Genomic DNA, 61,067 nt, shown 5'->3' with positions numbered 1-61,067 from the left:
TATAACTTTAGTTTTCGGTCAATTTTGATCCTCTAAGTTTTAATAGAACTGAATTATTCCTATACGTTTGCTTCGTAAGATAATTTTGGTCCATATGCCACTTATAGGACAAAAAACGTCTTTCTTTTTCAAAACTTATAGGATCGCATTTTAATTGAAAGCCAACTTATAGGACAAAAAATGTTTTTTCAAAACTTATAGTACCGTAATTATCTTACAGAGCAATGGCATAGGACTAATTCAATAGTTTTAAATCTTATATGACCAAAATTGACTGAATGTCAAACTTATATGATCAAAAATATATTTTTCTCAATAGATATATATATCGATTCTATAATATTTCACTAGTCGTGGAGCCCATGCATTGCACGAAGTAGTTCCACCAACCTAAAAAAACATAATAAAAAATTAAAAAGAAAAACTCCTTCGAGAATCATAAGTGAAACAAAAAGAATAAAATAAACAAACAATATTCATGTTTATTGGTAAATGAACTTACTTTCTAAGAGTTGCGTATAGGGAAAACAATACATTTCGAGAGATAAATTCACATCACCAATTTTGAAAAAAAATATAAGAAAAAAGTAGAAAGTTAGAGAAAATAAAAATATGAAAATTTTCGATAAAAATGAGAGAAAAAATCAAAACATAAATTTAACAAACTAAATTGCATTTTAGGATAGATATACTTTTCGAGAAAATTGTGAAAATAATAATAAATGGTCCTATAAAATTTATATCTATATATTTTTAAATATTTTTAAAATAATTTTTTTTCATTAAGTAACAGTGCATTCTAAGGCCGTACTATATATATATATATATATATATATATATATATAGATATAGATTTGAAATCGTAGAGAATGATGTATGGGTAGTTACAGAGATATGAACATGCATGTATGGGGCCATGTATCCTTTTCGCACCTTAATCTAGCCAAAAGAACATCAAATTCTTGTCAGGCTAGGGACAATATGAAAGGCTCAGATCCTCTCTCTCTAGTCCCCACAACCTTTTACCTTGCCCCTTGCCCTGCTACAGCTGATCTCTGATATCTCCTTTAACTGAACAAACAGCGACAGGGGAAGAAAAAAAAAGTATATATAATTGGCAAATGCGAAAATTAATTTCATGTCAATTTTAATTTTAATTTTAATTCATTTCTTACACATCATGCATAAATAGTAGTTTGGCTGATTTTGAAAAGTGTTAGATGATCATCTTAATCACGATTCATAAGTTAACTTAGCATATGGGGAAATATTGAATGAATAAGCTAATTTTGATATGTTAACTTAGCATATGGGCAATTATTGAATAAGTTCATTTTATCACTTGTTACATTTCAGATCAATCAAAGCTACACACTAAATTTGCGATATAATAATCCTCTGAAGAAAAAGGAGGATATTTTCTCTTACGTGCAGTGTGCGTTGGATAGAGTCAAAGAAGGCTCAAACAACGAGATGGATCGGAAGATTTGCGGAGAGCCGCGTATATATATGGGGCACATATCTCAATTTAGCAATCCTCTATTTTACAAATTCAATTATATATTTATTCAATTATTTTACTTTCTGAAAAGGTCAAAATTTCCAAATACATCACGAACTTATAAAAGAAAAAGTTATTTAAGCATGAACGTGAGTTAATTTAAATAATTTGACGTTTATTTCTCCTAAACAAGATTTAGGGTTCGAATCTTAATAATGAAAAAAATTCATATTTGAGAGAGTGCTACTCCTAAATAGGTCGATTCAGCCCAAACTTTAACTTTTGAATACCATCTAATACAAAAGAATATACATATATATATATATATATATATATAAAGCTTTTGAACATTTTCCCTTAGGGTTTTATAAAATTTTCTTTTTTGGACAAAAAATTAATTTACATTTGTAAATTGATAAGTTAACAATTAATAATGACAAGTTCAATCTTTTTTCGGTGTACACCTTAGTATTCAAAAGCCTAATGGACCCCAACTAATCCAGCTTAAGTTGGGTCAGTCCACTAGAGAATAAAATTCTCCAAATATAAATTTTCTCCATTCATCAGGCTTAAACTCAAAACATTATTTAAATTAAATAAGTGTTGAAGCGTTTGAATCAATCCATATTCAATATAGGTTTGAGTACTCCTTTGTTCTTATGATAATCATGTACTTGGAAACTCACGATCTTCCATTCTATGGCCTTTTTGAAACTCAATGAATATAATTGCTACTAGAGCCGTACTTACGGTATGCCTGGTTCTTTTAATTTTTGCTTGGAAGGTATGCGTGGTGTAATTATGTAGATGTTTTTCCTATTTTTTAAAACATATTTGTTAACGAATAAATTAATTTTTAAAAATGTAATGAGGACTTAAAACAAAATGATCAATTAAAAACTTTAATTGATGAAATTAATAAAGAAAAATTAAAAGAGAATTTCGTGTATTTGCGAAGGAAAGAAAGTAACGGGAGAAAGAGAGCAAGGGAACCATTGGCAATGGCATAAAAAAGGGTTTTGGTATACCGGCAAAAATCACCGATTCGGAATCATGAAGTTCCAAATTCAATTCTCGTTATTAAGCTTTCACGATTTTAGTACTAGTCCATAAACCTTGCTTATAACCAAAAAAACGGAAACAGTTAGCAATTGATAGTCTAGAAAAGTTTACAAATAACTCATTTGTCCATAGCTTCCTTGGAATTTATATGGTTGCTAATTAATTTCCTAATTATATTTCTGATGGGCATTTTCGGATGAAAAGACATGACAAACTACTTTCCTTCTAACGTATAAGTAATATAGATTTACATGTTGTTTTGCTTTTCTTTTCTTTTCTTGATTATTCAGTTGCTAGTGATCTATTTTGTTATACTGTATTAGTACACTTAATTCAAAATATTTACATATGATTCAACAAGTCCAACTACAGGAGCTTGAACTATCACATAAGTGACAAAAAGTTGATTAGAAGTGAAGGGATTGCTTGAATGGTGTACTAATAGATAAAACAATTTTCAGTCAAACTCTCTCTCTCTCTCTCTCTCTCTCTCTCTCTCTCTATATTTTCCTAATGCTTTCAGTCAAGGATGAGAGTAAGGGTTAATTATCGAGAAATGTACAAACTTTTCACATTTTATAGATTTTAGTACGAATTTTTTTTCTTAACCTAAAAATACATAAATTACTAATTTTGATATCAATTTTAGTACACATCAATTTTTTCATCAATTTAAACTTGGAATTGCCCGCCATTACCCCTGATTGGGGTGGCTAACAACACTATAGGGACAGTAGTGGCCTTCGATGAGGCTCTCCTCACTCAAACTTGAAAAGATATAGTGAATTCGAGATAGAAATGAAGAAGAGATTCAGCGGTGGGAGCACCAACTGTGGCCACCACTCCCCTGATCGGAATTGTCGGCAACCTCTGTTGTCACATGGACCTCGGCTTTTTTTGGGGGGGGGGGGGGGGGAGGGGGGGCGCTGTTGAGCCCTTATCGGTTGAAAAAATTGACATCGGGCTAAAATTAATATCAAATTGATAATTTGTATATTAGGTCAAGAAAAAAGTCCATGCTATAATTGATAAAATGTAAAAAGTTTGTGCATTTTTAGATAATTAACCCCATGAGTAAACATTACTATTACCGAACATATTGTCAAGGGCCTTTTCTTCTTCCCCCTCTTTCTCTCTCCCCGAAACCCAGGAAACCCTAAACATCCCCGGTTACCGGCGTGTCTAGCTCCGGTCAAGCGCGACCAGCGTCACGCTATTGGGGATTGGGAAACTGTGGCCATCTTCTACCTCCCGATGGTTTTCTCCTTTTTCCTCTTCCTTCCCCCCTTTTCCTTCTCCTGAATAATAATGGAGGTTATGCGGTTACCGGGTGTCATTGATGCCCACAAATCTAGTCGCTGTCCTTGGATCTTCCTTGTATGGTCAATCACTGCATTTTTGCATCGGACTGCTCTTCACGGCATTTCTTTCTCGTCCACCACAGATCTCTACCTCCCCGGTGGCTACGTTTGCAGCCTCTCCACCACTGTTTTGACGCTACCCCGCAAAACTCGACCCCTATCCGCTATCTCTGCAGCGGTCGGGACGGTGCAGATGACATCCCTTTGGTTGCAGTAGTGGTTTCCTCTCTCCTCCAGTGACCTATTCCCTTTCCCTCACCCATTACTTGTGGTGAAGAGCGGTGGTGGCTGTTGGGAATTGGTGTATGCCCTAGAGGCAATCTATCATCAGTTCTGTAATATGACATGTATTTCATTATATTACGAGGCATATCTGTTATTGTGTAGATTGCGTTAAATATGATTTTATACAATAATGTCCTTGGAATAGTATGTTCAATAGGTATCAAGTGTGACTTGATTGTGAGATCCTATAATTACCGAACATTATTCCTAAATGTCCATAGTCAAAGTATTATCGTTAATTAGGACAACGATAATACGGTTAGACTATTGTGGGTGTTGATTGATGACCAAGTCTCACAGGTCATGGATATGGAGATATCAAATCACATCACATGTATACATTAAGAGTAATGTGTATTGGACTGATCCGCCATGAGATTGCTACATGGGTTGTTACGTGACTGTCATTAGCATATCTCAAAGTGACTATAGTGTAATGGTCCTTTGACTTGAGGTCACCATGGATTCCTACGTGTAATGTCGTATATTTTGATACTGTCAAACGCCACCGTAACAGGCTGGTTATAAAGATAGTTATTGGGTATGCCACAAAGCATGGAAAAGAATGTGAGTGACCAAGATAGGATTTGTTCCTCCTACAAAACGGGAGCGATATCTCACGGCCACTTGGTGGTTAAGTCTAAAAGTGTATGCATACCCAAATGAGTCGATATAATGATATCGAGCTCATTTGTTCTGATAGACTTACCCAGTAAACCAAGAAAGAGAGATATTGAGCCATACAAGGATGTCATCGACCATGCCTTGGGCTCAATAGAGATATAGAGGACAATGGATTATATTACACGGTAATATAAGTCACAAGGTTCGTCGAGAAATTGACTTTTCGATTACTTGAGTAACAGTGATGCATTGCTAGATGCCGCTCACTGTTTGTAATATTAAAATAGAGATTTCGATATTACTATCAACGTAATTGGGAACCTACAGGGTCACACACTACGACTAAATTGACGAGATATTTTGAAACAATAAAATCGTCTAATAGAGATTAGATGATTTATGGTGCGACTAATTAATCGGATATTTAATGAGATTAAATTTGTCGATTAATTAGACTCGATTTATTAGATTAAATGGACCAAATTGATGCACGATTAATACGGTGACACATGGGCCATACATATGTCTACATTTATACATACACATGGGCTAATTAAATGATGCCATTTACCTAGACACATGTCATGTAGGGAGCCCATGTAATTCTAATCCCACATCGGTGGGATTTGAATTTTCTTCCCTTCCTGTTTGTTATATAAAGGGTACAGAGCATACAAATATTATATAGATGAGATATATATGTATGCATGTGTTTGTGTACGTTTACATACACAAATATATAAGATATACATGTATGTATATAAATGGGCATAATTGAGTTGAATTGTTCAACTCATTAGGTCCAATTAAGTCTAATAAATTTCGAGAGTCGCACCAGTGTTTCTTTCGAGTGTTGGTCACTAGCACCGCCGATCTCGAAGACTCGTCGACAAAATCGGTGTGGACACCGGTAGAGGCGTCACGCGTGGGACGCTCGGTCGACAACTTTAAATATTCCAGGTACGCTTTTATTTACTCTTATTCTTCTAGTAGGTCTTGGAATTAGTTTCACGGGTATGAAATTTTGAATTTCTGTTCCTTTTTCGTTTCCGTTGCGCCCCGTGAAACTAGCAGTGGCTTGCTCCATGCCGTGGCGAAGCTCTGGAACGGAGGCGGCCCCTACTGCCGAACTGCTATTTTCTCTCAATTGGTGGCAAAGCAAACCTACAACCCCGTCTCACCCCGATTGACCAGATTCGACAGCATTGACCTGAACCGACTCGATTGCTTGTCGACCCGATTGGTCACCAAGATTACCCTAAACATCAATCTTACTGTTCGTACTTCCTCCTCACCTCAGGTGGCGCCTTCTCGTCTACGGCTTCTCTACCTCCCCTGCAACTATATCCTCGCTCTCCACGTCAAAAGGTTATAACTCTAGTTTTTGATTGATCGAACTGCCGCTTGCAAAATTCGATCTTTTGTGGCTTGCCTATTTGTCTAACTTCTACATGTCTCGGCTCCCGTATGTTAGTTACTGGTTTGAACTGATCAAGTATCCTAACCAATTTGATTTGATTGTCTTGGTTGATAATCACTGGTTTGAACCGATCAAAGAAGTCTGGTTGCTTGATTTGACGAGCTAGGGATTGGGTTTGTTTAGGAATTAGTTTGATTGATTAGATCTAGAGTATTGACCTGTAAAGGGACCCTGAACCAAGTACCGGTTCAAGAGTCAACCTCTTGGCTTGGCTCCTTTGTTTCTATATAGGAGCAACTTTATATGGTTTGCAATTGACTCCACTTCTCGACATTTTATGGGGCCATATTCAGTTCAGCTCTAAGAGGTCGGAAACAAACATACAATAATTGGAAGGATTTCTACAATTGTATTTGTGCTCATTCTTTATGCTTTGTAACATTGTTTTTTTCCTTTACAGTGATCTCGATGATCTGCTATATTTTCTCTGTTCTTGTAATATTCTCTCGAACATTTTACCATGTACACCTTTTTGTTTTCAGTGGCTGCCCATTGATTGTTGAGGAAAAAAAAGTCAAGGATAATAGTAGCGGTCTTATCAACGTTCGGCTTACAAATTGACTTATCATTAGTATTGTGAGGGCGTGATATGATTCTTAAGTTAAGGATGTTAGATATAAACTTTATCCACATCTTATCAATTAATTAATTTTCCACCATAAAAAATCTTAATTGGGTCACCACAAACTTATATTCTAGAGCTAATAGCAGAAATGATATTTGCCGAATAAAAACAGAACCTAATTTATAAATATTCTAATCAAAGAGTACACCAATTAATTCTACTAGACATTGGCATGCGTTACGCGAGGTTATTATATGTTTTTTTTATTAAATAAGTTTATACATATATATTCGCAATAAAATTGATACTCTATGAACAGCGGTGTAATTCTATCAATTTAAAGGTTAAATTCAATCAAAATAATATTTTTTCAATGCCCAACATTGCAATTCTAGCCATTCGAGTACTAAATTTATGTAACTAAGGTAAATAATATTTTTAGCATACTCATTAATTGTCTATTAAGGAGTTTCATGCATTATATTTTATATATTGATAAAATAATAATCACAAAGAAACAATTACTCATTAATTAATTATTTTGACTTGTGCTTTTCTTTTAGAAAAAGAATTGCATGTAACAATTCTTTTTGTAAAATAATAAATTTGTAATTAGATAGCTCAACACATGGTGACGTGGTGAATCCCACGTGAGATCTTCTCACCATATATAACTAATGTCACTTATGTTCATCTTCCAAAAGTGCTAGCTCGTACGTTTAGCCCAATAATTGTTCGGCCCGACAAACACAAAGATTTCGGCATGGTGATGTCGATAGATGTAGCAGGGGATTACGGATCATTTAAAAATTAAAGATTTAATATACTCGTGTCGAAAATGCCAATCTCTCACTACAACGTCAAGATATGCGCGACCTCAGCCATCAAATATAATCTACCGATTGGATCAGACCAATTACTTCATTATTGTAGACCTCGCGCATTTTTACCAGAATGATGATGATTCAGGACTGGCCCTTAACAAAATATCATACATCTCATTTGTATATAACAGTGAGTACGGCTAGCGGAATTCGGATTTAAGTTAACATTAAATATATGTGTCTAACGCGTCACATAATGCTATATATAAGTATTTCCAACATACATGACAAGAAAATACACTCATAAATAATAAAGGAAGAACCTGATGTGCTTCAATGTCTCGCCTCATCCAAATATGCAATACATACTATGCAAATGATAATTAAAATTTTCGTGGGTTTACTCATTTATTTAATTTTTTTTTAAAAAAAAAAAGAAGAAGAAACCATAGGGCTTGTTGACCAGAGAGATGGCTGAGAAAAGTATAAGATATATCTATGTTTTTTTTTAATTCTCCTTAGCTCATGAATATCCCCCAAATTCATGAATTTAAATAACTCATGTTCGAATACACACGCCACCTTAAGCCCTACGCATACGTGTAGGGGGAATCGAGTTTATTACGACGTCCACGGGACGAGGAGACGTATAGATTTGATTGATGAGGAGGCACGCTACGTTTGAGGTCTAAGAATCACACCTATACGCGCATGAAGCTAAAATTGTGGAGTTTAATCTTTGTAGAAGGAGATATATGTAAAGATACGTGACTAAGACATAGACCGATACGTGACTAAGACATAGACCGATACGTGACTAAGACATAAACCGCAAGAATACGCACATAACGGAATGTGTTCCCAAGTGAAGTGCTTTTCAGTTTGCCTCTGTGCCTCTGATCACAAGTGATGAGGGCCATGGGAATTCGCTAAATGACATGCTTGTCGATTTGGGAAGTTTAATTAGAGAGACCCCACTGTCCCTTTCTTGGTCACATACATCCACACTACAGACACATTTATTGAGGACCGAACGATGATTATGACCCCAGAATATATGTAATTTTGGAAGATTGGATCAGATCCAATTATTGTATCAGCTCATTTGTGTCGACAGAGAGACTGAAATTATCCTTATACTTGGAGGAGAATCCACTGAAGTTTTGGGAGATGACAAATTAGTGAAGACTTGATTTCGTTTGATCAAATCGAGTCTTCCCTACTCCTATGGCTCATTTATATACATGAAATTCATCAACAAGTATGTTAAAATCGGTATTGAATGTTTGCGTCTTGGCTGCTATAGTTAAATAGAAATTAGATGACTCAAGTTCTCTCAAGCCAGCAGAGTAGTTTTTCCTCTTGATTTAGAGCGAAAGCACTTCCGAGCTAAGGCCTGACTCGACGCTGATTCACAACCTAATTCATGATTTGTGAGTTAGTTGCAGTTGGTTTTAAGTTTTGGCATCCTAAAGCGGCAATTGGTATTCCGGACAGCGCAGACTCAAGGAAGAAGAAAGCTTCAGCGCTCTATTGGCTTAATAAGCACATCTCTAGTACACTTAACTTGCACCTTATTTCTGAGTTTCACATTCATTTGAAGCACTTACGAACAAAATACATATTATTATACACAAGCATTGAAGACTATTAGTGGTACATGCAAACACACAGTAAAAGCAATCTACTTACTACTAAGGATAGCAGTAGATCTCCACGAAAGAAAGATACTGCTTCGGGTCGACGGACTCCTCATTTGAATCTTCTAGGAAGAGCTAATGCTCATTTCTTTTGATCTTGCCGGGGATCACGTGTGATAACTGCAAGAATAAGCTATCCAGAGAAAAAAAAGAAAAAAACTGCAAGAATAAGCTCTTGCTGTCGAGAAAGAGGGCCCTCTTTTGGTTCGAGGGGCATTACCATGAAAGCAGCATGGGAATCAAGCTAGATTGTTATAGTGAAGAACACATAGTAGTGAAACTTTGATGGTCGCCTACAACTACTCTAAAACCTTAAGTTATTAAATAGATGAAAACCTGATTTATTTTTTAGTCAATCTTCCGCTGATCCCTTGTTGGTTGGAATTATTACTGCTGAAAATTATTGCACAAACTAATCAAGTGAGACGTGAGCAAGTGAGCATTTTGCATCAATTTGAACCTGTGCTATAATAGCATACCGATACCATGTAAAACTGTACCGGACATATGGGGCGTCTGTGGCACAATATAATGCATGCTTCTTTGACCTTAGGGAAGCATGGCATGGACCTGGGAGGTGTATATGATAGAGGATTGATTTGATGAGTATGCCTAGTTGACATGCTTGAAGAAGTAGACCAGTGATTGAAAAAATCCACGAGAGACAACTGGCAGGCCGGTTATATCCAAGAAGTAGGATCATTTGCAGTGATCTGAGGCCGGGATCCGGTGAGAAGATTCAAAACGGTTATCATGTATGAGACAGAGGAGTTGAAATTGACTGAGAATGAATCCCTCAGGCTTTTCATCTGGCGTAGTTTCAGGCACTGCCATCCCAAGGACCACTTTGCTGGGTGATTGCAGGATGCCGTAAGGTACTTCAAGGAAGACCCCTGAATTCCACAGTTTTTTCTAATGGACCCTACGCCTTCGATGTACTTAGCGATGATGCAGAGAAGAAATTGTTCCTCATCATAGTCACAAAGATCCTGGAGGGGCTTATTCGCAGAAATAATTATCGTCACGAGGTAGACATACATGTGTTCTGTTTTCAGGAATTGGGCAACATGAGAATGTGTAGTCATTTGAGCTAACTTCTGGTTTGAGTATAAGATACCATATGTCGGGATGTGAATCACTGGAGCCCGTAGATGTGAATTACAGTTGGTTGCTCCACTAGATGCAATGGTCACTTTGCTACGCTGACTTAGCAGGGCACCGAGGAATGAATCAGACATTGCTTAGTTGTCTTCATGATAAACATCCATTGCGAGCATCCATGAACCAATGGTCACATCGTCGTTGTCGAACATTCTCAAACTGGAAAACCCATACTAATGTCCCCTTAATTAGCAACAGAAATGAAAATCCCACCCCTCCGCAGATCATCAAAAGGAGAAACCTGTCGTTTCTGGACGTCATTATATATCACCATCAGCTTTGACATAATAATCTGCTTCGAATAGTTCATAAGCTGCTTTAAAGTATGCGCGCCTGAGAAATAAGTTGACATCACAAGTATACAACCAGCTGCAATCAATAATCCGACATAACAAAGCAAGGGCACGCACAGATCTTGCATTTTGTGTGGGAGGTTTGAGTATTCTTCAGCAACATCAATAAGCACGAAATCTCGGTACTGCTCCGCTTCCTTTTGATGCATGGCCATTTTTCCACATCTTTTGATCGTCCTATCACGAACCGAAATGCAAACAGTACCTTGTTCTAACCTAAGCAAAGACGAATGAGAATAAAATCAAAGCCGTAAATCGAAAAACTAGAAGCAAAGTCGTGAATCTGAAGTTCAGAATGCAGATGACGTCTTTCTCCAGTTCCACCTTTGGGTTTAATTCTACGAGGCAGAGCAAATCACAAACTCCCGAATTCGCAAAAACAAGGATTCTCTTCATTAAGAAGTGCATTAATTTCACAACGCTAAGACTTGGGGCTTCTCATCACCAGACATCAATGCCAAATATCGACCAACTTAATATGGAAGACTTTGACCACAAGTATCAGGTTCAGACTCAAATTGACTTTATGCAAGTCTTCTTCTATGTCCATTGACGAAATTGTTCACGAAGTGCAAACAAACACTAGCCAGTCAAAATCAAACTGTCCAGTCAAACTGCTGTAGCACATTTTCATCTGACATGGCATCCACAAGAATCCTAAATTAACCAAAGAGAGTTACAGACACAGCATCATCAGCCATAAACCAACACTTCTTTTCCACCTTTTTCTCGATCCATAGACAAACAATGATTTAACTTGAATTAACTTATTAATAGGCCAAAAAACCGACATTCAAACTAGAATCGGGTTCAACAAATAAACTAACAAGTAACAAAATATTGCGATCTCACCAGAAAGATAAATAAATAAAGCTTATTCAACTTATTAATAGGTTGGGAGAGCTGAACTTAATACCCAAGAAGGGGAAACATTGCCATCCAAGCAAAAGACAAAAGATAAAAACACAAAATAAATTAGATTTCTTTAATTTCTTTTGGATGAATTGATAAATTAGTTAAGCTCTATTTTTCGTTAACAATATAAATTATCATATCTCCCCATGATTTTGGAGAAAGTCTTATATGTAACGAGTATATCACGTTTTGGACCCTATTAGGGAGATAATCAATGGATATGATATTGAATAAAATCAATTAGGGATAGTGAAAAATATTTGATATTTATAATATTATGTAATCTTTTATATCTTTCCGTAATTGTTGTATTCCATCTACTATAAATAACAGCACGTTCACATCATTTGGCGTGTGTGGCATCCTAGCAATTTCTCTCTATTTTTTATGATATCAGACCGGGATGATCCTACTACTGACTAAGGCTACCACTAGTCACCGCTGAGTATGTTCTTTGGTGCATCCGGCCTTGACCGCACACGCCCAACGACCTCAATTTTGCACCCAATCCATTTTCTTTCTGCCTTTTCCACATCAACTCCAACATCAAATATAATGAAAGCTTCACTTTCCTTCCCAACTCTGTTTGAAATAAATCTCTTCTCCTTGCAGATTCTCTCGATCTTGCTTACCAACAAGAATACCACAGCGGTAGTCAGCACCGGATTCGAGCCCCCCCACCTCCCCAAACCTCTCTCTCTTCGAACTTGTCAATCTCGACGGTTGTCTTTTCTGTTACTACTGATCGTACCCGACCTTTCTCAAATTCATGGTTGTCCCAAACCCCGGCCACAACCCCGTCTTCTCAAATCTCTCCTTTTCTAATGCTCACAGCTCTTCTCTCGGGGCTGGCCTCTCCCTCTAAAACTTTCATTCAGTTTCCTCCACAACTGATGCCACCTTAAAGCTCTGACACCCCGACCTCCTTATCATCTTGTTTTTCTGGAGCTCATGGTCTTAGGAAGCAATCTGGTGGATCTCAAAGCTTTATTTCTTCAATGTTTTAGGAACAAGGAAACAGAGTCCATTCGGGTTTCTTTAATTCCCTGACCCACCCAAATGGACTGCCCAATATGTATTATCTCACGCCCAATCTCCTTTAAAAATGGTCTATTGCATTTTTCTTTTCCCTCTTTCAGCCTATTCTACTTCTGGTCACGGGCTTTTACGCAGCCAAGGATGTGAAAGGCAGCTTTTCCAAGCCATTTCTAATTCACTTCATCGGGCGGCAACTGATCAACTCAGCGGTGTTCTTACGGAGAGTCTATTTACGCTGCATTTGCTCAAATCAATTTCAAGCCCAACATGCTGCCTCTTCCATTGTGCTTCCAGAGGAGTATTAAGGAGAGAATCAAGGGATATGATATTGGAGAATATCAATTAGGGATATCGAAGAGTATTTGTTATTTATGATATAGTGTAATCTTTGATATCTTTCCGTAATTGCTGTATTCCATCTACTATAAATAGGAGCACATTCACACCATTCGGTGTGCATGACATTATAGAAAATTCTCTCTATTCTTTGGCCCTAACAGAATTCCCTTGTCCCCTGATTTTTACATTCAATCCATCATAGGCGAACATTTTGGGCTCTATCTTTTGTTAACAAAATGGATATCCTAACCCCTACTTTGTTGTGCCATATGGTATCATATCAGTTTAAAAACTCAAACTTATTATCCCTATATACATCTCGTCCACCAGTTGTATCTGCTTCTTGTACCATGGACTTATTCAAACCCCAAGGGACCACGTACGAACCAGAACTTACTTTGACCCATGAAAGCTGGGCCTTCCCTATCTGTCTTTCTAAATTAATGCCTATTGTTATGCAGTTTTAACGATAAGGTCAGCGGGACACATTCATAGCATCGCAACATTCAGAAGCAGAGAACTGATGGCCATGGAGTAGTGCATCGTGGCCTGAAGCCAAAAATCACACGCTAAGGGAATGAATGGCTTATTACGAGGGAAGACAGGAAGGTCTCTGGAAAAAGTGTTAAGCACTTGATCGTCCATTTCCCGGCTTTCTTCATCAGGGTGCATGCTGTCTCCAAGTACACAAGATTGATCGGCTAGACTATGTTTAAGGGACAGACTCGAACTAGAGAAGTTCGGTATCTACTTCAAGAGCTAAGGTTAATTACCATTGGAACCTATATAATATATGTGCTAGTAGTTCTTCTACCATTAATTTACAGGTGATTCCTTAAATCTTGTTCTATTTTCAGGACAGTCGATTACAATTAATCATAGTTGGTCATCTTCCTAAACTGCTCGGAGCACATGCCGACATAGCGAAATAATTATTGCAGAAAGTAAAAGCTAGCTCTCAAAAGACACACAGTAGCTAAGCATGCATGGATGCCTCAGTCTAAGTTTGCTTTGTAGCATAGATGCTATACAATGCAGTGGATCTTACCCAGAAAATACGCAATGTAGAGCTATTCCAGGTTTGCAGAGTGGCTTCTATAAATGGTTGTGTCCTTGTAATGAACACAACACTTCCATGTGCTCGGTTATGGAGCTTCTACGGTGCCCTTAGGGCACGGTGTCCTCTGCGTTCTCAGTCATTTGATTGCTCTTCGGTCTCTCTCTCATTTTCTCTTTTGTTAGGACAATTCGATGGTTATTCAGCAGGGGGACACGGTGTGCCTTGAGGGCAGCATACAATTTTCCGCTTGAGAATGTGTTTTTGTTTGTGTATGGTAAGTTATTCGTGAGTCTAATTGAATGGTCTTTAAGACAATTGCGGCAAATAGAGAAAGAAAGTCTGTGGGTTGAGTTGTCATGTCCAAATTACTATTTCATGCATATATGCTATTGTCTGTAAGTTGCCAATTTCAATCCTTTGTTTCCTAGCCATTCTGCACTTACTTCCAAAGCTAGCAACCTTCCTATAGTATATGGACTGGAGTTCGACAATTTGGGGCCTGTATGCGATATTCATGTTAGACATAAGGAAATTGGAATCGGAGTGTCGCACATATCGGTCCATTCGACCAGGCCAGCTTGTGCCAATCTCTGCTTGTCGAACATGGCAATCAAAATCCCAAAAAATATTTATACGCATCACTAAGAAATAAATAAGTTTCTCGTACTCCACACGAATTCTCAGCATCAAATTTGGCAAGCAATGGTGGAAAGCGTGCACAAGACAAAAGGAGCATCTTTTTCTATGTGCAATTGTCATTTTCTTTGCCTTTCCCTCTCTATCTTTCCGAGGGCATAGGATGCCAAAACAACATTCGAGCAATGGAAAGAAAAAGGCAACTCGACGAGGAAACCTCTAGGAAACCTACCTGCAGTAAAGGTACACCTAAATTTGCGCGCGTCCATATCATCTGGTCGGTGCAAATCAGCGAATTTCTCTTGAGGGCCTCGTGACTGTTGGACCGGTTGCCCCGCATCGATTTAATGGCTATCAAGGCCTCATGAACCGTTCCATTGATGGATGATCCATGTGAACTAGCTCTTGGAACAATTCCATGACTTTAATGCCGTTTAATAGCTCGCTCTTGAAACGTGAATTTCATTGCTGATCGAAGGCATAGTTAAACTTATGTCCCATACTTTCCATGACACAAGAACTATAGCTATGCCGACCTTGACAAGCTTGTTATCCGTACCATGTATTGTGTACCAATCACGACAAACTGATTACAACAAGCAACAGTCTTTGTAAAGGCTTCCTAGACACATCTTTTCCGCCTCATCCTGTAGTACCATCAAGTATCAATTGAACAAAAACTCGCTAGCCTGGCGAGAGGTGAGGGTACTATTCGAAACACATGATGTGGATTCAGAGATGAAACCATTTTGTGAAACAAAGCAATCTTAATTAAGATTAAACAGATAAAATACTTGAGTTCGACATATATACAAGATTAAGGGACTTCACTTGCTTCGATAAACTAGTCGAACCTTGGAATAAAGTTCTGGGAATATATATAACAGAGATTTGCAGGAGAAGCTCATTAGTACAATTAATTGTCCTTTCCATATAAAAACAGCCCTGGACTTTACAAGAAGATCACACCACAAAGATTAAAGACCATCAGGGCAGCAATACAAAACTTCATGCCGGTACCATATCGGGGACATCGATTTCCAGCTGCCAATCATCCTGACTAACTTACTTCATCACAGCCCTCCGTCGCGTCTCCGAATCCTTTATCTCCATTGGCTTCTGAACTCCCTTGAACCCACTCGGCCCATACTCAGGCAAGCCTCCTCCAACTGCTGGAAGCCCCACATGTTCCTCCACCAACCTCCCCTTGCCCCCTTGGCCGCTGGCAATGAAATGAACACCAGCCATTGCCTTGGCCGCCGTCTCCGTTTCCGACATCTCACAGAGCCTGTCCTTCACTTCGCCAGAGACAAATGGCTGTGGGTGCGGGTGCTCCTTCACTGACGAAGAGGAGGTGGGCTCCCTCGTTATCTCCTTGTACAGCTCTTGCATCACTTTCTGCACCAACTCTTCTTTGATCCCAAAAGCCTCCGGCGGAAGCTCTGCCATTTCCTCATCATCATCGGACTCCATCAGGAACTCTGGCGACAATGCGGCCAGTCCGCCAGCTGCATTGGCCCCGGACAGATAGCAAGTTTTCTCCATTGTCAATCGCATACTCCCAGGAAGGGGTAGTGAAAGGCTTATATAGAGGAACCGGGGAAAGTCATGACGCTGTCGACGTATAATAGTGGGTCCACGTAGATGACGTGGCAGTTCTTTTTAGAGGCAGTTTTCTCAACCGGCAGACGTTGCAACGTTTAGTACGTCCGGAAAGCTTTTGTCGTCTAATTAGAATAAGAACTAATTCTTATTGTATTTCAGGATTTGGAAAGGTCAACTTGAGTAGTAATAGCATATTGAGCAATTAGACGTGATCACCAGAGGCCTTGTGATGTGACCAAGGCTAACACGAAATGTGAACGGAATCAATCTCTGCCAATACACTGGGAAGATCCGCAATCTCATCGCAAAAAAATCGAGCATAATTTGCTGAATTTTCGATGGTTCCATAAAGAGAAGCAAGAAATTCATGAACATATTGCAATCTAAAAATTTCGAACTGCATTTGAGCAATTGTTGCATATTCGACCTTCGTAGTTCCGGCTATTGTCAACCACCACACTAGATGACACGTGAAACGGTCCAACATAACATTAACTAGTGCAGCGATCGCGTGATTGTAATAGACTTAACCGTGAGACATTATCGAAGACGGCCAAAAGAGGATATACAACCTTTTATTTCATTTCCAAGGGGGATCACTAGAAAAAGACCCCGTATTTGTCACATTTATCAAACATATATCATACATGCGGCAGCTATGATTAATTGTGACAACAACAAGAATCCGGGGCCTATAACCTAAGTCTTCGAGTCCCTGGCGCTCATGGCCCCTCAAAAACTCCTATGCACAGCTACTCTGTATCTTGGAGTCACGTCTGCTTCCCCATTTTACGTGTTAATCTAAAGAAGCTCAGTCAGAAAATCCGATCCCTCAAAAAGACCAATCCCACACTGATCAGATACTACTCATCATCTTATGGGGGAAATGTAGGGCCTTTGGAGCACATATCGATCTGATGAAGCTCCTTGAGCATAATAACCAGGGGGCACAAACCTGAAAAATGTCTTGCCAATTTATACGCATTTCGATGGCTAACCCGTGAAGGAAGTTCTGAAAATGCAGAGCCCCCAGAGATGAGTTTCTAGGATACTGGATACACCGAAACTGACATAACAGAAAACCTGTCACCGTCGCACCGAGGCCCTAAAAATTCTGCCACGGAACAAGTTTTCATTCAATCTTATTAGCATTTAACAGCCCCAAAAACACTATGAATTACTGTTTCGGTGTTTAAAACAAAAGAGTATCCTATCTCCCCATGATTTTGGGCCCTAACCAAATCTCCCTTGTCTCCTTGATATGAACATTCATTCCATCATAGTTGAACATATTGGACTCTATCTTTTGTTAACAAAACGGATATCATCACCCCCCATTTGACTGCAAAATCAAATGGTGCCATATCGTACCACGTCAGTATAAAAACAATATTTTTTATCCTTATACATCTCGTCCAACTCTTATATCTTCTTCTTATACTACGGGATTCTTAGATCATTCAAAGCCCAGGGACTTCAGCCAGCTCAAAGCAAAGCCGCGTAATAGAAATTACTTTGACCAATGAAAAATACGCCTTCCCTATCTTTCTAAAAGTCTATTGTTATATGGAGTTTTAACTAAAAGTTCGAAGAGACATTCATCGCGTCGCAACATCCGCTAGCTGAGAACTGAAGACCCTGGAATAGAGCATCGTGTCCTGAAGCAGAAGCTGACATAAAAGACTGAGCCAATAATAAGGTCATGAAGGGCTTATTACGAGGGAGGATAGGAAGGTCTGTAGAAAAAGTGACGAGCACTTGATGGTCCCATTTTCCTGGCTTTCTTCATCAGGGTCCATGCTGACTCCAAGTACACAAGATTAATCGGCTCGACTATGTTTAAGGGACAAAATTCGAACAGGAGAAGCTCGGTTTCTACTTCAAGAGCCATGTTACCGCTGGAACCTATAGAATATATGTGCTACTATGATTAATTCTACCATTTCCAGGTGTTTTTGTTTGAGTGTGGTAAGTTGTTCGTGAGTTCAATTGAAAGATCTTTAAGATTATTGTGCAAATAGAGAAAGAAAGTCTGTTGGGTTGAGTTGTCATGTCCAAATGACTGCTTCTTGCATATATGCAATTGTATGTAAGTTGCCAATTTCAATCTTTTGTTTCCTAGCCATTTTGCACTTACTGGCATAGCTAGCTAGATAGCTTCATATAGTACATGGACTTCGACAATTTTGGCCTATCTGCAAAACTCATGTTAGACATGGCGCCGGGAATTGGAATTGGCATTGGAATGTTCACCGCAGAAAATGCAATCCTTCAAACTATGGTATGTGTATGGGAGGAATAAAATAAGTAAGGATCCCATCCTAACCTATATATATATATATATATATATATATAGCCAAATTCTCACGCAATCACATCACCAAAAATAAAAAAAAATGAAGCTCTCTCATGTTGTCACGCCATCGATTTATATTAAGGAAATTATTATATTCTTATGAAGGAAGGAAATCAATTATACTAAGGAATTTTTATGTTCTTATTCGGGAAATTTAATTAATTAATTATGTAGTAAATATATAAATTTTATGTGTAAGGCACAACCAAATCCATATAAGGGATAAAAAAAATGACATAAGGCACATAGAAATATATACAATTGAACAAAATATGCAATAGAATATATAGATTATACATATACATATCTCAATATTGAGATTGTAATAGCATATAGCTCAATAAAGGCATTACAATAATTTGCATTGTTATATATATATATGTATAATATATAAAAACAATATACTTGCTGCTTCAATTAAATATATATAGATTATAATGGTTAGTATATATAGATTAAATATATAATTATTGTTTTTTGACAAATTCAACCTATGTGATTAATTAATTATGTAATAATAGAATATATAAATGATATGTATATAGCTCAACGAAATATATACATGGGAAGAAAATATGCAGTAGAATATATATATAATGTATATTCATCGGTCAATATATATATTATTTACATTGGAATGCAGTCTAATAAGGGCATCACAATAATTTACAGTATAAATTATATAGTCTACATTTATTATTGCAGTATTTTAAATATTCTATATATAATTCCAAATCTCTTTTTTACTTTCTTCTCCAAATTGTTCTTTTTCATGGTTGAATTTTGGTTCATAGAAAGAAGTTTTTAATGCAAATTTCAAACTAATTGCTATGATATTTTGATTGTTTTAATAATCTTTTCCAAAATTTTCTTTTTCCTGATTGAACTTTGAATTGTTGAATGAACTTTATTCGAAATTGATTGTTTCGATATTGATCGTTTTGACATATCTCTATTCGAGTTATATTATGAACGTTGCTTCTATAACGGTAAGACTATTTTGATTTATACATCTTGAATTTTTTTATTTCATAATTTAATAGAAATCTTTTCTCCATTAACTTTCAGTAGTTTTATTTATTTATTCATTTTTATTCTTTGGTTCAATTTCAGTTTGTAGAATGAATTTTTTGAGCTAATTTCTTTGTCAAACTAATTTTTTCTATATTGATTATTTAATAAAATATTTATTTCAATTTTAATTAACATACGAATAAGTTTTGATATTTCAAGGTTATTAAATTTCTTAGTAATTGTTCGCGTAACGCACAGATTTTCATCTAGTTTACAGGCAATTAGGGCATGTTTTGCCTCAAAGAGGATAACGCAGTGACACACGTTCTCACATGCTGCCTTAGAGGTCACAAATTTGATACTTAGTAGAACTACCCATGCCCCTTTATTAGTTATTTAGATTTTCTCTTCTATTGCACTAGGCCTTGAACCTCCTTTATAACTGAAAAAAATAATAAAATTACTCATTTAATAGTTTAAATTCCTCTATACCTAATAACTTTTAAGTTATAATTATTATTTTAAAATGGGCATTTTCGGTATAATGAAAGTTACTCCAATTACTATCATATTATTGTAATTTATAATTTATAATTCATCTAGCCGGACCTATCTCATAACTTGCTTTCAATTCAAGATTATTAAATAATATTTATTTATATAACAAAATCTTTCCATTTATTTCAAATACATTCCTCTTATTTTTATATAGATTATAAAAATTAAGGAAATAGAGAAATCAAATTTTATTATGAGATAAAATTAAACTATATTTTTTGTTAAAAATAATTCCTAAAATTGTAATTCAAGAAACATGAAATTTCCATTTAGAAATCGGGATCTAGCAAATCTAAATAAAATATAATAAAATATATTTTCCTTTCTACTAAACAAATCTTAGTTTTTTAAAAGAAAATAGAATATATATGGATAGAAAATAGAATTTGTATATATCTACAAAATATTATCTAAATCTATAATTTCAGAATATTTTGTGCTAATTTTATATTTTAAAATTTTAAAATCTCAAAAAAGTCGAGAAAATTTCATTTAGAAGCAGAACGTTCTGATGCCATCTATCCGAACCTACCTCGTACATTGCTTTCATATATATATATAGATATATACTAATATATACTTGTTTTGATGTTAATATTTATGTGATGAAATATTAATTTTTATTTTAAAAAATTCAAGATTATTAAATAATATATATAAATTTGATAAAATCTTCTAATATATTTAAAATACATTATGCTATATAAATTATTTCAAAAAATTAAAGAAATCAAGAAATCGTATTTTATGATGATATCTTTAAAAAATATTTTTATTAAAAATAATTAAAAAAATGAAAATCTAGAAAATTCCATTCAGTAAATTGATATTACATTCAATTGGACATCACTATAGTATCCAAAATATTCTATGATATTTTTTTGTCTTTTTTAAATGGAATATTATAACCGAAAATAATTTCGAAAAATTTTATTGCTAATTTTATAATAAAATATCATTTGAAATTTTAAAAACTCAAAAAAAAAATTTCATTCACAAACAAAGCGTTCTGAGATCATCTAACTGGGTCCACCTCGTACCTTACTTTCATATATATATATATATATACTAGTCGTGGAACCCGTGTTGTACGATGTGATTTTTTTGCTTATTTTATTATATAAAATACGTGCAATAAATTGTTGACAATAACATCATCATCAGAAGAGAAACGGGAAATGACTTCTCTCAGAACTTATAAGATAAGGGGAAAAAATTACATAAAAAAAATAACTCAATAGATGTCTTGAAAAATCCAACTGAGTAAATTTATTCATAAAAAAATAGAAAGAAAAATTCCAACTACAGCAAGATAAATTTTTATCTTTAACATTATCAAAATTCATATGGTTTTATATTATGCCTTAAATTAACACTTAACCACATATACAAAATTGGAGAATCCTAAGTATGCCAGTAATTTCATGCAAAAAAATTAGAGCGTGATTTGCTGAAATTTTGACAGTTCCACCAACCAAAGCAAGAAATTCATGAACATGTTGCAATCTTTAATTCGAACTGCATTCGAGCAATTGTTGCAGATTCCACCTTCGTGGTTCAGGTTATCGTCAACCATCACATTCCGACATGTGAATGGGCCAACATTACACGAACTAGTGCATTCTTCGCGTGATTGTTATAGACCCAGCCATGGGACATTATCAAAGACACCCAAAACCAAGAGGATATAACCTTCGATTTCATTTTCAAGGGGTATCACCATAAAATCACCCCGTATCAGTCATGTATACCGTACAAGTATCATCCACGCAGCACCTAAAATTAATCATTACAACTACATGAATCCGGAACGTATAACCTATCTTCGAGTTCCCGGCGCTCTAAGCCCCAGAGAATCTCCTATACGAAGCTGCTCTGTATCTTGGAGTCATGTCCGTTTCACCATTTTACGTGTTAATTGAGAGATGCTCAGTTAGAAAATCCGTTCTCGCGGAAAGACCAATTCCACACAGATCAGATACTACTCGTCATCTTCTGGGGGTAATGTAGGGCTTTTGGAGCACATATTGATCTGATGAAGCTGCTTGAGCTTACTAACCGGGTGGCACAAACCTGAAAAATGTCTCACCAAATTATAAACCTTTCGATATCTCACCCAGGTTAAAAGTTCTAAAAATGCAGAGCCTCCAGAGACGAGTTTCTAGGGTACTGGATACATAGAAACTGATACAACAGAAAACCTGTCACCAATGCCCTAACAAAATTCTGCCGCAAAACAAGTTTTGATTCAATCTTATCAGCATTTAACTGCCCCAAAACACTATTTAATCACCGCTTTCGAAGAAAAATGAGGTTCTGAATCTAACTTACCCGAACATTTTGGGATGTCCCATACTGCAATGGATGTAGCAGTGCACTGAGGATCACACATTGCTCTGTTGTCTTCGTGATGGACATTCATTGCAAGCATCCATGAACCAATAGTCACATCCTCGTGGTTAAACATTCTTAAACTGGAACAAGATTTATGCACCCCTTAATTAGCACCAGATATGAAAACACCACCCCTCTGCAAAGAGAGAGAGGACTTATGACGGAGATGAAAAGGAGAAACCTGTCGTTTTTGGTGGCAGCTATCGAAGCCACTAAATCAGCCGACAAAATGTAGATAGGACCATATGCATGCCAGAAATACTCATTTCCAACCAGATGTCCTGAAGGTTCATACCTGATAGTTGCATATTCACAGATATACTTTACTAAAGGTTTTATATAAGTATGAGCAAACAAGGAGAGCGAACTGCCAAGAGATAACCTTTTTATGAGTACAAGATTGTAGACGGAACAACAAGACTTACCATTTCATTTTGGGATCAGTGACCACTGGCCCTTTCTTCATGCATCCAATATAAGTTCGTGAATGTGTTCTCTCCTTTGCTAACAGAGTCGCAAGACGATCTGTAAAAAAGTCGAAGATTGTAATCTTTTTAAGGCTAAATGACTGTCATGGACATATTCCGGTAATGTGATTGTACCTGGACGTAGATATATATCATCATCAGCTTTGACATAATAATCTGCTTCGAATAGTTCGTAAGCTGCCTTTAAGTAAGCAAGCCTGAGAAATAAGTAGGCATCATAAGGATACAACAAGCCGCAGTCAGCGATTCAACATAACAAAGCAAGGGTGTGCACAGATATTACGTTTTGTATGGGAGGTTTGAGTATTCTTCATCAACATCAATAAGCATGAAATCTCTGTACTTCTCCACCTCCTTCTTAAGCATGGCCATCTTATGCGCATCTTTTGATCGGCCAATCACGAACCGAAATGCTAAACCAGTAGCTTGCTCTAACCTAAGCAAGACATATCAAAGGAAATTCAAAGGGGCAAATCAATGGACTCATTTATTCGACAAATATACATTTCTACAAGGGGTTTTTTGGATTCGAAGTCAGCAGAACAAAGAGATCTTTTTTCTAATGCCTCCTCCGTGTTTCATTTGTACAAGGCAGAGCAAATCACGAACTCATGTATTCGACAAAAATAGCTTATCTTCAATTGGATGTGCATCAATTTTATATGCTAAAACATGGGCTTCCCATCAAACAGACATTATTGCCAAACATAACCAACCTAAAATGGAAGAATTCGATTACAATTATCACGTTTAGACTCGAATAGACTTTATCCAATTTTTCTTCTAACAAAAGAAGAACAATTCTTCATTGATGAAATTGCTCTAGCACATTTTCATCAGCTATGGCGTCCACAAAAATTCCTAAAATACCCAAGAGAGTTACAGAGCATCATCATCCATAATCAACACAATGTGATCTTCACAACCCATCAAGCAAAATCAAGAACCCAAAAAAAAAAAGAACTTTTTTACTTTTGCTGCCGATAGGGCCCTAAGGTCGGCTCAATTTACCTCAGGAGTCCATCGGGGTCAGAAGCCAGCCAAGTGCTCCGCAGGGCATCCCTCCGGTCACCCGACCCGAAAGTGGTCTGAATCCCCACGAACCCGAGAACCCTCTTAGGCCGGTGATAGTCTAGCTCCCCGGCGCCACCCAGCTTCCTGGCACCCGACAACGCAACGAACTCCCTCAGCGAGTCCCGGGACCGGCAGCGGAAAATGGGGGCTGGCTGGGGCCGACGGAGGGCGTAGAGAGAGAAGGAGATCCCGAAGATTCCAATGATGAGAGAAAAGATCGAGAATGCGAGGAGGAGGGTAGATAGGGAAGAGGGGTGATAGGAGATGGGTCTCTGGGGCTTGACCGGCTTGGGAGTGTAAGGTGCCATTGCTGGCGGATCTTAAGGTGGGATCATGCTCGGTAGATGTTCCTTGAAGGGAAGAAGGATGATCTGCCCGGCAAATTGATAATGGGGTTGGATTGAAGTAGAAGACTACTGGCTCAGTGGTCGGAGCAGAGAGACGCAGGCAGAAATGGAAACTTCCAGTTCTTTCTCATGTTTCTTCGACCTGGGAAATTTGCCCCCTTAAGTTTCATCAACTTCCCACTTTTACCCCTTACAAGCAAATTTTGCTGCTACCGGCTACCAGTTTCCCTTCGTTTTTCTCGACCAGTAATTATTAACATAGATGATCAGACTTATTAACGGAGTCAAACCGATGTCTGAACGATGAATAGTTTTTGTAGCAAGATTAATGATATTTCGCAATCTCATCGAATAAAAAAAATTATCGAACTTATCGATCAATAGGAAGGGAGCTAAACTTACAAATCTGAAAAGATGAAACATTGCCATCCAAGCAAAAAAAGAAAAAATAAATAAAAAGTAGAAACGCTAAATAAATTAGTTAAGCTCTATCTTTCGTTTAACAATCATCTATCCCTGAATTTGGGCCATAAACCAAATCTCCATTGTCCCCTTGATTTGAACATTCCATCATCCAATCATACATATATTGACATATAAAGGCATCGGTTATGTGATTTCTTATAATCTTTTAGGTGCAGTATAGGTGAATATGTATACAATTTACTTTTTCTTTTTTCTTTTTTTGAGTACGTATTTTAGTATTAGGAAGTTCAATAGATTTTTGCTAATTCAATTTGAGTTATATCGATCTACTAAAGGTAAAGTTTTTTCAGTATAAATTTTCTCTATTCACAATATTCGAATTCCAAACCTTTTTTTTTCCTTTTATTTTGTGTCACATGCAAAAACTAATAAGTTGCCTTTTTTTTATTATTATTATTATGGTACCTTGCACCTATTCAAAGAAATTACCAATCCACAAGGGTTTGGGTCGCTTTACTTTTTGGTAACTATTTTCTTTTCTAGCAGTTGTGTTGATCCCAATATCTTATTAAACATTCTTTGAGTCTTGACCCCATGCCATACGTATGATGGATGCCGTACGGTTTGCATATATATATCTTAACAAACGAAAACAGGTCCGTCCTAAGGAAGCAGACAGTGGGGACAACGAATCAAAACGGTCCGTCCTAAGGGGTAGAGAGTGGTGACATTTTCCCTACTCTCGGCTCCTCTTTTCTTTTCTTTTTAAATTTTTATTTTTTTAATTTGCCCCCTTTTCTTTTATGTTATAAAATCGATTCGAAAAGCGTATCACATAATGTGATCGACACATTATGCCTTTTTAGTGATTTTAAATCCGACTCTAATAAGGTCTTATCTAATCCAGTCAGTGCATTAAGTCAAATGATCCGATTGTTAGGCCGAAACATTACTCTTTTTTAGTATTTTCAAATCTACCCGAAAGAGGTACCATGTAATTCGATCAACCTGTTACGCCAAATTATTCGATCGTAATCTGGTTTTTTTGTTCATTTTTCGTAATTCTCATTTTTTAGAATTTCTTTCCCTTTTTTAGCTTTTTTTCGCATTTGATCTGAATAAGATATCACGTAACCCGATCACTCATTATGCCAAAAGATCTTAATGTAAGGTCAACGAGTTACGTCTTTTTAACTTTTTGAAATCCGATCCAAATAAGGTTCCACGTAATTCAGTCGACGCATTACACAAAACGATTCAATCAATATGCCCAAAAGTTACGCCTTTTTAATATTTTCAAATCTGACCTGAATAATGTTCTGCGTAATCTGGTCGACATGTTGTGCCAAATAATTTGATCGTTATAGTATAAATATTTCCAAAAAATACTTTTACCTCAACTTTTATTTAGAAAAATTAGAAGAAATTTCGTACTAAAAGTACTAAATATACAAATTACGATATATGTTATGTTCTTTGTCAAATTTTAGTTTGTGAGTATGTAACCCTTTTCCATTTTTATCTTTCTAATTTTCTTTCTTTTTGTCCAGTATTGGTAGAGTAGTGTAACCTAATTGATCCTCCGGATCAAATAACTCCATCATTATGGTTGATCAGTTATTCCTTAAAAATATAATATCATGTAGGCCATATGGTGTATGAGTTTTTCTCATTTTTTCCGATCACTATAAAATTTGACATCATCATCTTATTTTATTCTCTCTATCTATTATATATTTTTTCTAAAGAGCTATACATAAATTATATACTTTATTTTTCTTCGTAAATATTTATTCATAAACATGGACTTTCTTCATCTATATTGTATCTTTCTTTAGAAATTATACTAATTAGGCACATTCTTTTTGAGTTACATGTAATAATTTTTCTCCATTTACTCATATGAGAAGACCCACGATGAAAATTAATTTCGCGGTTAATTTATTTACATAAATTTATAAAATACAAACACTTTTATTTTCTTAAAATCCATCATGTCTTCATTTCTTTAATATTATTTTTAAATCTTATTGGTACCTCTCTTTTTAAGAGCCAAACAAGAAGTTTTTATTTTTAAAAGATAATATCATGTATATTTTTCTTTTTATTTCATGGAGTGACCTTCTAACTATTAAACATAATATTTAGACGTAAGGAGAAAGTTATATTTACTTTTGCCTCATGATAGCTATATAAGTTAATATACCTTGTAAAAAGTATGAAATATTACTACAAATTGATAGTTCATGATTTTAATTCTCTTATTACATATTGAGGTTATGTGTTATATCGGTACTATATAAATTATGATTTTAATATTATTGACTAAAAAATTCCTGCCCCACGACATCGCGCGGGTGTTTGCCCAAGTATAATAATAATCTTAAAACTACTCCCACATGGCAAGATATCGAATCTATACATAGTAAATTAGGGAGCCACTAGAAATCGTTTTATTTAGTTTCGATCTGTTCTCTTTAAAACCATTGGTCACAACCACTAACTTTCACGATGGATGGTCATTATCACCCATGGAGCTCGCATAACAACCAACGCCGGAGCCCTTAGCAGCCTCCGGATCTACGGGTAAGTATGTGTGGGTATATATATATATATATATATATATGAGAACAATATTGGTTCATTTTCTCATTATCAATTTTATTCAGTCTCAATTCAATTACTTTTTTTTTTTTTGGAGAAGTTCATCTTGGTACAATTACAGTCAACGGAAAGAGCTTTTAATTTCTAGCACGCCGTGTCCCAATGTCTAGAATTTTCCTATAATATAATGCACTCAACTGTGCTTGGAATTCGACCCCAATAATGTGTGCAGATGGACCCACCTAACAAGAACATCGCATGCATTGCTGTATCCCATCTCAGCAAGTGAACGTCAGATCAGAGAACACCAGCTGCTCAGACCGGCCAAAAGACAAACATCATCGGCTGCAGCAACATCCAATCCAACGCTGAAAAAGCTAGAGCCGCCGCGCAGCAGCACTTGCAGCTGGATGTGAAAACAAGCTGTAATTTGATATTACTAATAATAATTTATCTTGTTTACTGATCAAAAAATAATTCACCTTTTTTTTTTCCTTTGCAAATATAAAACTGCTGTAAAGAGCGGTTCTGCGTGCTGCTGCGGCTGTCAAGTCATCCACCGACCTTAAAGCCTCAAACCCCACCCCCACAAATAGAGAGCTAAAGAGAACAGAGTAAAACGTTAATAGGCATGCGATATTTTAATTAAAAATAAGTGTTCCTATCCTGAATTTCATTTTTTATGCGATTAGCTTATTTTGGCTCGTTGGTTAATCGTCGGTTATAAATTTGTTACTGTAAAATCAAGCTAACCAATGGTATAAGTAGTTCATATAAACCGGATGAAGATAATAGCATGTCGTGGTCAACAGGTATAATGTGTTCTGTTAGCATAAAACCGATTCGTAGTTATAAGACGATCTTATCATGTTAAATAAGATACGCATTTGAACTAAACCTTTTCAATACAGAATGATCGATATTCGATGTTCTATGATCCAAATGAAATCCGATTCAAAGACGAGTCTTGTTTTGGGGCGATTTAACCAAGATCGATGAACTTTCATATCTATCTATTTAATACATTATTTCCATCATCGTTCTCCATATACCTCGCCGGTTCTACACCTTGATTCGTTTCCTAACAATTCCTAACTAATGTCACAACTTCTAGTGCGCACTCCGTCGTTAAGCATACTACTAACCGTAAATGCATGAGGCAAGGCACGCACTTGATTAAGTCCGGATGGCCGCGAGGAGATTATATTTATCTTTGGATTCTATGGGACCCAACCCGCGTTAGGTTGCGAAAACATTGACTTGGACGTTCATTTATCAACTTATAAGACACAGATGTTATCACGATATGATGTCGCCTTCCCCCTCTTGTGTTTTGTCCGGTCTCTCACCTTTCGCATCAGTCTCCTCCTACGCACTTTCCCGGAAAAATCTACCTATTATATGGCAAACAGAAAAACTATGTCACGTTACTTCCTTTTTTAATAATAATCATCAACTAAGCAAATAGCACTGAATTCGACCCTTTTTTCTTTTTTCTAATGGATTTTGATATTCGAAAGTTCATTGTGTTTCAACCAATTCAGTTCTAGTCGAGTCACATCTACTAAGGAATAAAGTTTTTCGTTTACAAGACTCGAATATGAGATCCTATTTAAAAAAAATAAATGTCGAACTAGTTGAGTAAATTCGTTCCCGTTAAATTCAACAATATTTACATTATTATATTTATATATTACATACGTCCCTCTATATATATCATACCCCACTTAAACTCACAGATCCAAGCCCAACAGCTTCTTCTTCTTCCACTTCATTCGCGTCCTCTTTGGTCACGACCGGCTCTTTCCTGTATCACCACTCCATAGGCCACCACTCCGAGGCTCGTTGGTCACGATTACGTTGGTCACGGCTGGCTCTTTCCCGGGCCACTATTCCGTAGGCCATCAGTCCGAGGTTTAGCTCATTGTTATAGACTAAACAAGAGAGCCTAACCAAAGGACCATCTCTCTCTCTATTTCTCTGCCTCTGTCTGTGTCTGAGGAGGGGAAGCCATGTCTGGAGAAACTCTTCCATCCACAGTGTCGTCCACCATGGACAACTTGTTCTCCCCTGCCGGGTTGTTCTTCCTGCTAAACCTCATGATTGCCTCCATCGCCATTTCTTCCAGGCTCAGCAGCAGCAGCAGCAACGATCACGGAACCAGCGAACATGACGACCGATACCAACAGCAACAAGAACAAGGAGAAGAAGAACAAACCCCATCAAACTCTAGTTCTGACACACCAACCGATACCGAACCTCTCTCGAGATCGCCGTCCCTATTGGGAAGGTTCAGACTCTTCGATATTGGCAGGAGCGGCATGCCCCACCAAGAACAAGAACCAGCAGAACCAGAGCACGAGCAAGAAACAGAGCGGCAGCTCGACAACGATGATCAGTCTTACGAAGAGATATCCAGGAGCATGAGGGCAGATGATGCTCGGGAGGAAACGCGGGACACAGAAGTGCAGTCCAGGATGAGAAGGTCATGGAGCATAAAGTCCGACTCCGGGCAATATCAGCGAGCTGGCGAAAGTAGCGGTGAAGAAGAAGAGGTGGTAGAGAGGAGGAGGCCGGCAACAGCGAGGGATTTGAGGGAAGGGGACGAGGAGGTGGATGCGAAGGCCGACGACTTCATCAACCGGTTCAAGCAGCAGCTTAGGTTGCAGCGGATAGAATCGCTCACAAGGTACGGGGCGATGATGGGCTTAAGTGGAAAGAAGTAAGAGTTCTGGGAAATTATAATAATAGTTCTAGTTTATCGGGCGGGGTGTTCAATAGTGTTTTTCTTTTTTCCTTTTTTGTGTCTGTTCGGTATATTAGTGGATTTTATATTCATTGGGACTGTTGATGTTCTTCGTGATTAAATTGGTCGAAAACTGAAGTGTTGATTGAAGAAAGAGATGTGGGTTTATGATTATTGAGATGGTTTAGTTTGGTCATCCCGAAGTGTTATCACAATTAAATAGATAAAAATAAATAAAAATTATGCTGGACGAAACGACCGTAATATATATATTATTTATAGGATTTTAATAGACTCAAATTTACTTCAAATCAGTTCACCGAAAAGTTTTTTTACTTTGGATAGATAATAAAAGGAGGTATGTTCCCACCACAAGCTACTCGAGATTTTTCTTCTAAATTTAGTTAGGGCCTAATTAACAATAAAATCAGTAGCTGCAGACGCTTTCATTATCAGTCCAAAACGAGAAATGTCCGGATGATTTTTGCATTGTCAATTGCTTTTATTAATGTAACAATTGAAAATTCTACAATTTATTATGCAGGGATGATACATATAAATAATTTATAAAAAAACCCCAAAAATAATTTCCTTTTACTTATAATTAAAATAAATTATGTAAAATGTAAGTATATATTTTTTGAAATCAAGTAATTTACCTGAAAAATATAAGTAATATGCTTGAATATACCGCACTTCTCAAACTAAACGAGGACTGTCCAGATGATTTTTGTTTTGTTAATATCTTTCATAAATGTTATATTGAGAGTTCTATTAATTAAAATGCATGTACCATATACATATAAATAAATTATGAAAAATCTCCAAAAAAATTTACTTTATGATTAAAAATAAATTGGGTAAAAGGAAAACTTTTTCACGTTAAGTAATTTAATTCGAAAAGTATATGTAATTAGCTCCATTTGGAAATGAAGTTAGATTTAACTTAATTTAACTTAACTTTACTTCTCCCTCAATTCAACAATAATTGAATGTACCACACTTCTCAACCCAATCTATTGTGGACTAACTCTTGTTATATATGGATGTGTCTGCTTTCAGAAAATCAAAATTCTTCATTGCCTCATTTTTTATTGTTGGGCAAAAACTGAGATGTCCTTCCACCCAGAAAAAAAAAAAAAGATATCCAGTCAATTCTACTTAAACTATGTGGTTTGATCTGATGATTTAGTAAGGAAAAAGAATGCATTGGTAGAAGTCTTGGAAATTACCACTCATAATTCTTCTTTTTTGGTAAGTTTTTAAAAATTGTGAGAAATATGATTCTCGTAATTTCGAGAGTCTCATAATTTTTTTACTCTCTATATCATAATCTTTTTTATGAGTAGTTGGATAATGTAGCCTTTATTTGATCAATGTTTAGATGAAGGTATTTGTAGGGAGAGAAGTAGAGGTGGTGACAGTCGGAGAGGAAAACATTTTTCCCTCCTTCCTTTTCTACGGTGTGCACATCAATTCACGCCGTGACAACTGTGCAATGACCGTAGATTGAATCTCGGACTTGTCATTCTCTATTCACAAGTACACTCGAATTCAAAACCTTGCAATGAAAATAAGTACCGATTCATTTAAATTAATTCAGGATTGATTATTTTTCATTTTACATATCATAAATTTTTTCCATCTGATGTAAAAGTTCTTTTATTAGGAAGATTCTGGAAAATAATATACTTCCTCTTTATTCTTCTCCTTCATTTTTCTTTAAATCCCTCCGTCCAAATAAACAGAGGTACTCGGCTTATTAAAATTATGGTAGCTTTGAATTTCTTTATATAACAAATACAGAACCCACATCTATGTCGCATACATGTCGTGGAATCCAATTAAAATGAAAAACAATTTATGTAGATTTGTGAGGAGCAACTATTGCAACATCATACCTATCCACTACAAGTTATGATGACGAGTAAACCTAATTAATTAAGAAGAGAAACATCATGCAAAAGGTGACATCAGAGCCTTCATTAAGATATATACATGATTTTTGTATGAGTTGAGGTGCAATGTATAGTCATATATATATATATATATATATCCGACATTTCACACGTCAACCAAGTCTTTTTCTAATGTTTTGTTGTTCTGGTCGATTAGTTAATTAATCATACCGTCGAAGCCTAAAGGGTGTGGTTCTTGCTCACTTGGGACGCATTTGATTAACTCGAGTTTAAGATAACTATTGTATATACCAAATCTATCCAGGATGACTTATGATATTCATCTCGGCACTTGCATGATCTAGGAAATGAGTCAGTGCGATTTGGTGAGGAAAACATCAGTTGCAATTTTTTTAGACATTCAATTAACCAGATATATATGTGACTCCGTTGTCTTGGCTATATTGATTGACCCAATAAAAATGTTCCTGACTCGGATAACAATTTATACACGTCAGGGATGGAATGGCTTTTCTGTAAAAATTTGTCTCGCTCGTGTAAAATATCATCCAACTCAGACATAATTAGTCTCATGCATGGCTAACGAAACACCTTAATTTAAGATGGATAAGGTGTTGAATAACATGTCTTGGTTTACAAAAACAAGGATCCAACACTCAGTCGTGTCATGCGAAATGCATGTGTTCCAAAAATATACTTACTCATGACCCTCGATAGGAAAAAATAAAAATAAATAATTAAAAAAGTTACAGCCAATTTAATAACATATCATGATTCATGAGATTTAATAGCTCTTATAAATCCTATTTTTGGGAGGAGATTTTCGCACATGAATTCTGAAGATCTGCCTTTTTTATTTCTTAATAAATCTCTTCGAACATGCTATGTTAACACGCAAGTAAAATTTCATTTGGGCTTTGGTTATTTGCATTTCCACTCTAAATCTTTAGAGTTTATCTCCTACTTTTTGTTTTTCTTTTTTGTGTGGTGGCTAGGATCTTCTTGGTTTTAAACCCAGCTCGATCCCCATCCCCCCCGGGCAGCCCCCTAGTTCCGTCCAAATAGATCGTTTACGTCTGGTCGAACGCGTCCAATAAAAAGAACAACTCGAAGATATTTAGCATAGCCTTTCGATTATTTTAAATTGAAAGCGTGTATGCCTTGCTCGCCTTGATGGCATACAGCGTTCTCTAGGTCTCCGTCCCTGCCAGTTTTTAGTTTCCCTTGAAAAGGAACTTGGAACCGAATATACCACCATCCTTGCCCAAGAGGAGGAATTTTGGGCTCTCAAAGCCCGTACAAATTGGATTATGGATGGTGACTCAAACACACGTCTCTTCCATATGGCTGCCATTATACCCATCGTCGTAGGAACAAAATTTGGACTCTCCGCAACACCACAGGAGAATGGATCATCGACCTGCCATCTCTAAGAACTTTTGTCCAATCCAATCCCATTACGAAAAGACATTCTGTTCCAAAGAATCTGCATCTCGTTGGGATGCGCATTCGGACATCCATCCAATGGGGTAGGACTTTGGATGCCCTCTCAAACCAGTTTGCTTACCCGTCCAATTCTCCCTGATGAAATCTCCGGTGTTCTATTCTCCATCAAGCCCTATAAAGCTCCGGGGCCAGATGGTCTTCACGCTTGCTTCTACCAACGATGCTGGGATGTGATGGTCCTTCAGTTGTGCAGGTGGTGCAAAGTTTTTTTCTCCACCACTACCCTCCCAGAAGGACTAAACCACACGCTTATCTCCCTTGTCCCTAAGAAGAGTACGCCTGAAACCATTACCCAATTCCGCCCAATCAATCTCTGTAACACTATCTATAAAGTCATCTCAAAGATACTTGTTCAAAGACTCCGTCCTTGCCTAGGCGACCTCATCTCCCCCTTTCTAATGCAACTTCATCAGAGGGAGGAAGCCGGCTGATAGATAATATTATACTCCTTCGTGAGGTTATCCAGTCTTTTCAAACCCGCAAAGGGACCTCTGGTGGATTTGTCCTAAAATTAGAACTCGAAAAAGCCTTTGACAGGCTCGAAATGGTTTTTTGTTCGAGAGGTCCTCTAGTACTTTGGCTTCCCTGAAACCTGGATTGGTTGGATCCTGGCCTGCATCTTCTCCACCAAGATCTCCCTCCTCTTTAATGGTAGCTGCTTTTAAGACTCTTTTTTCTCCTTCTCGAGGTATTCGACAAGGTGAACCCATATCTCCGTATATCTTCATCCTCTGTATGGAATACCTAGTAATCCTAATTGAAGATGCAGTCAACTCTAACTCTAGGAAGGGGATCCACCCTGCTATCAATGGCGGGGCGATCAGTTCTCATAGAATCCACTTGTACCGCCATCCCCTCCTATTACATCTGATGCCCCATGGGCTCGTCTCCTCCCACCACAAATAATATACAGCACAGCGCTCAGCTCGTCATTGGAAGGGCTCCAGTAATTGGCGAGCTCTCAAAGCAGGCTCATACACATGGGGAAAAAGGCGATGAATGGGTTATCCGTAATGGAACCCCTGCATCCTTTTGGACAGATCGATGGGTTGGCACCTGCCCTCTCAGAAGCATTATCCAAGGTCACTCCCTATTCTCGAAGATAGTAGGCTAGTCAGTTCTGTTCTCACACCTTGCAGGGACTGGGACCTCAGCTCCCTCCCCCTTGATCTTCCACCTGAAATCGCGCAATCCATCCATGGGCTCCCCATTGGTCACAGAAATGATGTGCCAGACAAAGTCACCTGGGGCCACTCGCATAATGAGCAATATTCCTCTAAGTCAGCATATATTATCTTCTCAATGATGCTGGGTTGCCTACGAATGACCGGAATTGGATTTGGAGCTGTCAAACACTACCCTGGATAAAGCCCGACTCTACCGAACTCAAAGAGAGCATACTTTTTGGTTCCTCTTCATGTCAGGATTGGCTCAAACGCCTCAGCTACCCAAAGCTCGATTCTTAGCATCCCACGGGGCATGGTATTCACCTCTGCAATCTGGATCTTGTGGAAGAACCGCAATTCTCCAATCTTCTCCTCCAAGCCACTCCATAGTAACTCGGTCGATCACACAATCCAATTTGCTGCTGAGTTTTATGCTTCTAGGGTGAAATCGAATTTTAAGCTGACCTCTGAAATTCAAGTAAGGTGGGAGCCGTCCCCTGATGGCCTTTATGTGCTTAACTCCGATGGATGCTCAAGGGGGAACACTGGCATAGCGGTAAAAGAAGGCCTCATCTGAGATCCCCTTGGAAGATGGTTCAGAGGCTACGCTCTTAACCTCGGGATAACAACCAGTCCTGTAGTTGAATTGAAAGCCCTTCGACAAGGGTTGATGCTGGCTCGGGGACTGCCATATTAGGAGGCTTGTTGTAGAACTCGATGCCAAACTCGTTATTGGTTGGATATGGGAGACCTCCTCCAATGCAGCTCTAATAAATTTGATCGGTGACTGCAGGAACCTCTGCCAGTAGTCTAATATCATCATCCCCAAGCACACCTTCAGGAAGGCTAACAAGTATGCGGATCATCTAGCTAATCTAGGGACCGATATGACTGAAGCCTCTGTTATTCTTTTTACGCCACCATCTTCAATTTCTACTCTGTTATTTGAGGATATTATGAGGCTTTCATCCCCGAAACTTGTAAGCACTTCGTGCATATCTATTTAACTTAATGAATTATCTTTTCTTACCAAAAAAATTATTTTAAATTTATAAATTATATATAACATTATTTTATGTTTTCTCTCTAAGTGTATATATATATATATATATATGTTAATAAAGGAGGGAAAAAAAGTTTCTCATCTAGAATATATGTATATTAATTATTAATTCAGAATTACCTCTTGCAATAGTATATTGATTGCCTATGGGCAGTAGAAAGATTAATTTTAATTTCTATCATGTCATCAATTTATGATTTTTCAAAATATAATGGACCGGCATGAGATTTTGGAGCCCGTTCATATATCGAGAGAGAGAGAGAGAGAGAGAGAGAGAGAGAGAGAGAGAGAGGCCATTTTCATGGGCTGGATTCTTTGGTCTTCCATTTAGGCATAGGCCTCAGTACATGAATGCCATGACATTTGGGCCCAGCCCAAAAAAAGTAATTTAATTACCTATTATGTATAGTAATAGTTTCTTGCCAATTTATAATTCTGATGTTGTCCAATGAAAAAAACAATTCTGATGCTACAATTGCAGAGTGCTGACTGCGGAGTCCTACGCAATTAGGAATATCAATCGTTCATTCTATGTTAATGTTAATATATTTCAAAATTTTAATAAAAATGAATAGATCAGTCGGGATGATGAAGATAGCTATAGGATGTATATAAACGACTTGATCTGTAGTCTCCTACAAACTGCGATTGGACATCCATTTTCGTGTTGAAAGTTTCATCGACTCTCGTATATATATGTTTTAGCGTTTATATGATAGTAGCCCTATAGACCAACAGACCCATGTAATTAAATCAAGGTACTTTTCTGATCAACCAATTGACATCAATTGGTTTCTTGAAATGAACTCGTACAATATTGATGAGATAACAAAGATATATATTTATAGGCCACTTGTAGGAGGACCATATTTAGCTAAAGATAATGACTAACCATCTGTAATCTCCTTATACCAAACCCCTTTTGAGTTGCGTGTTTCACAATTGAACATCAAACTCTAGTTCCCCTTTATATCGATCCCACCTGACTTTAGCATGTCGAATCTAATAATATAGTTTAGAGATGTATTATTTACAGCTTGATGATACAGTCTGTTTGATCGTGAACATACGAAGAGATCAGATAACTTTGAAATGCATACATATGTGATCCGATCCATATCCAAAAAGTGCGTTGAAGCCGATGAATGGGATAGAGACACGAAAACATTCTCTGATTATCAACAATTTGTGGAGCAAAGCGTTATCATTTGAGTGCACATACACGCACACACATATATAATTGGACAAAAACAAAAGCCATTCTCTTGTTCTCACATGGCCCCATATTATTTTTGGTTTCTTTGGGCAAATGTGTTGTGGCCTTATAAGGGCATAGCTCCACTAGCTATATCCACATGCTCAAGCATGTGCATACAAATCATGGACACAAATGTTATGTCTATCTATACCCCATATATATACACTTGGGAGAAAAATGGTAATTCACCGATAATTAGCCGAAGTAAGAGAAAATTGACAGATAAAATATCGACAAGCAATGGTAACTAGCAACCAAGGAATGAGAAGGAATCACGACTGACCTAATTTTGTTTCGATTTATATTTCAACCAATCAATCGGTTCGCAATTTAACTTGGTTTGCCTTCATTTTTTGTTGGATAAAAAGTTAGTCGATGGCAAAATGATCAATCATCCCATTCAATTTTGCTAGCATTAACTAATTACATATACGTGCAAAAACATGTCAACAATTCAATTATTATCAATAATCATGAAATATGGTTGTTAATTATTAATATGGTTATTAATTTTCCATTGCGTGCCGCCAAATTAAAGGAATGGTCCTACCTGGAAGACCCTTTTTTAAGTCAGACTGCTACTTGCCAATGGTTTCAAACTTTTAGGATGATTTGGTTACATGTTAACGTCATCTCTCCACCTCGAGAAACAACATCCAATTATCTCTTCAACGTATATATGTATATTTGCTTTTAGTTTCCAAAGATGCTTCATCAAAAAAATAAACCGGAAAAAATATAGTTATACCGTAATTCTTAAGAAAAAAATAGATAAAAAAAGTTGATTTTATTTGCACAAAAAAACACTCCTTTCTTTAAAAAAAAAAGGAAAATAAACATACTTTCCATTCATAAAAAAAATTATTTTATGCATTAAGATCATATGATACTCTCAACTTATCAATTTAGACTAATTCTCGATTCGGACTTCCTTCGACTATGAACTACTTCTTTGTGGGTTTCCAAACACTTATACTGTAAGTAAATTTCAACCACTAATTAATGAAGGTTTCATTTTTTTTATAAGAAATTTCATTGTGTTCATGTAAATGATAATATGATAGTGAAAGCTAATTTTTTCTAATTAAAAGAAATTCTTAAGGAGTGGGGAATTTGCAACAAAATTCTATTTATTATTTGATTGATGTTGCAATCTTGAATCTTAGCACACGACTGAGAGAGAGAGAGAGAGAGAGCTGATGTGAAGTCAATTTCTCGATTCCAACCAGATGAACTGCCGAACTCCCTTAGCCAATAATCAATGAACTTCCCCCTGTCTGAATAAATGCAAAAATTAAATTCGCCATTTTTTTATTATAATGGAGGCCAAAGACCTAGTATAATAAAAGAGAAATTCTAAATAATTAATAAAGGGATACGAATAATCTAATTAGATATCGAACATGTGACATTTAAATCAACAAAAGAATGCGTGCACCGCTGCATCGCATCCTCCTTTTAAATTGGCTAGATCTCATATTTTTCCTTTTGCTGTGCACATTAATGGCGCTTTCTCGCAGCTAAAAGTTGGCGGAAAGCTCCATATAGTCACACTTCAAGTCATCAAATATACATATACATATATATATATATCAACTTGGATAAATTTAAGTGATTCGACACTTGTTCTCCTTAAACGAGATTTCGGTTTCAAGTCTGATAAAAAAATTCACACTATGAGAACTTTACCTTTAAATATGCCGATCTGGTTCGACTGGATTAGCAGGCACATGTTGGACTTTCGAATATCATGGTTCGCTCCGGAAAAAAAAAACATACATATACATATATATTGATATATTCTCATGCTGATAATACTGGGATCGGGCAGCTTATTCTAAAATGGGTAAGAGCGAACACGGATTTGATATTGTATTAAAGCGTAAAACCACGCAAAACACTCTCCCACCTGTATGTATTCAACTATTTGAGGTTCCTAATCCTCATTTAAAAACACACTGGCTCCGCACTTATCACTACACACAGGTGATCGATCTCTAATATGAACAGAGTCTGCCGAGACAATGCAGATATAGCGGTATCAATGGAGATGAGAATTGAGACGCCACGTACTCGCTCCTCGAAGGACGACCAAGCATTAGGTAACACTAACTCCTTTTCTGCCAGATATATATGAATCCCATAAATTAGCCTGAATAGACTGGCCTTTTGAAATATTCATGGTACGTTTTGATACTTCAACGTGACTTCAACACGGGATCGAGAGGATGACTACTTTTAGATTTCAACATAGATATTACTTTTTATATGATGATAAATCTAGACCATTAGGTCACGACAACTCTCATGGCAGAGGAATGAATAGGAAAATGCCACTTGTATTTGTATGTACCCACACGAAATTGAAATGTGGAGCAGAAGCCATATAGGGACAAAAGGAGAAAGTGAGAGTTCGGCTGCAAAACTTTCAGCATATTATTTTCTACTGTCGGTGAGTCAGAGGCTCCACAACGTACATTACAGGTGAAATTAATATTTGCCACTTCTTTCTGAACCAACTTTTCTCTTCTTTTTTTTTTTTCTTTTCTTTTTATAAATTTTGGCCGGCACTTCAGTCCTGCTTCGAGGAAAGTATCATTGCGTGTAGAAAATAAATTATGACCGATCAATACGGGTTAATTCAGCTAATTTGAAGCTTATTTTTCTTAAATATGATCTTGAATTCGAATCTTGTAAATAAAGAATTTACATGATTAGAAATAATTAAAGTCTCATAATCGAGTCTTGTGAATGAAGAAAATTTCTATCTCTTTAATTGATCGATCTGGCTCGAACTTGATTTACTTCTGTGGCCTTGGATACAGGCTATACATCGAAAAATAAAAAGATTTACATGATTAGGAGTACTTTACACTTTAATTAACCTATCTATCTTTCAACATGAATTAACCACGATCGGTAAGACTTCGAGATATCGGGTGATTTGCAAATATATAAGTACGTATCTATATATGTGTGATTGTACATATACAGAACGGTCGAAATTACACTGTTGTGGAAAATGTAGCTTTCTTTATATCGCGGAGTATCCTAATTCCGCGCCCGAATAATCCTCCCTGACCCATACACAGGCCAACAAGCAAAACGGTAAATCGAGCAAAGGTTGTGTAGGTTGTCTTCAAGGCATTTCGAATCTGGAATAGGATGAATACTTATATTCTTCCTTGCCATCAAATTAATTATACTCCTTTGGATTTGCTATTGTGAAAAATGATAATTATACGTTTATGTAGATGATGAGCAACTGATGATTATGATAATCTCAAATCATAGTTTTTATTCGACAAGATGAAGAAATTGCAGGATCTCGAACAAGAAAATAATTATGGCACCGGAGTTGAATCGGGCCTAGCTATGCTAATAATAATTAAAACACGCGTCTTAATGAGCTTAGCAGAGAGGAAATTTCATTATTATCGGCCTCATTATTGTTACTGATTTTCACGTAATTAATGACCTGGAGGGGAGGCAAGGCATCCCTCCCCACAAAAGCAACATCATTAATTAATGAACTGGAGGGGTTTGTGATTGATTATTATTGACTTGGGACTGAAGTAAGTGTTGTGTGATTGATGACTGTCAATTAATTAATCAAGATCTTGCCGATTAATTAATAGAGTATATTGTACCATATAGCCTAACGTTGATAGATATTCTTATATCTATCGCAACGTTGTTTTTTTACCAGATGTATCTCAACATTGTTATTTTTGTTTTACCAGTTATCCCCTGAAGTTAGATGGTGATATCGAATTAGCAACGTCATGATACTTCAAGTAAAAAATCGACGTTGGGATAAATCTAAAAATATTTATTAACTTTAAGTTATATGGTGCAATAAATTTTAATTAATATAATTTGTCTTGGCGCCAAAATCCGTGGGGGAAGAGCGCAGTCGGTGGGGATGAAGCTGAGCTGAGCTCCCCTTTCTCGCAATGGTGGGCAGTGGGTCCACACCTGTCCGCTCATTATAGGATAATAACTTGGGGTAAAAAAAGACCAAATTGAAAAATAACTCATTTACCAGATTTCACTTTGTATCTTTCGGATGTTATTATTAATTTTAAAAATTATCTACCCAAGTATATATATATATATATATATATATATATATGACCCCAAAAGGAATAAATAAAATAATTAGCCACTGTTTTGTAAAAAATTATATTAGGAGATTTTTATATTTGAAGTAGGTTGCAATTAAATATTGAGAGTTGCAGTAAACATGTTAAGCTGACTTTGATGTATGAGGAGAGTAAAAGAAATTGGAAAAGGGGCCCATATGAGATAAGAAAGTAAATGTAAACTTGGACCGAAAGTCTCACCGAAAAATTTAAATAAAAAATTCTTTAAGTGAGTGGCACAGTTTTAAATAAAATAATCTTATGTTTTTGTTTTTTTTTTATTTTTAAGTCTCATAATGTCTTTTCCCCCTCTAGATTCTAATTTTAATAAATTTGAATTTCCCAAATACTAATAACAGATTGGTTTTGATGAGCAGGAAGTTTGTTAATCTCTTATTGGAACTATGTAGACCTCAATATAAGGTAACCGATCTGCTTGAATAACTTCAAAGACAAACTCCACTAGACCTAAGTGGAGAATCATGTGGCAGATTGAATCAACTTGTGGTGATCTCTCTCTCTTTTTCTTTTTTTCTTTTTTTCCCCCTTTTTGCTGAATAAACTCGCAGTGATCTAAAACTCTAAAAAATTTGTTCTAATGGTCATCGGAGGCTGAAACCAATCTTATTATGGACCGGATTAGTGCGAAGATTTAGCAATGAAAAAAGAGGGTAAAAGATTTTAATTAACCAAGCAACCCGACTATCCAGTATCCAACTCGCAAAGACTATCAATAAAAAAAAAAAAAACTCGCAAAGACATTTTTATTTATAAATATATATATTGGAAATGAAAAAAGAAGAAGAAGAAATTGGGGAAAATGCTATGTGTATGGGATCTGCTGTTCACATCAACTCAGTCATCGGCCGCAACCGAAAAGCTTAACCCCCACCCGACCTCTCATAGAGAAAAAAGACAATCAACATGGAAGGTAAGGCAATAAATCCTGCTCTGTTTTACTAAATTAATTAAAACTTTTACAAGCAACTGCAAGATCTCGCTTAAGAGATGAATGGACTAATCGATGTCCGCGCAAATTCGACCCGATTCGAACATTACGCAACTGCAGACCAACAAGTATAGGTATAGCCAACGGTGTCGGACCATTATTCTTACGGTGCTTATTATCTTGTCACTTTTCGAATGCATTTCATTTGCATAAGACATCGCTCGCCTGTGAAAATTATACTCTACTTACATTCAGTAGCCGGGGACCGAAGAATGGGGGAGTATGTGAAGTAGTAGTTGCAATCTACGATATTTACTAATTTAATATCTTATCAATGTATATTCACGTTACATTTCTTATCGAAGTATCATTTTTATCTTTGCTTTGTCGGTAGCTTCTTTCTCTGACTTAATGAAAATCTCGACCATTTAGAGTGACTTCTGCTTTCTAACCACATAATAGACTTAAAAAAAATTTAATGAAAAAAGTGATTACGAAAATTTCACTTAATTAGATTATTTTCAGAGTAACCGAGAGGATCAAGATTATTGAAATGGTAAGTTTAGCTCACTTTCGTTCGATCCCAAGGGCCATAGGGTTAGAAACAACTGTCACTTGCCACTAAAAATGACCATAAATTAAAACCCATCCCGCTCACAATCTCCTTAATCGTAAAAAATCTAATTAGAAGGGACGAGACAGCTTAATAAGGGAGAGAACGGGCCAGAAGATTCGCCTTCATCTTCCCCTTCGTTGAGTTGTCGAGCATCCCCTCTCCTCTCTCTCTCTCTCATACACTTTCTCTCTCTACACTCTCTCTCTTTAACAGCGCCACGCCACTGCCTCATCCTCAGCTCCACTGGGCAACACAAACAAAGAGCAAAACCACTGCTTCACGCAAATTTTGTCGGCTGTCGGATCAGAATGACTGACAGGGTCTACCCATCTGCCAAGCCCCCCGCCGCCGCCCCCAACGGCGGGGCACCCGCTGTCAATGGCACCGCCGCTACCAATGGCACCGCCCCAACATCCGCCGCCGCCGCGAAGCCCCAGCTCTACCGCCCCTACCGGCCCCAGCCCGCCTCCCACCGCCGGCGCCACCGCCGCCGGTGCCGGTGCACCTTCTGCTGCTGCTGCTTCTGGACCATCCTCATGTTCCTCATGCTCGCACTCGTCGCCGCCACCGCCGGGGCCGCCCTCTACGTCCTGTACCGCCCCCACCGGCCGGACTTCTCCATCCTCGCGCTCCGGACCGGGACGCTGAACCTCACCACCGACTCCACCGCCTCGTCGTCCCGCCTCTCCACCTCCTTCAACCTCACCCTGTCGTCGAAGAACCCCAACTCCCACTACTTCACCTTCTTCTACGACCCCTTCGCCGTCACATTCCTCTCGAGCGACGTCCCCGTCGGGAACTCCTCCCTCCCGGCGTTCGTCAGCAGCCCCAAGAACGAGACCGTGTTCAAGAACATCATCGTGAGGGCGAGCGCCCAGGACCTGGACACCGACTCCGTGAAGTCCCTCCGGTCCGATCTCCGGCGGTCGAGCGGGATTCCGCTGAGGATTCAGATGGACACGAAGGTCAAAGTCAAAGCCGGGAAGCTGAAGAGCAAGAAGGTCGGGATCAGAGTGGTGTGCGATGGGTTTAAGGGGGTGGCCGCTCCCAAAGGTAAGTCGCCGGCGGTGGCGACGGTGACCGACGCCGACTGCAAGGTCGACCTACGGATCAAGATCTGGAAGTTCACATTCTGACCGTTTGATGCTGTGGGTCCCGCTTCAGTGTCCCGGATCTGACGGTCAGTACTGGCTTTACAACGTATACCCAATTGTATGATTTTCTTTTCCAATTTTTTGGGCTTACATTGGTTATTTTTTTTCCAATTTTATTCTATTTTGGTCTCTTTTTTCTTTTTGTGGGGTTTTGGAATGTAAACTTTCGAGGGGTATGATATGATGAAAGGATCAATCAAGGATTGAGATAATTCGTTGGGATAATTCACGAGTATTAGATAAAGCAGAGAAAAAAAATATTTAATTTTCAGCATTCTTCTATTATAATTTATTTTAGTATATATTTTGTGGATGCTATTTGTAATCCACTATAGTTGCTTGGCCAATGCATTGTCAAATGAGTTCTTTAGATCTTTCTAGTGACGCCACATCCTCAACTTACCTTGACCATCTCATTTTCCAAATATTTAAAACTCATCGAATTGGATCTAATTTCACATTATTGTGGCTATTATTACAATTGCAATAGTGTTATATTTTGTATGTCAAGTATTAAACATTGTTTTATATATAAGTGTTTGACTATTAGGAGTGATTTTTGTAGCATTTTCTCTAGTTATAATTGAGGGTATATTATATTATGTACGTATGAATTTGAACGTGCACATGAGGTGCCCTGGGTGAACTGGCACTCGCGAATTAGCTGGCTCCCTCCTCCTCCTCTCTTTCCTGACGGTGGCATTATATATATAACCGCCCCACGCAATTACTTAAATAAAAGGCTAAAAAAAAGCTTCATTTATTTGTTCTTTTTTTTTTTTTCTAATTTGTTTGTTCATAAAAAAGTCTTAAAGATCTTGACAAAATCTTTGACTGGTTGATGGAAAATTTAGAGGAAATTGGAAATAAACACAGATTTTATCATACAAAATACATTTCTCTTTCGTTAGACTACGAAATAGTCTCAGTGTATCAGCTAATACTGATTCTTGCTCGGACATCGACTAAGGATTCTTTTTGTTTTTGATCAACGTGAGTTTGTTTTAGCGGTTCGGCGCTTGTTCAATTTATGCAAGATTTCGGATTCAAGTCATTGTAAATGCAAAAAGTTCACGTTTGAAGAGTTTTACCCTTTAACGGACCGACCCGGCTTGACTGGATTAATTGGAAAACAATTGTGTTTTTCGGATTCCATGTTCCATACAAAAAAGATACTTTAGTTTTTGTGCCAGTATTAATATATATATATATATTGGCTAAATTGTAATTTTCGGTTTCGTCGTAGCCTCCAATGAGTTCTACAATTAATGATGATGGTTTTTTTTCCCCCCCAAAACGAGCAAAAGTTATGGAACATAAACTTTTTTGAAGTATTTTTTTTCTTTTTTTAATAAAAGCTTGAAGAAAACATGTATTGCTTGGAAAGGAACCGTGATTGAATCGCTTGTGCTTTTAGCAAGGAATTCTGATAGCTGGGCAGGGAGGGACCCCATTTCTCAGCACCAACTTCTACATTTCCATGATTAGATCCGATCTAAGAACTTGTTTGCTGATCTCAAGTTTTCTATCCTTCCTCAACCGTCAACAACCAACAGATTTTCGTGGGAAGCGTTTGGTTGCTCGATGGATAATTTTATGGCAGCACCTATTGAGCACAAAAAGAAATTCTTGTATGAAAAGATCGGGCTATTAGTGTTGTTGTTGCTTGTTGGGGTCATGCTTAGTATTGTTTTATATATAGTAAGCAATACTACCTTATTTGGCGTTGCTGAATCAGTATCAGGTCACCTTCGAAGTTGCCATCACCTCGTACCTCGTCCAAGAATAGAACATTTTAAAGATCAAATCAAACTGATAATGTGATATTTGGGGATCTTGTGATATCGATTCTCGCAATTTTTCACTAAAAATTGGAGTTCGGTCAATATCTCGAAAAGAAACCAAAACTCTATCAGTCCCGTACCGGTGCAGTCCATATATCCTTCATGAAAGTTCATTCATTCATGCATTAATGAGAGCGACATTTCTCATTGAATAGCTTTGATCGTATGGCCTAGTCCATACGTCCATGGCCTCGGCGCCATGCAACTCCATCTAAGCTTAATTCAGTTTGGTCCTAGGATTTCTTCCAAGGTCATCCACTAGCTTAGTATAAATTTTCATTCTATCCTTACTTAATAGGAATTAACGTACTCGATAGACACGTACTAAAAATTATTCATTTGCATGAAAATGTTCGTATCCAAATTAAAGAAACGACCTGGTGTGCGGTTGGCAATCCCGATCACCGGAAATTATGTACGGAAAATTATCTGCGGAGTCGTCCGAGGCAGCGGGGGCTGCCGGCGGCAGGCCACGGCGGTGGCGGGGCCTCATCGCCCCTGCTCAGATTAAAAGTGCATAAAATATAGGAAATTGGGTTGTTAAAAAGAAAATTATAAAAGAAAAGGGGAGAGAGAAAAAAAGAAAAAAAGAAAAGAAAAGAGGAAAATTGAGGAAATGTGCACGTGAGCTCTGAAGGCAAACACGGAGATTGGTCGGCGTTGGCAGAGCAGTTAGAATTCTGTCAGAAGTACTGCTCTCCCTCTGTTCTTTCCTTTTTCTTTACCTTTTTTTTCCCCCACCGTACGCCTCATGGCTTCTATTTATATACTTTTTTATTTTTTACTTTTCAACCAGACCCCTTTTTTTTTTTTGTGAAGGTAATTCATTTTCCATATCATTTACAGAGTGCCTTTACATAAAGCGTAAATCATGAGGAGTAGAAAAAGGGGGTTGGCTATTATTAATTGGTCAAATGCATTTTCCGTAATGTTAATCAAACAATTATCAGAACACTGAACACAGTACCCATATAAACTCCTAATTCTGGCTTATACTACTCCTAGTTAATATGTATATATACACACACAAACAGTTGTTAATATGCTGCAAGACATATTTGTCAATCAACACTCTTTTGGTTTATATTTGACATTTGAGAAAGGTCGTTTCATGCAATAACGCTTATCCTCAACCTGAAAGTAATTATGAGAGGTTTATTGAGTACGATTCTCATCTGCGAAGTTTCTTCCAACGTTGCGGGCTTTACTTTCCACTCTTCTAACCCGTATTAGGCTTATGTACTTCACTTATAACCAAAGCAAAGGGTTCTCTTACATTTATGGAGATAAAGGAGATCCAAGTACGTAATTTCTTAGAAAGAAATCAGATTCTTATTGTAATTAATTGAGCAGATCAATGTTTACACTAAAATATTGGATGAAAAATGACTGACCCAAAGTGGAAAATTAAGGGCGATGGGGTTGGCCCACTGGGCTTTACTTCCCACCATAGCAACTCTAATGGGCTTTCTTTATGATAGGACTTGCAGCCAGCCCATAAACATCCACTGGACCGAACTGGGTGGTTACTCGGGGGAACTATGATCTGTGTCTTTGCTAACTCATATAAAAATTTTTGGCTACATTTCACAATAAACGCTGATAATAATGCAACAATTATACTTAAATGTTTACAAAAAATTAATAATCTAAAAAGAGAGAGAGAAATATAACGAAAGTCCCATAAGTTTTACTTTGAATTTTTCAATCTTCTTATATTTCCTCACCAAAACACTTATAGTTGCTATATGTAACGACCGTTACGATAGAACAAGTTTCCAAGGAGAAGGTGCAATTTTTGAGAAAGAACTTTTAGTAAATCGTCTATGCTACGTGTAAAAGCGCATTTCAGGAACAAACCCAATGATGGAATTAAAGGTTGTTCGTTTTGTGCATGGAACAACATTCGCAACTTCTACTAGTCACTACACTTTCACGTACCATATTTCCCATGAACTTCTCCCCCAGTTCAACAAAATTCCTTCCTAAGTGTTTACACCCGTATTCCGCATCTCGGGGTAAATGCGGGTTGACATGTGAAGTCCACGAGGTCGGCCCATAAAAAGAAGCCTATGTAATGGGCGATCCACGATAGAAGCCCGAGATGAGACCCGACCCGAATGCATGGAAAGACCCGACTTGGACAGCCGCTTTTTATAGGGTAGCTCAAGATTGGAAATCGTGAAATTATTTCCACGTATAGAGTGGAATGAGCATGGACACGACTCAACATGGCAAGACTGGTGGAGATGGAAATGTGCAATAAGATTACTTCCGTGTTGGTGGATTTCCTGTAACTTCATTTACTTCCGTCTCGTACACTAAACCATTAAGTTGAGTGGGAATTTACATCAGTGTATGTATATACTATGTAAACTTGACATGGGCTAACAAACATATAAAGATAGAGAAAAACGAGGATCGACTTGAAACCGGAGCCTGCTATATGACTCACTACGTGATTGTACCATAGAATTTCCCATGCATTTGGTTGGTCGAATAGACTACGTACGAAGCTGCAGTGACGGGCCTAAGGCAGCGAGAATATCTGATGTAGAATATGCAAAGGAAAAGATCATGATGGACCGTGAAAGGAAGTCCACGAGGCCATTGGAGTCCCCCGGGAAAATGCTCTGAGGATTGGGAATGGAACCCATGGGCCCATCAAGGACCAGGCCAGCATATACCGGAAGCAGATGCGGATGCTTGCCCGGTTCGATGTCTGTATGGGCGGGCGGGTGGCCGAGGAGCTCGTCTTTGTGGAAAAAAATAAGGTGACCCAGCTGGGGCATCGGTCCGTGGACCGCCAGCAGGCCACTAGCTCATGCAGGCAGTGATCACTGGGTATGGGATGAGCAACGAGGTAGGTCATCTCGAGGGCCATAAACTATGCAGTGTCGAGTGCCGTGCATCTCTCCAATCAATTGTTACTAGATATTTACGTGTGTGTGGAAGTTAATACCATGCTATGCAACCCGAACACATTTTCTTCCGACGTTGTATTGGATTACCAAATCATAGGTTAGCGTTGTCCAGCAGAGTTTGTTTTGCTAATAAATTTAAAATTATGATGACGATGTAATCGGGGCAAATGTTGAGTTGTGGAAATGATTTGCAGCTTGTTATTTAAACAAATTATATAGGACTCTCCACCAAATTCCTTGGCTATTCATAGCCACCAAATAGCAAAGGAAGAAATTAAAGGGGAAAGATAACAAAAAATAATCCAAGTGGGAAACCCATGAAAATGAAACCAAAGTAGCATGACTTCACCTCCTTGAAAAGGGGGGAAAAATGCATGTGTTCATGTTTTTCAAGAGAGGCTCCCTCTTTTACTTTTGGAAATTCTCTTATTCTGTTATAAATAACACTCGTGAATTTCGTAGAAACAACAAGTAAAAATACAAGGCAGCGTTGTGATTAGTCCTCCTAATAAGAGCTGAATCTAAAATTTTTATTTTTTCGAGTGTGTATTTAGATATCAGGATATTTAATGGGTCCAACCGATTCAGTTTTGATTAAGTCAGTCCACTAAAATTAAATGCTAAAGCTCATTCAATAAAAAAAAAATTCATTCACATGACTAGAACTCAAAATTTTATTTAAAAAGGCCAACGTCCAATTATTTAAATCAATTTTTGTCGACAAACTTCTTCATTCTAAGTGTTGTGTGAATGTCACTATACTAAACTATTTCCCTTTATCTCTTTTTCTGGATTCTTAAGACTAAGAATCAGCGGTAAGTGGAAGCCTAGGCCCTACCATAAAATAAGAATTAGGGAGACTTTTTGGTGGGGTTTGCTTTTCATCATTGCCTTTCAACTGTTCCATATTAACGCAATTTGCCAAATATGCAAGGTTGTTGTTTCTAAGCCGATGGAATACAGAACTGATACTGGAATCCAATTCGAAGCACTGGTGAGAAAACATCTAAAACGCGAGCCCGATCGATAAACCTAGCGATGTCTATAGTTTACTGCAATGGAAAAACAATGGATCGAAAATAAGTTCTTGAGATGAAATTAATGACGAATCACTTATATATCTGAGTGGCATAATTAGTGATCAGGGGGAACGTGCTCTGTACTGTACATTATGTTGGGGGAATCACAAGTAAAGATTCTTCCTTGTGTAAAGATTCTGTCCCACCGTGAGCGCTGGTTATAGGGTGGTATGATGGCTGCCACTGCATGAGTGCCACGTGTCAACAGCACTTCTAAAAAATCATTACGGTGAATGAATTATCTCCATGAATTGATTCACCGGTTTTGCAGTTATTTCCTTAAAAAAAGGTTTTCGTTCGAATTTTATAAATAAAAAAATTTATAATTGGAAAATAAATTTTATCTTTTAGTGGACTAACCTATCTTAAGCTGAATTAATTGAGTTCCGTTAAATTTCTAAATGATAAGGTGCAAACTGGGAAGAAAGAAATGGTGGATGAAATACCCAAAAGATTAACACAATTATCTTGCAAATATAAGGATTCGATGTTTCAAAATTATTGCTAATCATTTCTTCACTATCCACAATTGTCCACCATACAATTGCAAGGTATACAAGACAAATTTTCATTTCCACTTGGTGGTCAGAATTTTGATGAGTTACGACAAATTCAAGTTCGAGTTGGTTAGTCCATTAATGGATAAAATTTTCTCAATCGTATATTTTCTTTACTCTAAAAGATTTAAACTCGATATTTTGTTTAAGAAAAAGATGCGATGAATTACCAGAATCAACTCATATTTCCTACTTCACAATTTTACACAATAGAACCATGAGAAAAACGCATTTCCAATAGTATTATTATGTATTTTCTTTGCGCTGCGTAATTCAACAATTAATGACTAATATCATGAGACACCGAGAGCCACTAATTACGGAAGATCAATCTCATAGGTTTTATCTATAAGGGTTTTACTTTGTGTATATATAATTAGGAGACTCTTGGATCTAATAACTGGATATTCAATCGTTGAATCCGTATAAAATGCTTTTGTATTTAAAAAATAAAATTTCATATAAAACAATCAGTCGATTGTATGTACGAATTAATCGACTGATGTTTTAAAAGAAATATTTTCATATTTGAAGAATACCGTTTGGTGCAAGAACAATAATATTTCATACGGGACCGAACCGATTAATAAATTACTGAACTCGAGAATTGTCCTTTTATAATTATTCGAGGTTGCTGTCAAAATGTCTTTTCCAAAGGTAAAGGAAATTGGGGCCCCCACTTGATGTTTATATATGAACGTAAGTGGGGTTTGATCAGCTCTCCAACCCTTAATTTATCAATCTCACATCCCATCTTTCTTTTTTCCCTAAAAAGGAAAAGATCTTTAAAGAGAATTTTATGAACGGTATCCCGGCCCCCTGGAATTTAAATAATCTGAAAATAGGATCGTTCATTTAAAAAATTCATAGTGGGTATATATAAGTTACCTAATTGAAGTTTATATTCGATTAGCCAATCAGCTATATTTACAGTGCAGTTCGTCGATTGTATTCTTAAAAAAAAAAAAAAGAACAAAGCGAAAGAAACAAAAGATTAAGTGTGATGAAAAGAATTTCGCGTCTTGGGTATATGACTATCATTCAAAAGTCAAGAAAGGTATCGAGTCTCCCACTTCTATATGAAATATGACTCCCGTCACAGGTTTGAACCGATAAACGAAACTAGGGTACTATAGTTTGATAGCTTGGTTGATTTATATTAGTTTGACTATCGCTTGTTTGAATTAATTAAAAAATCCTAGCTGAATTAGTTTTACTGTCGAGGAATTGGGCCGTTCAGAAATTGGTTAATTGTATAAGTCCAGAGGTATGATCTGTGAAGGATTCCTGGCCGGGTATCAGTCCAAGACTCTTCTTGACTCTGCTTCTCTGTTTCCATAGCAATAATAGTCTTTATATGGTTTGCGTTGTGCTATGCTCCCCGGTTTTCATTGGGATCCATATACAATCTAGTTGAAGAGGTTGAGAACGAATACAACAACTGAAATGATCTCTGCAATTGCATCTACGTTTTATTTGATGTGCTTTTGCCACATGTATACCCCTTTATAGTTATCTATGTGGATGTACTGCATTCTGTGCTATGTAATGTATCCGATTGGACAATTTTTTCCTTCTATCCGTTTTTTGTCATCAATGAATATTCATTGATTTGTTGATAAACACAAAAAAGAGGACTAGATAGAGTTCATTAAGAGAAAATATCAGGTGATACTAATTAACATGGTATGTGCAAATTTCAACCAACTATTAAAGAAAAAACAAGAGTAATAGGTGTTGTGCAAGTCCCACGGGACAATATCTCAGACTCTAATTTGAAATATGTTGCTTGCATCAATGTACGTGTTAGATTCATTTCACCTACTATTTTCTCATTTACTAATGTGTCAAACTACCTTATTAAGTCATAAAATCGGAAATCTGTACTCGACGCTTAAATGTAAAATAATAACATATAAATGAATAACGGTTAGTTCATTTTCTTGCTCGGATTGGAGGGAAGTAGAGCAAAATGAATGGCAAGAAAATTCGTGCATAATTTTTTTTTTTAAAGAATCAATTCCATCCTCTAATTTTTCCATTACCGCTCTAAATCAAAAGAAAATCAGGTGTCATGTAGCAAGACTCCATAAGAAACCCCATTTTTTTTTATCTTATTAAACACTAGATTTAGAACCAGCGCTACTTGCGGTAAACATAATTCGGCATTAGGCGAGTAAGTTGTAAAATTAGCCAAACCCATGTGCATCATTCTTTTCTCTTTCCTAATAGATTATAATGAGAAATTGAAGAAGAAAGGGAGAAAAATAAAACAAAAGTTGGCCGGACGAAAGGAGGAGAGGAGAGTGGGAGAGAGAAGAGGGAGTGTGAGAAAAAGAAGAAGAGAAAATTAGGTTTTTTTTTTGTGAATTAGAAAATCGAATAGTTATTTAAAATGTAATTATTATTGTAACATTAATTATGTAGTTATTAATCTTTCTGGCTTAAGATTAGCATAGAGAACGGTTAATTCACTTTCTTGCTCGGATTGGAGGGAAGTTGATCAAAATGAATGGAAGGAAAGGTCGTACATGAATTTTTTCAAAATATTCAATTCAATCATCTTATTTTCCCATTACCGCTCTAAATCCATAGAAAACCTAGTAATTAGTTGGTGTCATGTAGCAACACTCCGTAAGCAACCCCTTCTTATTCTAATTAAACAATAGATTCAGAACCGACGCTACACACGGTAAAATAATTCGGCAGTAGGTGAGTAAATTATAAAAAAGCCAAACCCATGTGCATTTTTTTTTCCTTTCGTAATAATTATAATGGAAATATATAAAAAAGAAAAAGGAAAAAGGAAACAAAAGTTGGCCAGATGAAAGGAGGAAAATAGGAAAAAATTGGATAGTTATATCAAATATAATTGTCGTTGTAACCTTAATTATATTCTTACTAATAATTTTATTTTCATTTTATTATGGGATTTTCTGTAAAGTAAAAGTTAGGCGAATGTTATCCTTCCGTTTTGATATTAGTATAGATATAAGTAATAGAATTGAAATGAGGGTTGATCTCTCTCTCTTCCAACGTACGAAGAACACTATTATACGTCCACATTTGAGCCGCAATTCCTTTACTCTGTTTTTGTTTTGAAATAGTAGAAAAGAGGCCAACATACGTAATATGGAATAAAGGAGACGTGGAAGTTAACAAATAGTCACGAGGAATTTTATTGCGGCATACAAAACAAAACATGTGAAGCTTTTGGTTATTAATCTCGAACAATGAACGGCGTGTACCTAATAACTGGAGTGAACTTATAAATTAATTAATTAGAGCGGTTATCAGCACGGCAAAAGTCGAAATCCTAAGATTTTTCCATAAATTAACATATTGATCCACGTAATTCTTTACTGTACGAAGAACACTTATGTCAGAAAAAAGTACATAAGAGGATGGAAAGCCTTCCGAATGGGACATATATTCAGTCTTGTCAAGGAGAGACAATCATATTAAAAAGACCTTTCATTCACTGGTTATCAAGAAAAAGAATAACCCCCACACAACCATAATAACTTAAATTGGAATCTCGCTATTCTTTTGGCCCTCCTAGTAATGATAATTAATTATTCTGTTTCCATCGAAGAACATGTTATGAAAGTGATGTAATCGGAGACCATATTCCATCTTTGTGGTGAAGAACCTTGAAAGCTCTAATTAATAATCGTGCGAATTCCAAAATCTTTAGCTTGAGTTTAGTTTTTGAGTTGGATTGTGATTCAATTTAATTTGATTTTGTATAATAATTATAAGTGTTGACAAATATATGAATAGATGAGAATATATATGTATGTATGTATATATATATATGTGAAAGTACGTGAATAATTTATTATTAAAAAAATGATTATAAAAATGATTAGGAAAAAGTATGAGTAAAATTATTATTAAATAGAAAAAAAAAACAAAACAGTAATGATTATAATATTGAATTTATAGAAGAATAGAATAAAATTTTTTACTTAAAAATCAAATAAAGTCCGTAGGAAGAGAGAAAGAGGGGGATGAAATCCGTTGGATCTTTATTTACATATGATTGTAGCGTTGAATTTGTGAAAAATATAGAGTTGAATTGGGTAGAGTAAAATTTTTTATTTAAAAACCAAACAAAGCCATTGGTAGGAAGAGAGAAAGAGGGAGAGGAAACTCGTTAAATCTTTATTTTACATCGACTTGATCATATTATAACATATCCATCCCACCTTACTTCATAAAAAGATGGAAAAATTCTTGGCAAAGAAATTATTAGAAAAACATGAAACAATAACAATTAATGCAAGGGAATATTTCTTATCGGGTTTACTTATTGATTTGCCAGGCTAGATTTACTTGTGATGCAAGCTTGCAAGGTGTTTGATCAAAAGTACCAAGGAAATATATACAAATACTCTGTCACTGGGCATAACTCTTCATCAAAACGCTAGTGATAACCGGGGATTAGCTTACTTGAACTCCTTCAAGTTGGTGGGAGCTCCCTATAGGCTTTCTTGCCATCACACAGAAGTCCCGCCTTAAAAAGGACTGTAGTTATATGAGAAAAAGATCGGTTTGAATTCAAAACGTAATGATAATTGACCCAAATTATTACCATCAAGATCACCCGACCTTGGTGGTTGCATTTTGTAGATATAGTTCCAATAATAGTTGTAAGCACTTTCGATCAATTTTAGCCCCTCAAGTGTCGATTTTGACATTTAACTAATATGTCTCACGATGAGGAGAACTCCTGAAATAACTATACAATCACCCAACATCATGGAACATGTAATATCATTATAAATCTCTTAATGGTGGGACCCGGCCAGGTCCAAGCCGAAATCAAATAGTTTCCCCATGAACTAGTTAAGGAAAATATTTTCCTCACTTTTCTCCCTGTTTTATTTCTTGTTATCTTGTGGTTAATACACTAACGTACGTATAGTATCTTATTCGGCCAAGAATTCGTCTCCGAAAATGGAAACACGTTTCAGGTCACGTAACATCCCAACCAGAAACTAAATCCGTTTGGTTTTAGGATCGATTTTTAAAATTTTACCTCTAATTTTAACTCTATTCATTACGCAATAAAAGTCAACAGTACAATTATTACTTTTTTTCATTTTTTCAATTTTTTTAACCATTCAATTCAATTTTTAATACTAAATTTTATCAATTATTCATTACTTTTTTACACTTTTTTTCATAATTCAACAACACAATCATTACAACTAAATTAAAATCAAACTCAACTCTACTTAATTCTAAAACCAAATACACATATATCTGATAATGAAAATGATTTTCGACTGAAACATTTTTTAGCTGAAAATATTTTCCTCCAAACATATATGAACTCGTAGTTGTTTTTCAATCTTTTGCCAAGAGGCCAGTACCCGATTAATGAGCACGAAAAGTATCTTTGTTTGTGAAAATGAAACACCAATTAGAGTGTTCCTGTGACTGCACGAAATTCTTGAAATCCTCCACGACGATTTACGGCGAAAACGGAAAATCTCAATGTTCGTAATTACATATTATTAGCTCAATCTGCATCAGATGTATGAAAAGTACCAAAACATGTCCCAATTTTATATTGAGAGTCTAATGAGAATATCCTTTTTTTGCAACCATAAATACGGTTTTCGTTTCATGAATTGTACGTAACTTAATCTTCTTGAGGTAATAATTAAGAATGGAAGAGAAAATGGCAAAAGAACAAAAAGAAAACGATTGAACAATGAAATTATAATCTCATTAAAACAAAAAACATCAAATTACAAAATCATATATATTCATAGACATATAGAGCATCCTATTCAACTAGAATTCCCAATGTAAGTTGAGAGATTCTTCAAATACAAAGGTCCAAATCCATTCAAAGGGATGACAACCCTGAGACTAAGTTTGATCAATAATTGGGACATGGGACCGACAAATCTATGGCCAATAATCGTTCTCCTTCTTGATCCCACACATTATCCACCGTACACGTGTCACTTCACAGTTAGCCTATGGCCGATAGCTTACTGGCATCCCATTCCCACCAAACCATATTCCCTTCCCTTCTTTTCTTGTTCTTCTTCGTCTTCAGTTTGACCAAAATACTCGCAGAATAATACCCCAAAAGCAAGAACAGAACAACAAAGTACAATACAATAATCATGTAGCTACCGCTACTTCTTATTTTGCCCTAATCTTGGTTCTTTTGCTCAATTTAAAATCAACCTGATGAACACTCTCACCGGATGTTTCCGATCTATGCATCATATCCCAGGGTCGAGCCCACCATCACGCGAGACGCCCAGACCCCGCGATATGATGTATTGGATCAGAAATCCCTTATACTTACATGAATTTGCAAACTATCGAACATATCCTCACCCTTAGTATTATTACATGCGGACACGATGCGTTCCGCATGTAAATAATACACGATATATCTGTATCTATGTCTATGCTATGATCGGGGATGATATAATATATGGTGCATGTGTCATACCCAGAGGGCGCCTACTTCTACGAGCTTAGGCACGAGGTGGCCGCTAAGGTGGAGGGCCACGAGGGAATCGACCCCCCCGATGCACGTCCCGCCGATGAACACGGCCGGGGGTGGCTGGGTGGTGTGGCCAGCGTTAGGGGACAACGGATCGCAATCGGGGGCTACCGGGAGGGCAGCGATCTCGTGGTCGTCCAGCTCGATGACGGTGGGGTTGACGCCGATGGTGGCGAGGAGCTTCTTCATGACGTGGCACATGCAGCAGCCGGAGCGGCTGAAGATGATTACGGGGTGCTCCGATATCAGCCGCTGGATCTTTTCCTCCGCCGACTCGGCCCCATCGATGGAGAACGAGGTGGCATAGGGGGAGGGGGAGGTGGTGGGGGACGGGCTGAGGTCGAGGTGGGCGAGGTCCGCGGAACAACGCTGCTGGAGGCCTTGCATCTCCGGCGGAGGGATACGGAGAGACGGATTGTGTGTTAACGGTACAGGAGGGAAAGAGAGGGCGAATGGAGGAGAGCAAGAGTACGTGCGGGAGTTATATAAATCAGACAGACAGGGACTGAGAGATCCAGGGACGAATCCCTGCACCTGGTGCACCAACACGGTGGCCCCACCAGCTGCTATCACTCATTAGTCATAGATACTACAGACAGTAACAGCCAGTGCTGGGCTTTCATGCACCGGGCTCAGGGTGAGTTTATCGGGAAGAGAGTGAGGAGGAATGTGGCTGATGTCAGCAGGCAGGCACCGTAGCATACGCAATAACATTAAACGGCGGTTCTTGGGATCCAGAGCTACAGGGGAGTCGAGGAGGCTCGCTTGCTCACTGGGCGCGTTGTACACACGCGTAATAATTCTGATGATTTCTCTAAGCTTGAAGTTGTCAGCCGCACGAAAATTACTGTCAGTAAATAAGATGAAGATGCCTTGCAATTTAGGTCAAATAACGTATAAGCGGTCTTCATGCGATCAGCCAATGCAAGTATTTCTGAAGATAAGTGTGTTATATACCAATAGTCAACCTCCAAAACAGGCACGAAACTTGAGATCCCATAGCTATTGCAGCCTAGTGAAGACGCCTCAAAGCAATGTTACCAACGCTATAAGCTTCGATATCTTTTTAACATAATCGAAATCGTTATCCACTCTATATATTCCTCGAAAAATATTTGATTACATTTGTCGGAAAATCCTCTTGTTCCTTTGGAAGCATCGTACCAACATTTTCGTAATGTGAGTCCAACCACAAAAGTTGATCTAGTTCTTGTAGTGAAAAGGATAGTATGCAACTATTTTTCCATCAAGTTAGCTCATGATACAATTAATTATGACATAATTTGTTATCAATCCTACGATTCTTTTAGATAGAATTTTCAGTGGTTTCTGCAGTACTCCAAAATATTCAACTATCAAGTTCTACTTGAGCCATTCAGATTCGACCATTGTTTCACCAAAACTAGCTAGGTATGTACGTCAAATTATGATCCCAACTGTATAGCGTTCACTTTGGAAGGCCGATGAGAGAAGCTCAAATGCGATGAAAAATTAAAACGACCGGTCGCAAAATAATAATGGTTTATGCTTCTCTACCATATAAATTTCAGAATCTTTATGCTTTCGCAATCACTTTTAGAAACTAATTAAGCTTATCAACCAAAGCCTCGTTCAATACCAAGAAGAAATTAGTTTAAGAAACTTTTGAAAGAATTTGATCCTGAACTTTTATAAGAAGAGAGAATTGTGATTTGTGAATGTACATGCGTCATTTCAAATTTCAACAAATTATATTTTCTTGTCAGAATATACTATCATATTAAAAGCTTGACGATGATTTCTGCTTTTCGATAGTAAATTTCAATTGTCATTTTCCTACGATGGCTCCAAGGTGGCAATGTATTGTTTCTTACCTGTTGGAAGGGCCGAAGTCGACTGGCATCGAGAATGATATTTTAAGAGGTTGATTTGAACACTCTCAGAATTTTATTTTAATAAATAAATAAATGAAGAAGAAAAAGAAAGACAGTAAAGAAAGAAATGGACTTCAAAGCAAAATTTGTCGTCGCGTGAGTGAAGTTTGCTTAGCAATTAGTGGCTTGCCGGTGAAGTGGAGGGAAGGGGTCACATGGGGGACGATGACGGTGGAATTAGTAAATCATATTTAATGATCCTTACGCCCGTTGATTCCCCCATGACGTAACTTCACACTATACGAATAAAAAAAAGAAAAAAGAAAAAGCGTAGCCAACCAACATAATTTAATTTAAACGATTTAACGTTTATTTCATTTAAATAAATTTCGGGTTTGAGTTCATATGAAATCAGAAAATTTAAACTGCGAGAGTTTTACTCCTTAATAAATCGACCTGGCTTGACTGGATTAGTTATGACCCAATTGGATTTCCGGAGTTCATATCGAAAAAAAAGCATACCCATATCAACAAAGACTTGATTTGAGCGATTTAATGCTTGTTTTCCTTACATAATATCTCGAGTTCGAGTTTTCTTGATCGTGAGAGTTTTTTTTTAGTGGATTGATCCATCTCGAATCGAATTAGTCAAGACTTGTTGGGCTTCTCAATACTAAGATAAAAAAATCTACCTTTTTTTATCCTTTCCTTTCTTTTCTTTTTTTTTTCAAAATTTCCCCTCAATTATTAATAAATTCCACTATATACGTGAAAGTAATTCTTTAATGCTTAATAAGGTCTCAAGAAATTTTTATATACAAATTAAGGCAATCATATAGTATTAAATATAGTAAGGGAGGTGCTTACCCCATGAGCTTTTAGAGGCGATCCCCATCGATGTCAGATCACATTTGAAAAGTGATAATATTGAATGATCATTTTATCTTTATTTGCTTTTGCATCACTTTTAAACTGTGGTGTAAAAATTTACACCTAACTTAGGTACTCCACTTCTGCAATGATTTTTTTTTTTACTAATATAACCTTCACGATCGATTTGCCTTCCTTTTTGTTACGATTTAAGGATTTGCTATATATGGAAAGACTGCTCGTTTCAAACTCAAGGGGAATTGCCACCCGATGGAGGACTAAAAATAAACAAAATAAGAAGAATAAGGACGCTAAATTGAGCATGACAAACATGTGGTTAGTAGATTGGTGATAGGGAAGAACGTGTGGACCATATTGAAAAGAGAGAAACGAGGAAAGCTCGAGCCCCAGCTGACGTGGACCAGTTGTACTGCTGGTGACGCCATCAACCCGCCGAGCCGGAGCTCCACCTAACCTCCCTCTTCGCCTTCCTCGTCACGGTGACGTTCCCGTCAGGGCACGTGGCGCTCCGGTTTCCCTTCCTCGAGGCAAGGGGCCGGTGGGGCCCGGCACTCATACTTTCTGGGTGGTTTTTAACCCGGACCGCGCAATCGGAGCACGACAAGTGGCGGCGGCTGCACAGCCACGGAGATGCAGTGGGGTGCTCGTGGCAGCGGGACCCACCATGAGGGGGAGGCTGAAACTGGACCGTTGATGGTGGGCTTGGACATAGTGTATGCCACATGTGAAATGAGTTGAAGAATGATGACTAGGATTGGATACCTTGCATCATCACCATGCCGTGACATCCCTAGGCCCACCAGTTCCTCTTGTTTCAATCACTCCATATTTCCATCACACTTTTGGCATCGCGTTCCAGAATTAGAACCTTGTAGACTTGGGCATCATGATTGATTTACCTTTGCGTCACTTGTGCAACCTCTCGTACTTTCCCTTTCAGTTCTGCATCTTGAACAAAACAATCGACAACTAAACGTGCTGATCAGGTTTCGAGCAGATGACATATCGAGGAACGATAATGTTGAATGATATGAGAATTCATATGTGTATATATATATATATATATATATATACACACACTACACT

At 37.2% G+C, this 61,067-nt stretch overlaps 4 protein-coding genes across 4 annotated transcripts; 2 read left to right on the top strand and 2 right to left on the bottom strand.

Moving 5' to 3' along the window:
- Window positions 1-22,106: 22,106 nt before the first annotated feature.
- Window positions 22,107-24,849, bottom strand: LOC116215895 (probable beta-1,3-galactosyltransferase 12). The gene is made up of 7 exons (XM_031551705.1): window positions 24,331-24,849; window positions 23,603-23,755; window positions 23,434-23,516; window positions 23,257-23,356; window positions 23,013-23,126; window positions 22,769-22,911; window positions 22,107-22,510 (listed from the first exon to the last, which is right to left on the bottom strand). Exons 1-7 carry the CDS (start codon window positions 24,699-24,701, stop codon window positions 22,419-22,421), a joined length of 1,056 nt encoding a protein of 351 aa, XP_031407565.1. The 5' UTR covers window positions 24,702-24,849; the 3' UTR covers window positions 22,107-22,418.
- A 4,933-nt stretch (window positions 24,850-29,782) lies between these two features.
- Window positions 29,783-30,496, top strand: LOC116188671 (pathogen-associated molecular patterns-induced protein A70-like). The gene has a single exon (XM_031518159.1). The coding sequence runs from the start codon at window positions 29,783-29,785 to the stop codon at window positions 30,494-30,496; it is 714 nt and encodes a 237-aa protein (XP_031374019.1).
- Window positions 30,497-43,193: 12,697 nt separating this feature from the next.
- Window positions 43,194-44,566, top strand: LOC116189513 (NDR1/HIN1-like protein 6). The gene has a single exon (XM_031519198.1). It carries the CDS (start codon window positions 43,447-43,449, stop codon window positions 44,272-44,274), a length of 828 nt encoding a protein of 275 aa, XP_031375058.1. The 5' UTR covers window positions 43,194-43,446; the 3' UTR covers window positions 44,275-44,566.
- Window positions 44,567-56,414: 11,848 nt separating this feature from the next.
- On the bottom strand, window positions 56,415-57,862 carry LOC116187109 (glutaredoxin-C6-like). The gene has a single exon (XM_031515708.1). The coding sequence runs from the start codon at window positions 57,622-57,624 to the stop codon at window positions 57,178-57,180; it is 447 nt and encodes a 148-aa protein (XP_031371568.1). The 5' UTR covers window positions 57,625-57,862; the 3' UTR covers window positions 56,415-57,177.
- Window positions 57,863-61,067: the final 3,205 nt, after the last annotated feature.

Source organism: Punica granatum, chromosome 8 (assembly GCF_007655135.1).
Source record: "Punica granatum isolate Tunisia-2019 chromosome 8, ASM765513v2, whole genome shotgun sequence".
NCBI lineage: Eukaryota > Viridiplantae > Streptophyta > Magnoliopsida > Myrtales > Lythraceae > Punica > Punica granatum.
This window is presented reverse-complemented; position numbering and strand designations above follow the sequence as displayed.

Coding starts and splice junctions, on each gene's coding strand:
- LOC116215895 (XM_031551705.1), bottom strand. CDS start 24,701: ATGGCACCTTACACTCCCAAGCCGGTCAAGCCCCAGAGACCCATCTCC. Junction 23,357..23,433: donor TGATATATATCTACGTCCAG/GTACAATCACAT, acceptor ACTTTTTTACAG/ATCGTCTTGCGACTCTGTTA. Junction 22,912..23,012: donor GCTGCCACCAAAAACGACAG/GTTTCTCCTTTT, acceptor ATCTTGTTCCAG/TTTAAGAATGTTTAACCACG.
- LOC116188671 (XM_031518159.1), top strand. CDS start 29,783: ATGTCTGGAGAAACTCTTCCATCCACAGTGTCGTCCACCATGGACAAC.
- LOC116189513 (XM_031519198.1), top strand. CDS start 43,447: ATGACTGACAGGGTCTACCCATCTGCCAAGCCCCCCGCCGCCGCCCCC.
- LOC116187109 (XM_031515708.1), bottom strand. CDS start 57,624: ATGCAAGGCCTCCAGCAGCGTTGTTCCGCGGACCTCGCCCACCTCGAC.